Here is a 72,089-nt window from a genome sequence, read left to right as displayed (position 1 = left end):
ACTCATTAGTTCTTTCAACTCAGTCGGAGCCATTCTATAAGGAGGGATAGAGATTGGACAGGTATCCAATAGAAGATCAATCCCAAAGTCTATTTTCTATCAGGAGGAATACTAGGAAGATCATAAAAAAATACTTTAGGAAATTCGTCAACCACCAAAATAGATTGCAAAGAAAGACCCTCAGAACTAGAATCCTTAACTCGAACAGATGATATAAGCACCCTTGGAAAATCAACTTTTGGGCTTTAAGATAAGAAATGAACCTTTCTTTAGGCACTAAGAAAATTCCCTCCAATTCTATTACCAATTCATATGGGAATTGGAAACTGACCTTACGTGTCCGACAACTTAGAGAACGTAGCACAAATGGAGTCAATCCATCCCCAAAATCACATCAAAATCCACCATGTTTAACTCTATCAAATCCACCAATGTCTTTCTATGAAAGATATAAACCATACAACCCATATAGACTTTTCTAGCCACGACAGAATCATCCACCGGGGTAGACACAAAGAAAGGCTAAGAAATACTCTTGGGACCAAAACCAAAATAAATAGCCACATAAGGGGTCACATAAGAAAAGGTAGAACCTTGATCAAGTAGTTCAACATACCAGTAATGATATCAGGAGATGCCTCAGATTTCTAATGGGTGGCAAAAAAATGAAGACGATTCCCATTGGTGCCAGTACCAAAAGTAGCACCCTTTGATGTAGAAGCTGAAGAAATGGCTACCAAAACTTTATTAGCACTAGAAGTAACCTTAGTTGGACAGTGTCGCTGCAAATGCCCCGGTTGACCACAGTTGTAGCACCTACTCCTCCCCTCATCACATTGACCGCGGTGCATCTGCTAATAAAATATGCAAGGAGGATAAAGTAGGGTTGACTGGGCTCTACTTTCTTGAGACTGGCACCTTGTGCCTTAAACCCACTATTAGTCTATAAGTGACGATCACTAGACAGTTTAGAATATGGGGCACTAGTTTTAGAATAAGAACTAGAGCTTCCTCATGTCTTCCTCTTGCTCCACTGCCTATCATCTCTACCACTATTTTTTTGACCTCCACCCTGCTATGAATATCTAAAAAAATTTCTCCGTCTTTCTTCTATTTCTGCATGTTCTTTCTTTGCATCTTCCACTATTGTATATACACCACAAACCTAAAGATATCTATGTCATTATTCAACATTATTGTCTTAAACTTTAATACCAAATCCTAAGACAAACACGAAGCAAACTTTCTCATTCTTTCCCTCAAACTAGACACAATCTCCGGGGCATAATGAGATAACTGGTGAAACTTCAAAGTATACACCTTTACAATTATCTTTCCATTCTTCAAATCTACAAACTCCTCTACCTTAGCTTTCCTCAACTTCTGAGGAAATAAACGATCAAGGAAAGCACCAGAAAACTCATCCCATATAGCAAGCTCAGCATAATCATCCCTCAACTGCATCCCCTCCTCATACCACTGATAAGCTACCACTTTAATCTGGTGTGCGGCAAACTCCACACCCTCGAATCAAATGTATAAATCACCCAAAATATCTTCTCCTTAAGTGGGATAGACAAGTTTCCACGAGCATCATATCATCAAGGAGAAATGATCTAAAATGCGAGCAAATGGATATTAGAGGATTTTTCAAGACCTTAGACTCTATAGCCCAGAAAAAAGAGCACAAGAAAAGGGAAACATTTTTAAATTCCTCGTATGCTCTCCCTTATAAGTGTGGCGCGCTACACACCCATAAAAGAGACTCTATTTGACACGTCTTTGTGGACACCCAATGACCATGAACCTATGCTCCAATACCAAGCCTGTCACGACCCAAACAAGGGCCTAGTCGTGACGGGTATCTCAAGTCCGCTAAGGACCGAAGACCACCCCCATTAGCCTGGCCAACCAGAACATAATATAACTAGTAGCGGATGAGTTCCAAACACATAATAAGATAGAGATGAGTTTTGAACATATAACAAGATAGGAAAATCAATAACAAGGGGGATCTAAGAATCCACAACACAATCCACCCACACTTTGTCCACAAAGCCTCTAAGAAATAAATATCAACCTAGGTTGGGACATTCCCCCGACCATATCCAAAATAAAAAGAACCCACAAAAATAGTCTAAGATATAAGTAAAGACAAGACTATGAAATAAGGTTCTTTCGAAAAATGGAAACTCACCATTTGAAAGTTGACTCAGGAATAATCCAAAAATCATCTACCACTTCAAAAGGAACCAAAAGTATCTACGAACCATGCATCACATGGGGATACAGCATATGGGGACGGTTAGCAGGGCGAGTGCTAGCATGTAACTTAGGAAAGGGATAAAATAATGTTATGATCAATCATCCAAAATCGCATGCACACAATAAAATACATATATATATATATAATATGTCAGGATAGGGAAGAAGGTTTAGAATAAGAGTTAAAATATTAACCTAGACTGTGTAGCTTTAACCATCATAAAAGGCACCCATAGGCTATATGGGTCCGGTTCCCCCCATCGGAAGGGACCTAATGCCTGTTAGCCGTACGAATCGGAGGTATCAAGGAAGGTTGGGGAATTACAGCCCTTCACCAATCCATGATAAATAAATTTAAGGTATGACACAAGCACACAGACATTAAGACCAAACCCCACCATGGCAAATATGGGTTTGCAGTATCGGTCCCTCAAGACCTCCACCTTCACAGCCAGCTACACAACCCCCTTTAAGCCCAATTAAAATATTTACACATTCTCATTCATAAAACCAAGGACCATCTATTAGGAACTTACCGTTGGTATCATCATACCAATTACGCTTGCAAGCTAATATCATTATGTCGTTTCCATTAACCATCAACTTGGGGGAAGCCACGACCCCCATGGTCCAATTTTTCATTAACTAGGGGGAATCCATGACCCCTAAGGTTCAATTTAAAACCAATTCATGGCCATAAAGGCCTTTCAAAGACATTTGTATTCCATTAGCCTTTTATGCAATCCAATAATTCAAATTTGGTTTCAATGTGCATATATCCTTATGTTAAAGCCAATTTCATAAGGTGGGTTAAGGTTATTACCAATTCCAATACCAAAATTTATTTATTTAGGGAGTCCACGACCCCCACAAGTTTATCAAATTAATTTGGGGGAATCCACGACCCCCTGTTCCCATTTGTCATGCCCATGTACCCAATTAGTTAAAAACCTATCAATTCAAAACATAAATGATTCATAAAATCCATGGGAAAAGCAATTCAATTAATAGTACCCAAAAGCCCTCAACCCAATTTTTAAATCAATAATTAAATCACATGGATAGTGATCTTAAACACATGCTTTTAACAAAACAAGCTTTAGGGAAGAGATGCATGCTTGATACAATGAGAATTTTCAAGAAGAAATCACCCTTTGAGCCCTAGATGACCAATCCCTCAAAAAATCCTAATTGTCCTTGCTTAGAGATTTAAGAGATGCTAGAGGTGTAATTGATATATGTTAGGATGCAATGGTGTTTTATGGATGTGGTTTTTAATTAGAGAAAGAGGAAAATAACCAAAGTTCCCTTACTTAGAAGTACAGTAAAATGTTGCCCAGTCATTACGGGTCACATCATAACTCGTGATGATTGGCTACGAGTCATAGCCTGGACTCGTAATCTGGGCAAACTCTTAGACCCCTTTCACTGATTTGGTCACGAGTAACACCCTACGACTCGTGACCTCACCTTATGAATCTTAAGGGTCCAGTTGTGACATGAACAGAAACTTGGGTATTCCTCACTAGTTTGTCTACGACTCGTAATGAGTAGTCACAACCAGTTAGGTGAGTCATTACTTGGGTAGTGAGCATAAAAGTTGAGAAATTTTCAGAGGCTAAAAATCTAGAGTGTTACATTCTCCCCCCATGATCATTCATCCCTGAATAATGAATCAAGGTATTCCTTAGCACAATTATAAGACAAAAATACAACCCCAAAATCATGAACCAAAATTCGAAAAAATATGGGAAAAGAAAAATGCATACCTCAAGCATGATTATTCAACCCAGGAGAACAAGAATGAATATTTAGACTTCATGTCTTCTTCAGCCTCCCAAGTACTCATACTACACTTCTGTACTTTTTTGGTGCAGATCCGAGCACCAGCTGCCACCATTGATTCGAGGATTGTACAGTGGTAGATTTTGGAGATAGGGTGAGTTCTTGGAGTTAAAGTTGCCCCTTCTCCTTCTATTTATGTATGTCTAGTATTTTGTTTCAAAATGAATTATATTGACTGTTCTAGAACTTGTGGTGTATGTGTAGTAGCTCTTATACAGACTCTTCCAAGTCATGGGATAGTTTTCTATGTTATGGTTACCTTTCAAACTATTCATATTGCCTTGCTTATTTATGAGTGGTATTTCTCCCTTTTGAGATATTTTCCACCAAGCTAGCCCTTTGCAATTAGCTTTAGCTACGGTTCAGATTACCTACTGGCGAGATAGAGTACGTTCCACCATGACTCATAAATTGAGTCGTGATATGCTCATTAGTCTCAACTATGTTAACATGCGTAAATAAGTCCACAAAGTCTAACACAAGTCTTGGCCTAAGGTGGGTCAGAAGGATCCACTTCTAATCTCTAAAATCGATATTTAGGCAATCTCTACCCCAAACTAGGCTAAGAGATCTAAATTCATTCCTAAATGTTAAATAAGCCATAATTAGTCCTAAGGTAGCAAGTTCACCTAAAACATGGGCAACTAAGTTAATTTCACCTAAATTGTAGTTCTAAGATAGCCTAATCATTCCAAATAAACTAATCATATCCACTTCTAATCTCTAAAATTGATATTTAGGCAATCTCTACCCCGAACTAGGCTAAGAGATCTAAATTCATTCCTAAATGTTAATAAGCCATAATTAGTCCTAAGGTAGCAATTTCACCTAAAACATGGGTAACTAAGTCAATTTCACCTAAATTGTAGTTCCAAGATAGTCTAATCATTCCAAATAAAATTAATCATACTAATTACGCTTCCAATACCTAAATCTCATCCCATATCTAGCATCATATCATAATCATTCTATGAGTTCACTCAATCTATGAACAAGGTAATAGGATCATAAAAGTATAATAAGTATTTCACCTTATGGGTCAATCACCCTTCTAGCCCCCAAACTCATAGTTTAATCTAAGTCATGATTTTCTACCTAAAATCACATCCTAACATTCCTATCTAACATGCAACATATATAAAACACATCTCATGGAGAAAAATAGGCAGAAGCCTACCTCGATTCCAAAATAAAATTCCTTGAATCATCCATAAATCATCTATCTTCACTCGACGATCTCGAAATGCCACCACACTATCAAAATTATAATCTACACATCGTTAGGAGTAAAATGAGGCCTATATTGTCATATTCAAAATGGGTATAAAAACAAACCCCAAAAATGGGTTTGAAAATAAAAAAGGGTAAAACCATAATTTTATTTTTGAAATATGTTTTCCATACTCATGGGAGTCTATAGTAGAAAACCATGCAAAAATGAGTTTAAAATGATGTTCAAATCAAAGAAAAACCATTTTCAAGCTTTATCAACAATAACCCCAAAATCCATTTTGAAATCAAGAATTTGAAGTTGTTTTGAAGATAAAATCAAGGGGAAGATGATAATTATAAGATTAAAAAACTTACCGATAGAAGAATCTCAAAAGCTCCTTTGAATTTATCCAAATCCGAGCTCTTAATCCCCAAAAATAGTGAATATGGGGTTTTGATTCTCAATTTGGGTGAAAATTATGAAAAATAAAATATAATTTCGTGGGAAATGGGGAAAATAGAGTTATAAATTGATAGACAAGGATTATACAAGAAAAATACATCAAAAATCATCAAAATTGGAGCTTCTTAGCTCCCAAAATATTTAAAATATGAATATAGGGTCTTATACTCAATGATGGTCGCTTAAATGACACTTTGATTGCTTAAACGACCTAATCAGAGGGTAAAATGTTGCTTAAAAGACCAGGTCACACGGTCAAAGGTTCTCTTTCGCGAACACACACTACCAGAAATTACCCCTATTGCAACAAAACTTTTGGTAACGGTTCCAAAAGCATTGCAATAGAGGACCTATTACAACGGTATAACCGTTGCAAAAAAAAATTGTTCTAATAGAATTATTTGATACTATAACAGTTGCTGCTGTTTAAAAACCATTGCAATAGGGTGTCTTATCATAACAATTGTCTGAACCGTTGCCATAAAATTATCTGTGGAAATACTTTATTAGAGAAAAAAAGCTATTGCAACGTTTATTTATTCCCACCACACCAAGTTCGCCAAAAATAAACCCTACTTTTCCATATTACCTTCTAAGATGCCACTGTAGGAATTACTTGTTCTTCTAAATCCTTCTTCTTCCACCGCCATCCTCCTCTCAAGGTATATCAATTACTTTCCTTCTTACTCTATTTTTGTTTGTGTACGATCGGATTTTGACTTTTTCATTAGCTTTATCGTGTGCAAATTCCGGGCTTCTTTGGAACTCGAGTGAGGCATAATCCATCATCCCGCTCCATTCATAGAGATTCACAGCATCACGGTGTGCTTTTTGTTTCCTTTTACCTTCATCAATACTATTTCATTAATTTGAAAGTTAAATTTGAATTTGTTTTAGTTAGAAGTCTAATAATAGATGCATGTTTGGCTTTTGTTTCTTGTTGTAGCTGGAATTTGGGATTAATCACCAATAAAGGATATGGCTAATCATTGAAATGATTAAGAACAATTTTATTTTGTTGAAATATAATAGTTGGCTTATACCTAAAGATATTGGGATTAGTTCGCTTGTTATCTATTTTAGTTTGAAATTTTTCTTAAATCATTTTTATGGTCAAAAACGATATGTTAAAGAGATATTAGCCTTTTTGGATATTGGCTTGTACCTGAAGATTTTGCTTCATCTCATAAACGCAGAGTTAAGAGTGATGTTGAATCTCTATCTAGAGCTTGTAATGAGTAGTATAGCAAGCACCGCAGGTAAAAAGTTAACGATTATATAATCTTTAAAGGTTTCAATCCATGACATTTCTTTTTTTGGGGACCTGAAGCATTAGTTGAATGCAGATATACCATTCTTTTTTGTGACCATTAGTTCAAATTTGAGTGTTACCCTCAAGAATCTAAGGGATTTGGAAGCCTGCCAAAATAATGGTCAAAAGGTTTCTGTACAACAACAACATACCCAGTATAGTCCCACCAAGTGGGGTCAGGAGAGGGTAAGTGTACGCAGTCCATACCACTACCTCAAATGTGAGATAGAGAGGTAGTTTCTGATAGACCCCTGACTCTCTATGACAATAGTAATAATGTCTAATATGTTGCACTTTGTTTTCTACAAATTTACAACCAAGGAGAGTTGTAAATAGGAGTGGCTACAGATTTAACTTGAACTACTTATGAAGTCCTTCCAATTCCCAAATCTCTTTCAAAGCCACTTCTTTTGTATCCTCCAAATGGACAATCTGGATCCAAAGTAAGGTAACAATTTATCCAGATAACACCAGCACGTATCGATCTTGAAACTGTGTTAGCAATGTTCAAGTTGTTGGTCATTACACCTGCTGCTAATCCATACTTTGTACAGTTATCTCTCTTGATTACCTCCTCCGCAGTCTTGAACTTCATTACTGATAAAAAGGTCCAAATATTTCTTCTTTTGCAATTTTCATGTCATCAGTGACATCGATAAATATGGTTGGTTCGATAAAATAGCCCTTCCTATCCAACATGTTGCCTCTAGTTAACAATGTTGCGCCCTCCTTCTTTCCATGTTTGATGTATGAAAGTACTCTCGTGAACTGTTTTTTGTCGATTTGTGGTCCATGTCGAGTATTTAGATCAAAAGGATCGCCAACCACCCATATTTTTGCTATCTCTTCCAATTTCTTAACAACTTATCGTAAATTCCTTCTTAGATGAAAAGGTACAATCCAGCCACACAAATTTCTCCCTTGTTTTATATTTTTCCATCAAAAGCAAGTGGGGCAACTTTATCCACATCTACATTATCAAATACTATAAAAGGCAACTTGCCTTCGAGTTTTAGTGATACGGATTTCAAATTGCTTGTAGCTCCAGCTTGCATTATTAGACGTCCTACTTCTGTTGACCCAGTGAAACTTATCTTGTCTACATCCATATAAGAGCTAAGCTCAGCACCAGTAGTATGTCCAAATCCTTTTACCACGTTGATTACTCCATCCGAAATTGCTGTTTGCTTAGCCAAATAAGCATAATAGAGAGCCGAAAGAGGAGTCTGTTTAGCAGGTTTAACAACCATGGTGCAACCAGTAGCTAATGTAGGGGAAACCTTATACGCAAACAACTGGCTTGGGAAATTCTAAGGAATAATGTGTCCAACAACACCAATTAGTTTGAACAACGTGTATCCTTGTATCTCGCTTGACATCTTGAGAGTCGTTCCATAAATTTTATCTGCTGCACCGGCATAATAACAAAGAACTTCTGCTAAATTTGGTACTTCTAATGTCTTAACAGCACTAAACAACTTTCCTGCATCCATTGCATCCAAGGTTGCTATTTTCTCCACGTGTTCTAGAACTTAGTCCATAAACTTCAACATTATCTTTCTCCTCTCCTTGGGTGCTAAGCGAGGCCAAGGGCCATTATCGAAAGCTTCACATGCAGCTTTGACGGCCAAATCAATGTCATCCTTGTTACCTTCAGCAATTCTTGCAATCATGTCCTCATTTCTTGGATCTATCATTTCAAATGTATTTCCTGAAATAGAATCCACAAATTCTCCATTGATGAAGAGCTTTGTGAACTTAATCTTTGGAATAGTGAAGTTGACTTCTGAATTATCTTTAGATTGCACCATTTTTTTTCTTTTGATGCCAAAAATCTTAAAGAATAGTCAAAAGGTTTGTGTGTTCGATCTTAATGTTGTTTGGAATCTTAACTAGTATAAAGGATGTATAGTCATTGTGTAAGATTAAATGTGCTGCACTGATTTTATTACATACTTGTGATATTAATGGCATAGGGATTTTTGACGTAAATGGCAGGTCTTTTTTGGTTTTTATGACCCTTTTCATCTTCCAAATAATCCTGGATGGCCACTTCGCAGTTATCTTGCCTATATTTGTTCAAGGTGGGGCCTTGGAAAGATTCACTTTTTCTGCTACCGTGAGAACCGTTGTTTTGCAGATCTGGGATTGTCGCTTGTTAGAGAAGCTGAAATATCTCTTTCACAAGGTAGATCTATTGGTAATAGGTTTTGGTTTCTGATTTATGCGTAACATTATAAATAGTGAAAGTCATCGTCTACAACCATAATTGAATTTGCTTAGGAGGGGGGGTCATAAGAACATGCCAAATGTAGTGGGATGGGAACTAAACAAATGAAAGAAGGTTCCGAGGTGCATCAGCCTTGCTAAATCCATTTATTGCAACTCCCTCACTATTAATTTCTTTGATGATCTATCTATATGGTGTTAGTTCATTTTATCTATTTCGATGTTTCCTTCTAATATTAATGTTTCTAAAGTGTTCTTTTGCATTCTTTTGGTAAAGTGGCAGTGATGCAATGGAAACTGATGATACTCCTACAGCTGAAATCTGCATATCTCCTAAGAGGTCTGTGAAATTAACTAATTAATTATTGCATTCATTTCTTTGTACTCCGTGGTAGAGGTCAATTATGGAATCTAACAAATATAAACTTGCAGATTGCAAGCTTTCAGTGCAACACTTGGTAGGCACAGGAACTTGCAACATGTGGAACAAATTCTAGTTGCCGATGTGGAGAGCATTGTCAACAATGGGGCGACTGTACCTTACTCAAAGGCGAAGATAGAGAAATTATTACATGTATGCAAGTTTCTGATTACAAATTTCTTCGGCTTTTGAGTTTCGAACGAATGTGTAGATTACCTCTTTTTTCACTAGTTGGCAACACTAAAATGTGTATTACTTGGATACCATAGTTTTTTAAGGTTAAATAGCTAATATTGGAAAATGATTTAATGTGCAGATGATGCAAGAGAAAGACCAATTGTGGATACACAGTGATACCAAGTGCAGTTTGTCTCCTCTCTGATGTAAATCTGTCAAATATAAGCTCCAAGTGCAGTTTGTCTCCTCTCTAATGGAATGTCCAAGCCTACGTATATGTAGGATACTATCTGTTGAACCATAACTTCTCTTATCTTTCTAATTGTAGTATTAGCAGTAGTATGATTGTAGTATTAGTAGTAGTATACCATCTGTTAAACCATAACTTCTCTTACCTTTCCTGTTTTACTGAAACCAAATGGGTAATGCATTTGTATTTGAATTTATGATGACCATCAGCTATTTATCTTTAAACAGAAGTTGTCTCCTTGATAGAAAAGCAGAATAGATTCTTAACAACTCTATTGGGCGACTATTTCATATAAACTGTCAATTGGTATTAGAAGCAGCTGCAATAGATGACATAAACCATTGCAACAACTAATTAAAACAGTTACAATAGGTAACAAAAATGTTGCAATAGATTTGAAAACCGTTGTAATAGGTGTCAAAAATCGTTTCCATAGGTAGTGAAAAATCATTGCAATAGGGTTATTGCAACGCTTCTCTATCATTGCAATATAGTCTATTGCAACGGTTAAAGGTTCTTAACTGTTGCTACAGACAACATGAACCATCTCAATAGGAGAGAAAAAAACCATTTCAATAGGTCTATCTATTGCAACGGTTGTTGTAACCGTTGCAAAAGTCATTGCGATAGATCTATTGCAACGCTCACATATGCAATGCTTGTAAAACCGTTGCGATACCTCTATGGCAACGGTTTTTACATCTATTGCAATGATTTTTGAACCATTTCCATAGGGCTAATTTCTAGTAGTGACACTAGCACCAGCAAAGTCAAAAACTTATTTTTGACCCCAGAAACTCATTTGGAACCCTATGAACATGATCCAATAGTGAAATTTGATTGTAAAACATATTCCGAGTCCAATAGAATCAGTAAAACTTTCACCTGAGATTGTTTCGATTAAATAAGGGGCCCACACTTATAGTTCCATTTTTCACATAATCCAGACAATAGCCCAAAACAAGTCTGGAAGCCTCGGGACCTAAACCAAGGGTTCCCCTAGCCTAAAATTAATAGTCCAGGGTGGATGGCACTGTCGGAATTCTCTTCCGATGACATTTACTAGGATTTTTGGTCTGAGACCAAATCCTAAGTAGCGAAAGCTCCAAAATAGAGAAATGAGCCTAAAATTCAAACGAACTATCCGATAACCGAATCAATAGTTTTTGTAAGTCATAAATAACCTATAGCCGTTATGGGAAGGCTCAAAATAATGGAAATATATACAAATTAAGGAAATAACCTGAAGGGTCCTTACAAAAAGTTATTGTAGTACTTAGTGAATTTAAGGTGCCTCTCTCGCATGAGGTAAAGAATTTCATCAACATACTAATATAAGAATACAATTTAAATAAGTTAGTAACTTATAATAAAAATTAAAAATATTGATGGATTATCTGTTGCAACAAATAAGTCATTTGTTGCATAGGTTCTGAACGTGTTAACAGATTACCCATCTACTATAAACTAATGCAATAGATACATAATATGTTGCAACGGATGACTGAGAAGGTTAGAAAAAGTAAACTTACCAGTCCTCATACCACTGCTCCATATCTATCATGTTCTTGAGTCTTTTAGCCCAAATTCATGCATGGAGTAGAGTTCTGAGGCCTTTTTGGATTTGATCAATGTGTTCAACTTAGACTTCTTAGTGGCTTTCACCAACTTGCAGATATTCACTTTCTTTAGTTGTCCCTACTCTCCTATGGCCCTTGAACTTGATTAATAATGGAAGAAAGAGGGATTGCAATTTTTCTTGATTTAATACCTGATAGTACCTTTAAAATTATTTTTTTCATCCTCTTAACCTCCAATGGAGTGAATGGCTCTGTCAACTTCCTTGATGGTATAACATCTCTCTTAGATGTCAATAAAGAGATGTCAATTCCTTGACAGCAACAATCAGAGCATCAATGTTTTAAATAAAGTTCTCATGTTTGTCCTTGCATTCTTGATATTTGTATGCAGAACATAACTTGAAGAGGGATCAAAAGAGGTGGTATGCCTACTAAAGGGGTGAATCCACCATATCCGCTATAGACACCACCAGTATGACCATCATCATGGTTAACTCCTTTTTTAAATAAATTTTTATGAGCATCATCAACATGCTCGACACTATCGTTGACACCAATATAACCAGCATCATCAAGTCCATCACCAGCACCAGTACCAGCACCAGCACCAGCACTAACAGCATCACCAGTACCAACATTAACACCAGCACCCAAATCTGTTGCAATATCACCAAAAAAACTCAATAACAGACTCAGCAAGAACAAGCTGACCTCCTAGCTACTTCTCTTTTGATGGTTGTTGGTCCAGCTAATTCTTTCTTTATCAAGTCCACCCTTGATTCTGATTTTGTTTAAACAATACCTAGAGTAAGAAAGGTAGACATCTCCAACTCTTGCTCAGTAGGTACAGACCAAGAATGCACAACCTATAAATAAAAGTAGAAATATTAAAATCAGTCTATAATTTGCAAGAGATTTACAATAGATAAATCATTTGTTGTAACAGATTGACCACCCATTATAAAAGATGAATCATTTGTTGCAACAGATTATTCATTTGTTGCTTAAGTTGCAGTAAAGGGTAATCTGCAGAGATAAGTTGCAAGAGATGAACTATCTGTTACAACAGATGAACTATTTGTTGCAACGTATTAACTAGTTCACTTGAGCAAAAATATTAGATTTAAAAGAAGCCTACTGCATCATTAAGAGGGTTAAAGAGATCAAGAGGATTCATATTTGAGTTATTCTTGGCAAACAACCACCTAAGGAATCTTAATGAGAAACCTCTTTTAAGTAGATTTTAACCTACTGTCAGAGGTGAGGAGTGACTTCAAATGTCCAAGACTAAAAATGTAAACATGATGCAAAAAAAATAAGTCAGAATAATTATTCAATAGCATAAATAAATTAAACAATAAAGAAATAAGGATGAAGTTTACCATGAAATCCCAAGGGAAACTGTATAAGTTGATCGTCTTTGGAGATAACTTTGTTAATAAATATTTGACAATCAATAAATGGCTTTTATATCCTCATGGATAATTCTTGAATGCCTCCAAATCTTGAGCAAGCACCAACAATTTTGGTTTTATGACTTTGTTGGTGTCTCTGGAATGCACAAACTAAACTAAGTACAATAACTCCTTGTGCTTCTTCAAAAATCTTTTATTCTGGAGATCAACTATTAACTATCTGGCTTTGTAGCTAGGTCCAACAATGGCCAACAACTCTTATTTTTCCTTCGCCTTTGTTGGTTTTGGTGGGTAGTTAGGTTAGTGTCTTGCCTTTCTTTAATGTCTTAACTGATTTTGGTATCCTGCTTGCCTTTGACTTTTTTAAGCGTGTTACTGTGGGAAGAGGTTTAGATGGAAGATGGCATCTCAAGCCAGTCAATATGGAAAATTCTTTCATGCCAAAACAAACCGACATACCACAATAGTTTTCATTCATCTTCTTGTCTTCATCCTTCAATGTTTCTTCGTCATCACCCTTATACTTGCTTCTGCATTTGAGAAGACCATACACCATGGTCATTTGAAAGCGTGCATTATTGTACTCCCACAAATTAAGAAAGTATCCAAAGCAGCTGGACTTAAAATAATCCTCAAATTTTTCATTCCTCAAAATCTTCCTAAATTTATTAAAAATTTTATCCATGATAGATTTAACTACAAGGTTATTTATAGGTATCTCAACTTGAAACTTGTAATTACTAAAGTTTTGACAAGATCATGCTGATTTTTTTTATGTACGTTGACGATTGATCGATGATATAACAAGATCATCATCAACATCATCATCATCTCTTTTCTCTTCATCCTCTCTTTCATTTTCCTCTACAGACCCATCTTCTTCCTCTCCATCTCCTTTCTCACTTTTTTTTTCTCTTCATCATCACCTTCATCCTTACCTTCCTCTTCATCTCCTTTATGACTTTCTTCATCATTATCATCTTCTTCCTTATTTTTATATTTATCTTCCCCCTCTACAACCTCTTCTTCTTCTCCCTCAACTTCATTTCTACATTATTACTCGATTTTACAACTGAATCTCCTTCAATATATTGTTCAGTGTATCTTTCCACATCTTCATTCTCTACAGATGGTAACACATCATTTGTTTGTGAAAGAGCTTGTTCACCAAGCTCTTCTAATTGTGTTTGTAATTTATCTTTTCTGGTTGCTTTACTAGAAGTTGATTCACTTTCTTTTTTTTGGAGGGTAGGGAGCCATTTTTTATCTACAAACAAGATGAAAATAAAAAAAAAGATTATTGATTTGTGCATCATTAAAAAAAGTAATAAAAAATTTAACAAATACAACACAGTATAAAAATATTTTCAATAGATGACCCTTCTGTTGCAACAAATTACTCATCTGTTGCAACAGATGGGTCATCTGTTGGAAGAAATCAAATCAATAGCAAGATTGTTTTGATTTTTTCCAACAGATGATCCATCTATTGTAACAAGTGGGTCATCTGTTGGAAAACCTGTTCTGATTTCTTCCAACAAATGATGCAATAGATGGGCCATCTGTTAGAAGAAATCAAACCAATAGCAGGACCTGTTTTGATTTCTTTTAACAGATGATCCGTTTGTTACAATAGATGAGTCATTTGTTGGAAGAAATCAAAACAATCTTGCTACTGTTTTGATTTCTTCCCACAGATGATCCATCTGTTGCAACAGACAGATTGGTCATCTGTTAAAATAAATCAAACCAGTCAACCAACAGATAGATAATTGTTTTCAACATATCACACATTTGTTGGGCAACATTATATATCAAAAAGAACATCAACAACAACAACACATTTGTTGGGCAACATTATATATCAAAAAGAACATCAACAACAACAACACCAAACTATTATATCACCACACTTGAACAACAATAATGTTTTTGTTTTTGTTTTTACCAATACACCAACACCAACAACAACAACAATACCAACAACACCAACAAAATAAAATATACCTAGAACACAAACACCAAAAAAACAAACAAATAACACCAACATTCACCAACAACACTAACAAATACCAAGTAAAGTGATTCAATACAACATAAACAAAACAAAATTGTCACAACAAATATCTCCAAAAAGGTAAAAGTTCAAGTTTGTGCTATTTTAAAAGCAATGTTCGAGAACAAGAACAACAACAAAAAAAAAAAATCATATTTCACTCTGAAAAGATATCATATTTACATCAACCACCATATTAAGAGAACAAATACCATGAATTAAGATTTTCCCAAATTCTTCTTTCTTTTTTTGAGCATCAAAACTCAAAATTATTAACTCATACTTGAAGATAATACAATTAAAATTCTTTTTTCTTTATTAACTAAAAATCTCTAGTTTTATGAAAAACAACAAACATAAAAGTCAACCTGTAAAGAGAGAGAAAGTGACGGCTATAAGGAAAGAAAAAAATCGAATGTTGATTCTCTCAAACAATTGATGTGATCGAAAGAGGCAAAAAATTGATCTGTTGTGAAGGTTTGAGTTAATTTGTTAGGAAAGAGAGTTGAGTTATTGAGAAGAGGAACCGTTTTAAGAGTTTTTAAAAAAAACTGATGTTCGCATCTGATGAGAAATGATTGCCCTTAATTAGAGTTGTGGATTGAAAAGATTAACAAATTTTAAAAATGTTAATTTAATCCCAATGAACTTAATCAATTTATTTAAAGGGCTTTTGGCCCTTGCCTTTGGTCCATGTCACCAACATTTAAATGGAGACTTAAAGACTCCTTTTGTTCAATTTTCTCGATAAGCAAGACTAATCTTTATAAAATTTTCTTATGGGGGACAAAAACTACAATCATCCACTATAAAGCCATCCCACGTAATTTTCCGTGGAATAAGAGATGTAGCAAGATCCGCTTACTGCCTCATAAATTAACTATAATTATCTATTACTAGACTTACAAAAGCAAAAACAAAATAATGATAATGTAAAAAATGCTTTTGCTATGACACCCAAGTTAAGTGACCCGGTCAAGTTGATTCACATTTCACACAAAGACAGCAATTTTCAAGATTTGTCTGAAAATTAAATCAGCTAAAATACTACACAAGTTGGCTACCTAATGAATCGTGGCCCACTATTGCTATGAGAATATAATCTTGTCAAACTATAGTTAGTTACATGTGCGAACCAAACAGGTCACTGAAAAAAAGATCATACAAACGTAAGATGGTGATGTTTAATACCAACGATGATAACAACCCTTCTATGTCTTACATCAGCCACTTTTTTTGCGTCAAGAAGACTCCTCCACACAACCATGGTAAGTTCTATCAATTCTTTCCACTAGGGAGTGGGCCCATGTTTGTTGCTCATTGATGTGGCATTATCAGGTGTTAACGGTATGATTTTGTTTATGTGCAAGGTATTGCCAACGGAAATAAGAAAGTTGTTTTTTTCATGTGAAATATGCCTAGAATACTTTTAACTCTCGTATTCGGTTATCTTTTCTGGATCAGGTACTGCCTCCAACCTTGTTAGAACCTCAGGTTCTCCTGCAGTATTCCTTACGATCTGCGCTCAACCAGCAGATTAGTAGAGCAGGATTTTAAAAATGGAGGTTCAATTCATGTAACTTTTGGCTTGTAACAGGAGCAATGCTTGATTCATAGTTTATATGCAATCATGCGAAGCCACAACAATCTGAGCTCTGTGAATAACATACAACTTCTGCAGATTCTAGAATCAATAACTATTTTCCTTGATATTATAAGAAAAAGCTATGTTATAAGAGTAATCTCAATATCAATCTTGTGAAAGGTAGAAGGTTACTTAAAACAATCACTGATAGCTGTATTCCAGCACTTGTGTGAAGTTATTGTGGTTATATGCTAAAGATGTATGAAAAATTCAAGTAATGGTGCCTCTTAGAAAGAGAAAGAACATAGTGAGAGGACTCACCAGGATCTCGTCGTCAAGATAAGAAATCAGAATAAGTCTCTGGAAGGTCCCGCCTGAAATCGTAACAGCCCAGAGTGAGAAGCAACACAAATAAATATTAAAAGTGGCACTATCATAAATCTAGAAAAGCTATTTTCTTCAATCTGCTTTCTTATCTACTTTTGTTTCTTCTTTGTGTTTTGAGGACATTGCGATATACCCAAGGAACTAAAAAGAAGAAGCCTTTAAGAAGCAAAAGTAACCAAAATAGAACATCAATGTGCTGAATCACAAACGAGTTCTCGAAAGGCAGGGGCTAATACAAATGAAAATATAAGCTGAATAAGATCAAAGAACAAAAATAACCTAAAGCAAATCTTGCTTGAAGGAAAAATCAGGCAGAAAATCAACTTCGAATTGCTTTTACCAAAGATAGATTTGAACATTTTGAAAACTTAACAGGATTGAGAGGCTTCAAATAGCCAGCACCTCAAAGACGTTTCAAACAGAATTGACAGACATTTAAAGTGCTACTAGGTTATCATATTAGAGAAAGGGAAGTCACTGTAAAGGATGTTCATCGGTGTGATCACACTTCATGTAATATAAGGACATCAAACTGCATTAGCCCATTTACCAATATTGGTACATGAAAGATTTAGCTCCCTTAGAAAGATACAATATACTTAGATCGAGTAAGAAGCATGTTTTAGTTGATAACCAAGATCAAATCCTACAAAAATACTGAACTCTCACCAAGAGGAACTTTCATGCCACTGGACACAGCATCTCTAATGGGGAAAGGAATTTGTTGCACGGTATTAAAAGCCTGGCCAAAAGCACCTCTTAGTTGTTCAGGTACAGCTTCCTGATTGACCTTTGGAGATTCAAATGCCCCTTCAACATACTCTTCTTTCATACGAAGAGGCCCTTCAACATTATACTTGGTGGAGATGATAAATTTATTCTCAATCTGCATTTCACAAGAAGTATTTTCACTTCTTCAGATGCAGATGATCAGACATACTAATAAATTCATTAACATTTCACAGCGATCTCAAAAAATAAATTGAAAGAAGCAACAACTTGAGTCCTTATGTAAAACTCAATTTCAAGAATACGACTCAAACTGATATTGACCAGCCTGGAACCAATTGCCATCCTGAAAGAATCAGGGGCCAAGTGTAAGTGATTACAAGGCAACTGAGCATGAGCCTAAGTTTCAAACTGAGTATAAATCAAGAACCAATACATAACCAGCCCAAACTCACTTCTGCTCCATTAAAAATAAGAATGTTAAGTACTGTTGACCTTACCTTCGACATTTTATTGGGTATGTTGTTGTTGTATGTTAAAAATAATACTGACCATACTTTATTAAAACACTTCTCATATAGTTTTCAAATCATAGCTAAGACAAAAAACACTAGGGGGTCTGTTTGGAAAGTCACCTGGTAATTAGAATTGGCGTAATTATTAAGGTAGTAATTACATACCGTAGTAATTATCCAATATAATAATTACGATGACCTGTTTGTTTGTAATACTGAAATTACAGAGTAATTACAAGCATACTATTTTGTTGCACAGGTGTAAATACTTAGTTAAATTAAATTTTAACACAAAAAGCTAATTATAAAAAGTTAATATTTGATAAATATGTGCCTTTATAAAAATACTAAGTTAGATATTCAAGATACATATTATTTCTTGAATATATATATATATATATATATATATATATATATATATATATATAAAACTAATATTGTAAAAAGAGAATTGATATATATTTATTTTTTAAATTAATAATATTTAATTAATTATAATCTAAAAGTACACATTTTATAAGGATGGCCTGGTTGCATATTTGTCAAAAAGATTAATATTATTATAATTATAAATATAACACCATAAAATTATTTAAATGTTTAACAAAAATAATTTACCAATTCTAACTAAAAAAATAAATAGCATGGAATATAACAAGTCCATACTGCCAAAGCAAATAAATTGGAAAAAAAGATATAAAGTAAAAATTCAAAAAACAAATAAATAACATAATACTCTTGTATCAAATTCAAACATAACAAAAATAAGCTCACCGTAACTTAAGTATATATATTTCAATAAAATAAAACATAAGTCTATAATCTCATTTAATAATGAAATTCTACTTTAATTCAAACATTAGAATAATAACGGGATTATGCTAAATGAAGAAAATAAAAGAATGAAATAAAAAGTATGAGCAAGTAGAGTGAATCATAAGAATTGACAGAAAAGGAAATGAAAGATAAATAATGTTAAATGAAAAAAAAAAAAAATTAAAAATCCGCAAAGAGCAAACAACAACAACATACCCAACGAAATCTCATAAGTAGGGTCTAGGGGGTAGAGCGTATGCAGACCTTACCACTACCTCGTGGAGGTAGAGAAGTTGTTTGCAAAATATCCTCGGCTCAAATGCAACAAATCCACATAAAAGGAGTAAACAATGAAGATAGCATAGTAATTAATTAGGAGAACAGTACAGAGCCTACAAGAAAGGGATAGTAACAGCATCGAAATAATGTGATAATCGACACACAGTAAATAATAAACAATAATCAACATATGGTAATAGATTTAGAAAGCAAGAACTATAAGAATATGACTAGTACTACAACAAACACCATCAAGCCTAAACCTTCGATAAGTGAGACAATATTCTACCACCTACTAACCTTCTATCCTAATACGCAACCTTCTAAAGTCATCCTCGGTAATACAAAGTTGTGATATGTCCTATCTAATCACCTCTTCACAAAAACTAAAATAATAGAAAAAAACTAAAAAAATAAAGAAATTAGGATAAAAACAAAAAGGAAGAAATTTAAAAGTACCTGATAATTATATCATGTAATAACTCCCAATTGTTAATCCTCCCTTGATAATTAGAGAGTTTGATTACACCCTTCCAGTTACTCAATTCCCCTCTGACTTAGCAACTACTTGGTCAAACTAACAAGTCAAACTGGGTAATTAATCCAATTACGCACAATTCCAATTCTCTTGTGGCCTTCCTAACCGGCCCTAGGCTGATTTCTTCCGATTTGTGTGAGCAAGAATTACCAGATATCTGTTGGTTGGAGGTAGTAGGCAGCTAGTGAAATAGTTGAGGTGTGGCGCAAGTAGCCTTGTTACCACCGTAAAAAAAACAATTAGTTTTCATTTAGATTTTATTAAGACCTAGCATTGTGGTCATCTTCTCCTCCTTTTGTTAATAGCATATGGTACTATTGATGTTGAATTCTTTTTTTTTCTTTTGGCAACCGTATGCAAGTCTAGAATTTGAGCTTGTAACTTAAATAAATATAATTGATGTCCTCGTGTAATCCTGATACTTCACTGGCTGTGGAAATTTTTAGCTATACAAAATTACTTGATGAAATTCTTAATTAGATGGTCTGAGAAAAGTTGACCTAAAATGACGAGCTCGAGACTTCCGCAAACTTTGAGAACGGACATATATGTCGCTTGTGAACCTAATTCCTAGTCAGTTTATGCTAAGCATGTAACCGTGGCTTCAATGCAAGCAGGTACAAAAGGAAGAAATTTTGGGTCACCCAGCATGAGCTACTCTAGGCTCCCACTTAGATGTGAAGTGGAAGACCCGATCGGGTGCTATTGTCTAGAGCTTCAAACAGCTTGAGCTCATAGACCTTAAAAGAATGGTGGTCCCCATGAAGCCAAGCTTTTCTGATATCATTCCCCTTAACTTTACTTTCTGTTGCAATAGGATATTCAAGATACCAAACAGACATGGCCATACAAAATAAGGATTTAAAGAAAAAAGTTACATGCAAATGAAAAACCATCACCACCTTGTTAGCCATTTAATAGCCTCAATTACTAAGTTATTGTAATTAAGCTGCTTTCTAATATGTTTCAGTAAGTTGGTAGTGTAATAATGTCAAAGTGTCAAGCTATGCATCCGGCGCTTGTTATCTCATCCCACCAGCTTTTCTAGGGTAATATGATCAAAATGTCACTTTCTTTCAATGTGTCTTTATGGTGTACCAATTATCAACAAAATGTGTGACATCAAAGGAGGAGAAAGCAAGATATTTGGTACTGACCAGTTATATCACATTGCAGCTGTTTGTTGGCCACATAAGAAATACTAATCTCAATTTCACATAACTAATATAACATTGATTTGCAACACATAACTGTGTTTCTAATATAATCTCTGCATAACTAATATAACGTTTAGTTTCCGGTACAAAGTACAACCTTTACATAACTAATGAAGGTTTCAGTTTGCAGTATACAAATACGAAAAATTTGGTTATCAAATAAATACAAATAGGCAAAGTTATGCAGGAATCTATATATAATTCCGTGGAGGACAGAATATACAATGGCAATATTATATTAGCAATACCTGGACAAAAAGTATCTAAGGATAAAACTGTTGTTAAAGTAGCAAATGATTGCATAACAATCATTATATTAGTAGTCATTGTATAACAGTTCATAGATTATTATTCATGTTCTGAAAATCACTACACTATGATTCACTGCACAACAATCCTTATGTTACTGCCCAGAATAACTAATTTGTGAACCAAACAACTCCTTTGTTTGTAGATAACTTAAAACAATAGTATTGCTTTATTTCCAACCTCTAACTAGCAAACTAAGCTTACTTTCTGAATACTAGAGCAAGGACTTTACATATCAAATTTCCTGACAAAGATAAATTACCGAATTCAGTAATTTGAATTGTGCGGTAGCAGTCCCACATCCATCCTTGATCAGCACATCCAATTTTGATAAATTTGCTAGTGTTGAAGGAATTCTCCTGAAACAGCATGATTCCAGTGGAATTATTATAAGCTGACATTCATCGAACTAAAGTAAAAGCAAAACCACGATCATTCACTTCAATGTTGAGAACATATCAACAAAAATTAGCATATTGGCTAAAAGTGAACAAGCATGAAAGCTCACTCCACTTAGTAAGGTGCCGAATAGAACTTCTAAGACTCCACACCCCATAAAGACAAATGTTATGCAAAATAAAGAATAAAGCCTACAGATTCTCATTCACAGCTCATCCAGCTTACACATTTCTTTCAGCAACATGTAGTGTGTATCGCCTCTTTGATGGAATTGTTGAATCTTATTTTTAGTTTTATTTTTTGTCAGAATAGAGACCAATGATCGTAACAGGAGCTATATAGCAACATTTGTTATGTTATATGGTTATTTAATTAAATGAAGAAATATGGCTCTAGGAGCTTATAGATTTGATCAGTGGCTTGATAGCATTCATAGAAAACATAAGGGGGCAGGCAGGTACCTTAGTGGAACAACATGCACAAACGTGATCAGGAAACTATGTCACTATATGGCTTCTTGGAGTTGTAACGTGGGATTTTCGACAATGTGAAATATTATCGCTTATATTTTATTTGCATGAAGAGTATCATAGTGAATTCATGTGAGCTGTTTGACACCAAGTTTAAAGGACGTCCTTTTACCTGGTGGAATGGGAAAGCTGTTGAAGACTCTATATTTAAAAGGCTTGATAGCTTGTTGATGAATCAGGAATGGCTGGGATTATTTATTAACGTAGAGTTAGAGCATCAAGCCAGAACAGAGTCAGATCATGCTCCTTGCCATTAATTAGTGGGGGACAGCTCATGCTGCTAGGCCTTTCAAATTTTCGAAATTCTGGACTGAAGCTACTGATTTTAAAGCTGTGGTAAGGAAGAATTAGAGGTCTACTGGATCAGAAGATATTTTTATTAGCTTGAAGCAAAAGATGATAAATACTAAGCTTGCTCTTTCAAAATGGAGTAGGGATAGGTCTGGAGATATTTTTAAGAAACTGATTATCAGGAAAGACATTGTGAAGATTAAAGAAGATCTATTTGAAGAACATCCCTCTGCAGAAAACAGGATGGTTCTACAACAGGCACAGGCTGAACTAAAGAAGTACTTACATTATGAGGAAGAGTACCGGAGGCAAAAACCAGAATTCAGTGGTTTGCTAAGGGCGACAGGAACACTAAGTTTTTTCATAATAGTAAATGGTAGAAGGAAAGATTGAACATCAATAGAATTGGTAAAAAGGATGGAGGTTGGGCTGAAAATCAATTCACTGCTGAGGTTGATAATGTGGAGCGAACTTTACTAAATAATATTACCACCACTGTTACATAAGAAGAAAATCAGTTTCTGGACTCTGCCAACAGGAAGAAATTCAAAAGGTGGTGTCTGAGCTGAGTGAAGATGGTGCCAGTGGACCTGATGGTTTCACAGGGCACTTTGTCCAGACATGCTGGATCATAGTGGGAACAGATCTTGTAGAGGTGGCGACTCGTTTCTTTGCAAGTTGTACTTTGCCTAAATCTACTTTACCCTTGCTGAAATGATTTACAACCATACAAAAATCTCTGACTTATTTTAGACCACAAGTTTCAAATGTCTTCCTTTCTTTCTTAAATTCCGTTCCAAGTCAAACAACATCACATAAATTGGGATGGAGGGAGTAATAATTAATGAGCAAAGGAATAAGTTCAAAATTCTGAGAAAATGCTGCCCAATGAGACATGCCACCTCACTTTTTGGTTATCCAGCTTTACTATTATATATTGATTATAGTAACGTAATCTTTTTTTTTTTTTTGGACAGACTAAAAAAAGGTATCAGCTAAAATGAGACGAGAGAAGTAACAACAACAACAACAACCCAGTATATTCCCACATAGTGGGGTCTGAGGAGGGTAGAATGTACGCAGTCCATACCACTACATCCGAAGAAGTAGAGAAGAGATTGTTTCCGATAGACCCCCGGCTCAAGAAAAAGGACCAAGACTTTAGTCAAACATCGCAAGCATACAACATGATAAAATAACAACAGTACCACAACCACAAAAAGTACATTAACCAACAAAAGGCACCACCCTAGCACTACCAACCAAGCGACACGAGACTCACCTAACTCCCGCCTATGACTTGACCACACCCCTTATCCCTCTATCCTAATACTCTTCCTCCAAATCTTCTTATCAAGAGTCATGTCCTCAGTGAGCCGTAATTGCTCCACGTCATGTCTAATCACTTCTTTCCAGTATTTCTTCGGTCTACCCCTACCCTGCTTGAAACCATCCAAGGCCAACCTCTCACACCTACGAACTGGAGCATCCATGCCCCTTCTCATCACATGCCCAAACCATCTCAGCCTCCCTTCCTGAATCTTATCCTCCACCGACGTCACTCCCACCCTATCCCGAATAGTCTCATTCCTAACCCTGTCAGCCCTCGTGATACCACACATCCAACGCAACATCCTCATTTCTGCCACCTTCAACTTCTGGACGTGAGAATTCTTAACAGGTCAACACTCTGCGCCATACAACATAGCCGGCCGGACTGCAACTCTATAGAATTTGTCTTTTAAGCTTGGGAGGCACCTTCTTATCGCAAAGAATTCCCGAGGCGAGCCGCCATTTCAACCAACCCGCCCCAATACGGTGAGAGACATCCTCGTCAATCTCTCCATTCCCCTAAATCATAGACCCAAGGTACTTAAAACTATCCCTCTTACAAACCACCTGAGACTCCAACTTCACTACCACCTCGTCCTCTTGTCTCGTTTCACTAAACTTACACTCTAAGTACTCCGTCTTTGTCCTACTCAACTTAAAACCTTTAGTTTCCAGGGTTTCTCCAAACCTCCAACTTATTGTTAACACCTCGACGAGACTCATCAATCAAGACTAAATCATCCGCAAAAAGCATACACCATGACACCTCACCTTGAATACTTCGTGGCAACACATCCATTACCACACCGAATAAAAATGGACTCAGAGTCGAACCCTGGTGCAACCCAGTAAGTACCGAAAAATGCCCGGAATCCCCTCTCACAGTCCTTACCCGAGTCTTCGCCCCCTCGTACATGTCCCTAAACGAATGAATGTACGCCACAGGGACCCCCTCACCTCCAAGCATCTCCAAAGAACCTCCCTAGGGACTTTGTCATACGCCTTTCTCAAGTTAATAAACACCATGTGCAGGTCCCTCTTCCTTTCTCTATACTACTCCACCAGTCTCCACACTAGGTGAATTGCCTCAGTCGTCGAGCGACCAGGCATAAAACCAAACTGATTCTCTGAAATCGACACTATCTTCCTCAACCTCCGGTCCACCACCCTCTCCCAAATCTTCATCGCGTGACTCAATAACTTAATACCTCGGTAGTTGTTGCAACTCTGAATATCACCCTTGTTCTTATAAAGAGGAATCATCGTGCTCCATCTCCACGCCTCAGGCATCTTAGCGGACTTAAAAATGTTGTTGAATAAGTCGGTCAACCACCTCAACCCCATCCCGCTTTCTAACTTCCAAAAATCCACCAGAATCTCAATGGGCCCTGTCGCCCTGCCTCTTTGAGTCTTGCGAATAGACTCACAGACCTCCTCCACCTTAAAACGCCAACAATAGCCAGAATCTCGATATTCTCCAGTGTGCTCCAACTCCCCTATTACAATGCCTCTGTCCCCCTCATCATTCAGGAGCCTACGAAAATACGACTGTCATCTTTTCTTAATAAGAACGTCATCTACCAAAACTCTGTCATCCTCCCCCTTAATGCACTTAACCTGGTCCAGATCCTGACCCTTACGCTCCCTAGCTTTGGCAAGCCTATACAGCGTCTTCTCCCCGCCCTTCTCCTTTAGTCCCTCATACAATCTCTCAAACGTTGTTGTCTTAGTAGCGATGACCGCTAACTTAGCCTCCTTCCTAGCTAACTTGTACTCCTTCCTGCTCACCCATCTTTCCTCTTCATTCTTACTCTGAACCAATTTTACGTAAGCCATCTTCTTCGACTCCACCTTCTTCTTAACTTCTTCATTCCACCACCAATCCCCCCGATGCCGGCCAGACCAACCCCTTGAGGCACCCAAAACCTCTCTAGTTGTCTCCTTGATGCAACTCGCAGCCATATCCCACATACTATCCACGTCCCCATCCCCTCCAACCTCGCCCCTATCTCCAAAGCAGTAGCCGGGGTCAGGTCACCCCACCTGACTCTAGGCCGACCCTCCATACCACTTCTCTTTTTTCCCTTCTTAATAATCAAGTCCATCCTCAGAAGTTTATGTTGGGTCGAAAGGTTCTCACTCCGAAGGACCTTACAATCCTTACACAAAGCTCTATCCTCCATCCTAAGCAGCAAAAAGTCAATCTAAGTCTTGGCTAACCTACTACGGAAAGGAACCAGATGCTCCTCCTTCTTCGGAAAACAAGATTTCACTACCACCAACTCAAAGGCCCTCGCAAAATCCAAAAGAGCGGCTCCTGCATCATTCCTATCCCCAAAGCCAAAGCCTTCATGCACCTCCCCATATCCTACCGGTAAAGCCCCGATGTGCCCATTTAAGTCCCCTCCTATGAAAATCTTCTCCGAGCTAGGCACGCTACTAACCACCTCGTCCAAAACCTCCCAAAATTTCCTCTTCTCCTCCTCATCCAAGCACACCTGTGGCGCATAAGCACTACAGATGTTCACCGTAAACCCCCCAATGACTAACTTAATAGTCATCACCCTATCGCGAACCCTATTAACCTCCACTACCTGCTCCCTAAGCTCTTCATCCACTAATATACCACACCATTCCTACGCCTCTCACTAACCGAATACCACAACTTGTACTCATCCACATCCCTAGCCTTAGAACCTACCTACTTACTCTCCTGGACACACGCAATAGACGAGAGAAGTAAATAAAATTAAATAAATTTTAGAAGAGTTGACTTTATAATTATTGTTGGAACTCATAAGAGTAATGAATAATTCATTGGCATATAGCACTAAACAAACCCAAATTAATTAATTTATTCCAATTTGGAGAATGGAAGATCAAAATTCTAAATTCCTTAACCATGCAATTATATTTTGAGAAGAAGTGGGCGATATGTTATGGGTCTATATATAGATACCCATATTTTACCCTTTTTTATAACTGTGGTGTCCGAGTTAGCTTGCGTGCACCTCGACTAAATCCACGAGATTGCCACCTCCCACCAGCAACAAGTACCAGGTAACTCTGTCCACTAAGGCTAAAACATATGGGAAGAAATCACCTACTGTTTGTCTCCGTTGGGAATTAAACCTAAAACCTTATGGTTCTCATCCCACTTCATTGAACCACTAGGCCACACCCTTGGGTGTCCGAATTTTTATGGGCTTTTAAAATAGGTTGATACCCATATTTACCCAATAAAAATATGAGCGATCCAATTCATTAAATATGGATTAAGTGGACTCATTCACTAATATGGGTTGAAATCGCCTGCTAGGGACGTTCATGATTTGGATAAAAACTGACCCAAGCCAAAAAAAAATCAGACCAAATCGATTAAACAAATTGATTTTTATCTGGCTTGATTTGCTTTGATTTTACATTCATATTAAGAAAAATTCCCGACAGAAAAAGTACAAAGATAAATTACATTCATCTAGCAGGAATTCAAATTTTAGTCAAACTGACATTTAAAGAAGGGGTTAATTGCCCAATAGTTATTAACCTTTCATATGGAAGATTCCTAAATGCCAGAGAAGGAAATCTAGAAATAATAAAAGGAAATTTGGCATACACCAAACTACTATTTACCTATTATCACAGATATTGTATATCACTAAAAGACGTTGATTTTAATGATGTCTTAAGTCTGCATTTTCAGGTAAAAAGAAAGGATTTGTTCAAACCAGGTAACGATATTATGAGCATCTATTACCAGGCTCTATATACAGTTACCAATTCAAATTATGGCAATGTCTATGAAAGTAAAAGTATGGTTGAAATTGATCATGAATGTGCAGGAATTGTCAGAACTGTTGAAGCAGCTATTCAACAAGCAAATATACCAGATGAATATGAAATTCATTTTGGAAAAACACAGGAAATAGGAAGCTCAAGCACTAATTCTAGACTTTCCCTAGATTATGGAAGAAATTCCATAAGAAAAAACATATCACCAAAGTATTCTCAAAAGAAAATAAAAACTAATGACACCAAAGTTGCAGTAGATTCTTTAGTGGAAGCGATTGGTGTAAACAACGCATCCTGATACAAACAGGAGCAACAGCAAATCACGTCAAGAAGAGTATCTTGGACGGATTAACCATCTATAAAGGTACACCATACACCTACAAAACCTTTGAAGGTAATGATTATAGCTGTATAGAAATGGTCAAACTACCTATACAGTTAGATAATATCAAAACTACTATTCCATGTTATGTCACTAATGCCTCCTTTCGAGTATCAGTTTTCATAGAAATTACTGTCTACGATACCAAAAATTGACTATTTGTGGTCAAATTGATAATGGATCTGAAGCCAGTTTGGCAAAATCTTTCTTTTTAACAGATTGGGATATCAATGCTACTAACGTTTCAGTTGTAGGTACAACAAGTGACAGAGAAAAGCTGACACATTCAAAGAAAAATGTAGAAATAATTTCGGGATCAAAAATTGTTTCTATAAAGAAAGTTTATGCTTATGATAAACTCATTCGAAATTGACCTACTTCTGGGAAATGATTTTATTTAGCTATTTCAAGATTATCATCAAAGGATTTACATGGTTATTTTCAAAACTCCATATAATCATTTTATTAAAATTCCATGAAAACATAATCTTATGTTTTGGAAAAAGGAAAAAAAAATTCAAAAGAAAATTTTTAGAAAATCCAAAAACTTATTATTGCAAATGTCTTAATCTTGAATGGATAAAAAATAACTTGCAAAAATCTTATGGTGAAAATCCTTTAGAAAACTGAAAAAAAAATCAAGAAGAAGCAATTTTAACCCTCAAAGATCCAAGTATCATTATAAGAGTAAGACCCATGCCCACATAGCAGTCCCACATTCATGGTGAGAAATCACACAAGCAAAAAAGAGGTAAAGCTCGAATGGTTATTAACTATAAAGAGCTTAACAAAAACTGTGTTTTTGATGGATATTTTATTTCTAACAAAAACAATCTTATTAATCTTGCTAAAGGAAAAACTAACTTTTCAAAATTTAACTGCAAAAATGGTTTTTGGCAAATAGTAGTATATAAATTATATAGTATGTATATATGATTATATGTGTATATTTTCTATATAGACTAAAATCTAAACTCTAAAGTAGTATATATTTATTGTATACATGTGTATATGTTTTCTAAAATAATATAATATATAATGTATATATGTTATATGTTGATTGTTTAACGTATTTAAAATGTATATAGGTGTGTATATATAGTATATATTGGAAAAAACATGTAAATCCGAATTTAATTTAATTTTTCTTTTTACATAAAGGATAGATAACCGACCCATTTATCTAAGTGGGTCGGGCTGAACCGGTCCAGACCAGTTAAAATCGGATCTAGACTAAGTGGGTCGATCACGGGCTATTTGGGGAATTTTTACTGTTGGGCTCGGATCGAACCATTAAGAACTGGGCCTGAACCGGACCGCCCCACAGATCGGTTACACTTAATAGGCTGGTGCCGATTTGAACCGAACCAGCACGATTGACAAGTATAAGCGACCAATCACTGTAATTTGATTGGGGTTCACGTTTAAGAGAAAAACAGAGGAAGTATCGAGTTCGGAACAAAAAAATAAAAGTCGAATCGAGTTGGTTTGAAATCGGGTTCGCTGGATTTATTGGGTTGGGTAGTGGGTTAATTATTTGGAATAAAAAAATTAAAACCGAAAAGAGACAAACATACTTCCGACTATGATAAATGGTACGTATATACCCTCTTTCATACTTTGGGTACACATATGCTCCTACCATTAATGTGAGGGGCATATAAATACCATTTCATTAACGGTAGGAGCATATGTGTACCCAAAGTATGACGGAGGGTATATACATATCCTTTATCATAGTCGGGGATATATTTGCCCCTATTCAGTTGTTAGTATATGTTATTTATTTTTATCTATTGTTTCTTGTTCTTATATTAAGTTCTTCTCAGGAATATTTTTGTCTTGAGCCAGAATCTTTCGAAAACAGTCTCTCTACCTCACCTCTAAGGTAGTGGTACATACTGCACACACTTTACGCTTCCTAAAACCTAGTTTTTGGGAATATACTAGGTATGTTGTTGTTGTTCCAAATGCAGATATGGGTGCAGGGATTCAGCTAAAAGTAGATCAAATATTTAAAAATAGAGTTATATGTCAAAATCATAACATGTTAAGTAGAAAACTTAGAAGTAAAGAGAAAATATTGATCAAGGTAAGAATTCCAGAAGGAGATATAAGAAAAATGAGAAACATAGAAATTTGTATATATAAGGTATTCCATTTTCTTTAGTTTTAACTTAGCTTTTGTTTTTATTACAAAAATGATAGTATCTATCTTGTATTTGCCTATCAATTTTGGTCAAAATACCCAAAATCAGTTGACCATATCCGGTACAGATTCCATACCCACACCCACATCGTGTCGATATAGGTGTGGCACCGAAGTAAAGAGTCCGAGCAACTTAGGTAAATGTATTGTCTTTCCTTTCATAAACAAAGTGCATTTAAAAAAATAAAGTAATTCAAATATTACGTGGCATCTGAAATGGAAGAAATAAAGAAAAGGCAAAGAAAAATGGAGGAGCCTCTAGATGGATGAAGCAAGCTATAGGCATTTCTTTAGCATTTTACTTTTTCCCTGATGAAGACACCTTAGATAAAACTATTCTACCAATCTCTGACTTCTAGGAAATTATCAGGTTCAAAGATGGAAAAGATTCAAATTCTACGCAAAAGCTCCGGCATATAGTGTAATTACATCAAAATTCAATAGGCACAATTGCTCAATCAACTATCGACTAATTTGCCATTGGGAAAAAAGTATGGAGGCAATGATTAGATTTTTAAACATTCGGCAAGCACTATAGATAATGGAAAGCAACCATCATATCCATGGTTCAAACTTTGTTCTCTAAACCGTTAAGTCTTCAAGAAATGGTCTCTATATGATCTCGAATATGCCAATTGTTTATCAGCAGCACATACAGGTTTCAGGAAAAGGATAAACTACTCCACGTACAATAGATTCATTATTTGTACATCTACTTTATAAAGTGGTGGTTAGACCGACATTGTTATATGAGATGGAGTATTGTGCAGTCAAAAACTCTCATGTTCATAAGATGTATGTCGCAGAGATGATGATGTTGAGATTGATGTATGGACATACAAAGTGTGATAGGATCAAGAATGAGGTTATTCGATATAAGGTGGGAGTGGCCTCCATGGTGGACAAGATGAGGGAAGCGACATTGAGATGATTTCAACAAGTGAAGAGGCGAAGTTCAGAAACCCAGTAAGGAGGTGTAGGAATCCAGATATAGTGGTGCTAAAAGGGGTAGAGGTAGGACGAAGAAGTATTGAGGTAAGGTGATTAGACTAGGCATGGAGCATATTCAGGTCACCGAGGACATGACCTTAGATAGGGGGTGTGGAAGATGCGTATTAGAGTAGAAAGTTAGTTGGGTAGGAGTGTCGTCGTGCACCGTAGTATGGTAGCTTAGGGTTCACTCGTAGATATCTATCATTTTGTTGTTTATTGTGTTTCGATTACCGCATTATTTTATTTTGTGGTTGATTAATGTTTTTCTATGTTTAATTAGTTGTCATATTTTTATTTTTATTTTGATAAAGTAACAACTTGTATTTCTATTTCCAAAAATTCAAACCTGCCACAACATGTTACAAGTTCCTAATTACAAAAGTAAAAGAGTATACATGAAGATCTTCAACCCTATAGTTAAAATTACAAAAGACGTTCATAACTGATTCTAGATCTTCCATATACTCCTGTTTACACCAAAAATGAAACAACACCAAGCAATTCATCTTCAACTTTTGGATAGTGTTGCTCTTGTTCTGGAAACATCTAAGGTTTCTTTCTTGCCACACTGACCACCATAAACAAGCTGGAATACAGCCTGTTTAGAAAGCAACCAGGTAAAGCAACACACTTTATAGGGAATTTTGGCTTTCCAAATCAATTTCCAGGGCCACCCGTTGATCTGACTCATACAAGGATTGAACTTCTTGTAAGCCCTTCTTGGACATTAATATCACTTCTGAATTGTTCCAAAGTTCGATAGAAATCTACTAATCTTTGGATCTCCCAATCATTTAAAGGTCTTCGATAGCTCAAATTACATCCTTGGTTTGACTAGACTTCTGCCACAGAGGCCTTTTGTTGTTGGTTGAGGTTACATATATCTGGATAAAGGGCTTTCAAAGAGCCTTGAGCCAGCCAAATATCTTCCCATATCTTCCCAGAAAGATACCTTCACACCATTTCCAATCTTGATTTTGCAGTTTCCTCTTAAATTTGGTAGTGGTTTCTTATGACTCTCCAAAGACTAGTTCCATAAATGCTGGTAACCATTTTAGTTGTCCAGTGCTCTTCCATTTCATATTTTGACTGGACTACCTCCTTCCCCAGTGCTTGTACATTTGATGCTAACCTCCACAGCCATTTCATCAATAAACATTGGTTTTGAGTTTTCAAATTCCTCACTCCAATACCGCCAACCTGTTTGCTCCCAGTCAAAACCTTCCATTTAACCAAATGGAACTTTTTGGTCTCACTGTTTCCTTCCCAAATGAAGTTTCTTCTCATAGCATTCAGTCTTTCAAGAACACCATTAAGAATATGAAAAGGGGACATCATGTAGGTGGGCATGGAATCCAGGACTCTATTGATTAGCATTAGTCTTCCCCTCGGGACAGGTATTGACTCTTCTAATTCACCAATCTTTTTTCACATTTTTCAATCACTCCATCCCAAATACTTATAGACCTGCTTTTAGCTCCAAGAGGCATCCTCAAATACGTCATAGGGAGGTCACCGATTCTTCCACCAAGGGTCCTCGCCAGAGATGGTAGATTAGGGACTACATTAACTGAATATAAGAAACTCTTGTTCCAGTTAATATGAAGTCCAGATATTGCTTCAAAAAGAATAAATTTTACTCTCAATCCTCAGTTGTTCTCTGTTGGCATCGCAGAAGATGAGAGTATCATTTGCGTATTGTATATGTCTGATCTCCAGTTTAAAGCCCATTCTATTTGATACTCTGAAGCCCTTTAGCCAAAGGTTTTCTTGAGCAATCTTCAACATCTCATTTAGTCCTTCCATAGCAATGATGAAAAGAAAAGGAGATAGCGGGTCACCTTGTCTTAAACCTCTTTGAGCCGAGAAAAAGCCTGTCGGAGAGCCACTAATAAGAACTGAAAATTTGGGTGTTGTAATACAAAACTTCATCCATCTTAGCCATCTGCCACCAAAACCTCTTATAGAGAGGGTTTCCAACAAAAACTACCAATTAAGGTAATCGTACGCCTTCTGTATGTCCAGCTTACATACAGTACCTGGAGCATTGTTTCTGATTCTAGAATCTACACACTCATTTTCCATGAGCTATTAGCATCCATTATTTGTCTTCCTTTAATAAAGGCCAGCTGTTGAGTGTCCACCAACTTGTGCATCACCTTTTTGAGTCTTTCGGTGAGCAATTTGGAGATGATCTTATGCACACTGTCAATTAGACTGATTGGTCTGAAATCGGTGAGCTCCTTTGCACCCACCTTTTTGGTAATTAAAGCCACAAAAGTAGAGTTGATGTTTTTCTCAAAAACACATCTGTCATGGAAATTCCTAACAGCAGCAATCACCTACACACCTATTACCTCCCAGCAAAGATTATAGAGGGCCATGGTATAGCCATCAGGCCCAGGAGCTTCGTCTCCAGCACAAAGCTTCACACTATCCCATATCTCTTGGTCTTCAAACTTCTTTTGTAGCATAAAATTATCTTCTTCAGAAATTTTGTGCTCCTCCCTGCATCCACCTGATGGTCTCCATGTCTCAGTTTCAGTATATAATTTCTGGTAGAATTCCACTATTTCTTTCTTTATAACTTTAGGATCTTTGATAGGTTTCTCAACCCACATTTAGCTCATCAATATTGTTATGCCTTCTATGTGCATTGGCGGTTCTATGAAAGAACTTGGTATTATTATCGCCCTGCTTCAACCACTTAAGCCTTGATCTTTGTCTCCATGCTATCTCTTCACATTTAGCTATGTTCTCAAACTCTAGGAGAAGTTCAGCCTTTGAGTACATCTCCTCTTCAGTTAGAGCTCTTTGATCCTGGGTTTCCTCGAGATCAGCAAGTTGATTGAGCATGCTCTACTTCTGCAAGGCTAGGTTGCCCTGGTTTGTCTTACTCCAATCCCTCAATTTGGACTTCAATGCCTTAAGTTTGAAAGCTAAGACGAAATCAGGCCTTCCTTCACAGACTATAGAGGTCCACCACTCTTTGACCCTTTCCAAGAACCCCTCTGTATGCAACCACCAGTTTTCGAACTTGAAATAAGACCTCATGGGATCCCAACTCCCACATTGCAGCATAATAGGCGTGTGATCAGATGTTACCCTCTGTAAAACTGATTGCTTAATGTTTCTGAACCCTTCATCCCATTCATTAGAAATTAAGAACCGGTCAAGTCTAGCAGCAACATCATGTCTATCCCCTTTCCTTCGGGTATATTTACCACCAACTAGTTGAGGGTCCAGCAGTTCCAGGTCTACAATAAATTCAGAAAAATCATTAATTGCTTTTGATATTCTGGAGCAATTCTTCTTTTCAGAAGGGTACCTAACTGTGTTAGCGTCTCCGCAAACCACCCAAGGACCATTGAACAAACCTCTTGCTGATCCAACCTCCCACTATACATCTTCTCTTTCTACTCTGTTATTTAGAGCATAACTGCCTGTAAGTAGCCAAACAAAATCTTGAGTCTTGGCCGTGAACTTGCAGGGTATAGAATAAGCTCCTATGCTACTGACATCTCCATCCCAGACTTTCCCATCCCATAGAATTAAAAAGCCCCCTTTGGTTCTTCTAGCTTCAAGTTGACAAAATTTTACCCCTCTGTTAGCCCACAAGTCTTTAACAATGTTTCTGATGTCTCCCTCAATTTTAGTGTCTTGAAAACAGTACGCATCTGCTTTCCATCCATGGATTAAGTTCTTGATAAAATACCTCTTGTTTGCCTGGTTAAGGTCCCTCACATTCTATGAGATTATCTTAACTGTCATTGGAAACTTGGAGCAGTGTATTCCCCTTTGCTTCTTGTGCCGTTGCTTCTGAAATTGCTCCCACACTCTAAACTCTTCAGTTCTTTAGACCCCTTGATTGCTGGTGTTGATTTACTGATACTCTCCCGCTCATCAGTGGTATTTTTCCTCAAACTATCGATCTTCATGAATAATAATAAAGCTTCCTCTTTACACCCCTTGATGTCCACACCAAAATCCTTGGCCAAGTTGTTGATGTTCTTGTGGATCCAAATTGGAATTTCGAACTCTGGATCGTCTCCTTCCTCTGGCTAGGTTGGTTTAAGGGAACAGAGCTTCCTCAAAAGTAGTCAAACTAGTGTTGACTGCTTCAGTTCTCTGAGAACAGTCTCCTGACATGCATGTGTTCACCAGTGGCAAAAATACCTCCAGGGCATCTGGATTAATTCCCATCACTGTCTCTATTACTCTCTTCCCCTGAGGTTTTTCTTTCTCCCTTGACAATATCACCTGTTTTGTTACGTTCTCCTCTATCTGATGTGGGGTTGTGGCCTAATTAAATTAGCCTCAAGTTCCACAGTAAGTGGGTCAGATAAAATAGAGAAGGAATTGGAAAAATTACAGAAACTAGCATCCTTAAGACTATAATTACAATAAATAGCAACACTTTTTCAAAATTACAACTTATAGCAAAAGTAGCAATATTTTACCCACTTCATAGTAATAGAAGAATATGTATTTTTCAGTTGTGCATATGTATTTATGAGTAATACATATATATTTGTATATGCATTTATATAGCAACATTTTGCTTAAATACAAATACAATTTGCTATTATTCGTAATTATGAAACTGTTGCTATAAAAGTTATAATTAAGGCTACAGAGTTGCTATTTCTGAAATTTTCCCGAAGGAATTCTCTACAGGAAGCCCAGTTGAAATAAAATGGGCCAAAAGATCTGGGCCCAAATTTTTCCTATTATTCAGAGACTTAAAAGGAATATTGTCATTAATCACTGGCACACATGCAGCTACACGTGCTGGGATAGCTGGCCATTTTGAAATCTCCAAATCGTACGAAGAACCCACATGCCCTATCACCTCAGTATACCCTATAAGGCTATCTTCCCCCTTGTGACCGGTTTCTTCTTCAGACCATCGGATATTCATATGTTCTACGTTAAGTTCATCGGAGATCACTCTTGCCGGCGTCTAAACCCATATCTGCACTTTAAAGGTCAAACCTTCATGATTCAAGTCCACTGACCTCAGTACCGATTCACCATCTCCAGGCACCTTAAGTCTCACCCATTTGAGGTGATTACGTAGTTCCGTCTCTTCTTCAGTTCGGATCCATCCTCCAAAGAAATTTCCAATCTCACAGAAGACTTTTTGGGACCAAAGTTGGAGGGGTAATCCAACTACTCTGATCCAGACTTGATCTACTTGATCTAATTGCTGGTGAATGGCAGTTGAGGTCGGCGACCACCACTGAAGATTGAATTTGTAGGATTTCCAGAACCAATTTCCCCTTATTATGTGATCAGCAGTTGTTCTATTAGGAAATTCGAAAAGGAACTGGTTACCCCCCAAATCGTAGATATTGATACCATGATAGTGTCTCCAGGTGCTAGCAACCCAACGTCGAATCTCCGATAAAGTGACACCTGGGATCTCCTCTGGGAGGGTACCGAGACGCTCTTTGCTAATGACTCGTCCTGAGTAGTAGGAGTTTTTCCTGAGATAGAAAGCGTATTCCCTTTTTGTTGAATCCTGGCACCATTTAATTCTCTTGTAGACCATTTATTGCTCCTGACAGTGTCTGAGAATAATAAACCCCCTCCGTTTTCCTGTATGATGTTCCACCTGTCTTCTGGGTTTTAGCATTTATGAAGACTGATATTTTGGTAGCTATGTCCATCCATCCAGAATTTAATGACTACTCAGGGATGATGATGACAGCTCTTCTCTTGTCCTGCAACTTAATAATGCTAATATAACGACCAAATTTGTTGTAGTTTCTTGAGCAAAAAAGTTCTGCAAAGTGATCCCTACGTTTCCATCGGCGCACAGAATATCCATGACTTTTCGATGCTTCCTTGAGAGTGTATACTAGCCACTCCATTGTCTTCAGGCTAAAACACAACCTTGTCATCATATTGCGACCTCTCTCTACCCAATCATACCATGTTTCAGCTCTGGAAGTTACCCTGGTGATATCATAAGATTTGAAACCACCAGCGAAATAGATGGTGTCATCGCCCATAGTATTGGTGGAAAGAAAAAGAAAAGGAAACAGTGGGTGATTATTGTTGACTTGAAATAAAGGTCTGATTCTGTTGGTAGTATCCGAAAATTAGTGTCGTTGAAGCTGGATAAGTTGGAAAACTGACTGAAGGGTGTCACGCGCCGGCACGTCGGTGACTGGGGAAATTGGGTGGCGCGTGGGAGAGTTTCCGCTGGTGGGTTTTTTGGGACTAGGTCGCAGGTGGGTGATGGTGACTATGGTGGGGAAGGATTGAGAGAAAGATGAAGTAAAGGAGGTATTCCGGTGGTCCTTTTGGACCACCGGTAAGGTTTTAGGTTGAGAAGGGTTTTTTTTTAAAAAAAAAATACATTGGGATTTTTAATCAACTTTTGGCATATTTTTTTAGAAACATATTTCACTTTTTTAGTTGTCATATTTTCTTCACTGTTTTTCTCTTCTTTGTACTTGGATTTGCTACATTTGAGCCGAGCGTCATTCGGAAATAGCCTCTCTACCTCTCCGAGATAGTGGTAAGGCTTGCGTATACTTTACCCTTCCCAGACCTCACTTGTGGAATTTTACTGGGTATGTTGTTGTTCTTGTTGTTGCACAGCTACTTTATTTCATTTTCTTAGTTCATACCTTAAAGAGTTGATGTAAGTTGGAATAGGGAAAATAAAAGTGAATGTTATCCCGAAAAATAGAACTTACCCAAACAAAAATTTGGCTAAGACAAGAACTGGGCTACCAACTCCAAACCACTCAAAATTCCATCGACCTTCCAAATTAGGACACCTGGCAATGAAAACACCAATGAATACCTTGTCAAGAATCTTGAAAATGAAGTTCACTGGTAAGATTTAACACATTACGTTGTGGGACGAGGTGTCGGATTGAGCCTCTCAAGACCAATGATCCTCTCATTCACGTCAATGCATTGTACATCTGTTGTCCTCCCAGTGACCAGTGCCTCAAATCCACCAGCATCTTTGAACTATAACAGAGAAAATTATTTTTTTTTACTGCTCAAGGGACACATAGAAAAGAACAGAATAGCAATTCCTTGAAAATAAATAGAACAATATAATCAATAATGTTGGTCTCCAGTAACCATAATGTTGTTCTCCAAAGCTCCCAGGCCCCACCACGTTAACCCTCTTGTACAACTTTGCATCTACCATGGCACTCTGCTCACCATTCCCTGAGCCTTTTCTCAAATTGAAATGGGACATACATAATCATTCAGTTTACTCAAGGCCATTTCTTTGATTGAGTAGATGATAGAAGAAACAGTGAACGAAATTAATCTAAAGAAAATTATGAATTGCAGGAAAAATGTAAGGAGACAAGAGGATATATAATCTGTCTTATTTTATGTGAACGTGTACACAGAATTTATACAACAAAGAGTTATGGAAGGTGTGGCCCTGAACATGTCACCACAGTTATGTGGCTATAAAATCATGTTATTAATGGTAAAATGAGAAGTTTTAAGTATAAATGTGTTCAGAAATAGAAAGATGTCATTCTTTTTGGAACATGCTAAAAAAGAAACAGTGTCAAGTAAAATGAAACAACAGCAGTAAACCTTTTCTGTCAGTCTACATCATCATTTTTCCTTTAGTTCTTATGTTTATGTACTCCTGTGAATTCTATCATTTAAGTCAACTGACATAAAGGAAGGGACATTAAATACTCCCTCCGTCCCAAATTATGCGTCGCCATTTGACCGGACACGATATTTAAGAAATAAGTATTTTGTTAAAGTTACAAAATTACCCTTCTTAAAGAAAGGAGTAATAGTATTTAAAATCAAGTGGGACCACTTTTAATTGAAAAAACAAATAAAAAAAAGAGTAATAGTATTTAAAATCAAGTGGGACCACTAAGGGTAAAATTGTAATCGTGTCTTTACAAACTTATCAAATAAGGAAAGACGACATTCTTTTTGGGACGGACCAAAAAGGAAATGGCGACACATAATTTGGGATGGAGGGTAAGTAACATACAAGATAATAATTTACAAGTGGCACAGAGAATGTCCCTCAGAGTCCCAAAAGACCCCTAAGCTTACCTAGTACAAATTGGATTTACAAATTACTCTTTAAGTTAAAACAAGCAACAACGACAACAACATTAACTAGTGTAATCCCATAAGTGTGATCTCGGGAGGATAGTGTGTACGCAGACCTTACCCTACTTTGGGAGGTAGAAAGCTTGTTTCTGAGATAAAACAAGCAACTCAAACATAAACATAATACAATTAAGAATATGGACTTTAAGCCTAACTCAACTCAAAAAGTTTACCCATGAGATGAGGAAATCCCACTAACTTATAAGAAAACAACAACTCATTCACATAACTATGTGAGACACTCTAACAGTCCCATCATGTGTACGATCGGATATCCGAAGCGTGGACAACATAACATAGAGCCAACATTGGTTAAACCAAAAGAATGGGGATGACTCTGACATTAATACAATACAATGTTAATATAATGAACTTTGGGCCTAACTCAACCCAAAATCTAACTCGTGAAATGAGAATTTCTCAAAACCATACAAAAAGACAACAACTCATTCCCCTTCAACCGATATGTGTCACTCCAACAGCTACAGAGGTGAAGAATCTAGCATCTTCTCTATATACTGACGTCCCACTGTGTATTCCCAAAATTAATGTAAAAGGATGAAAGACAACCCCAAAAATTGTAGAAAGCAAATGTTAAAAATTCATCCCTTTTGATAAAATTTTGAAGATATTCCATAATTTAATTAGTTCACGGGTTGTTTGGTATAGGTGATGGGATAACCAAAGTTAACCCATGGGATTAGTTATCCCGCCATATATATGGGATAACTTATCGCATCATTATAATACAAATGGTGGGATCATTAGTGTCGGAATTAACTAATACCCCTAACCAAACGCTGGATCTTGCATCGTATCCCGAGATTATTATCCTTATCCCTCAAACCTAGCAACCTCTTAGCAGCGACCTCTTAGTTCTTTCTTCCGGATAACAGTAAATCAATCCTCACATGATTTAATTAGAGGTGGCAAAATCAAACCCAACCCGAGCCAGCGCGTTTAAGTTTGGGTTGTTTGTTAACCCGTCTATTTATTAGCTCAACTCATGTTAAACCATCGAAATTGGGTTGATATGTAACTGTTAAAATATTTTAAAAAGACTTTTTTTAATTTGATATGTTATATATAGTCATAATAAAGAAACAAGTAAGTTTATTCGATATAAAAATTTATAAGAAAACAAATAAAGCAATTAAAACAAAGTAAGAATTGGTTGGGTTATAACCCGTTTTGAACCAACCTATTTTGACCCAAACAAATTTGGATTGGGTTAGGTCTTGACCCGTTTTGGCACGTCCAAATTAACCCAGCCCGCCCAATTGCCACCTCTATGATTAATCATAGTTAAAACTATTGTCCATAAAGTTGACATAGCCCTCTTTCACCTGGGTATGAAACTAGTGATGCTTGCAAAACTCACATGGAATTATAAGATGTAATTGATTTTTTACATAACCAGTTGATTAATAAATTATCATCTGTAAGTACCTGTTTCTTCTGATAATTAATTAGAAAAACATGGACACTTGTAATCATTCATATAACAGAGAGAAACAAATTGGATCTTCACGCGTTAGAAGATTGAATACTGCAAGATTAGTAAGAAAGTATAAAAAAGATAGAAGGACTCACTGCAAGAAGCAGAGACTCCTTCGCTGAAAGTCTTTCCATGTCTTTAGCAAAAGTAGAAGAAGCTCCTTGTACTGTCTTCTCAACCATAGCTCTACAGACCCTCAACATTTTTCTTGCATTTCTGCTCCTCCCTCTCTGGAAAATGGCGATAGGAGAAGAAAGGGATGGAAACGACGACTTATAGCAAAAAAATGGTGGTACCAAATTTTGGATTGAAGTAGCCATTAACAATGAGGAAAATCTAAATTGGGGTTCAATGACGAAAAACTGATTCTCCGGAATTGGAAAATGTGGTTGTGCTGGAAAGTGGAAATCTGGTCATGCTATGTTATGCTCTCAAACAGTCAAGCTCATATAGTACCTCTGCTCCGTAATTTATTATTTTTCACTGTTTTTGTGCCACAGCTGAAGAATCGCAAGGGTATTGCCAGAAAATCAAAATTGGAGATTAGTTGTATTAGGTTGTATTATATTTTAAATAATATAATAAATTTAATATTTAAAAAAATTTATTAGATAATAAATAGTAATCTTTTAATATTAAAGATAAAATAAATAAAAAATGACAAATTATCCATAATTATTATTGAATATCAATTTTTAATATAATGGATAAGTAAAAAATAAACGAAGGAAGTATCAAAATAAAATAATGTGGAAAAAGACGAAATTGACTATAACTTAATAAGCGACAAAAAGAAATGGTGGATTCACTTATATATTTGCAGCAAAAAGGGGACTTCGGTCGGGAGATCATATGTCTCCATACATTTTTGTTTTTGTTCTGATTTTCTATCAAAATTAAGTTTTATTTTTTCTTTTAAAGAAACTAAAAGTAATTATAAATATTTTTATTTTTTTAAAAGAAAAATATAAAACTTTTTCATATTTGGCTAATCTCTTTCTTGGAGAAAAGGTTTTGAAACTTTATAAATAAAAGATTCCTATTCTCATAGCTTAACACAATAAGATCCACAATATAGTCATTTAAAGAGTTGTTTAGGGGGATTTTCTCTCGAATAGTTTTTATATTTTTATTTAGTTTTTAATATGTAGGTCAATTAGTCAAATCATAACAATAATATAACTTTTTTAGTATTGTTTTATGTGTCATCTGAATTGTTGTCTCTATGATTTGCAACTACTAGCTTCTGCATAACGCCCTCTCAATTTCAAATCCAATAATGGATTACCTAACAGGACTTTGTAACAACTAAGGCATAACCCCATGTTCAACCATCACCTTAGAAGTGAAAAGTTTGGCATTATTCACAACTATTTTGTTAATGACCTAATGAGTTATAGAGTTGATTGCAAGTTCCATAAATATATTTTTCAATAACTTCAAACACTTCTTAGAAGTTTCAAGTCCCTAAACTAATTCCTCAGGCGCTCGTGCATGCTACGAGGCATGTAATTCTCCAAAAAAGCCTTAGAGAACTGACTCCGTATCATGGGAGGAGATTCAGCTGGCCTACAATCAATATATCCCCTCCACCATTGCCTCATTTTTCTATCAAACTGAAATGTGGTGTAATCCACACCATGCGACTCAACCAAACCTAGATTAAGCAAACTCTCCTCACAGATTGTAAGGAACTCAAATCCATCCTCCCTTTAAGCCCTTGTAAACCTCGATAGTGCCAGTCCAAAAACCAGCCAAGTATCTTTTACTTTTCAGAAGTCATGAGTGGCTAGGCTACCGCTGGCTGTGAAACCACTAGTGTTGGTGGAATCTCTACTCTCAGAGTCGCAGTTGTAAGTTGTGCCCCTATACCTAATCCATCCGTCACGACTCGGTTTTTGAGTCATGATGGCACCTACTTCAAAACCCTTTCTTCATCCGACATCATTTTCAGGTCAATAGATATAGAGTATTACACAAACTCGCCAATATTTGACAGTCCTTTCTCAAAATACAGAGCATCGTTAAAACACTGCTTCACCGAACGTCTTTCTCAAAGTCCATAAAAGCCCAATGTTCTCAAAAGCTTTGCTTCTGACCAACTTTGTCTTCAAGTCCAAATATATGGAATACTATTAAAACGTCATCAAGCATTCTTCCAATGCTCGATTCTCTCTTTCTAGTCAACAACCAAAGAGTATTTTCTGAAACTCCACATTTACCTGACGTCTTTCTTCATGAAAATCAATGTAGAATTATTATTCATCTCTACTAACTTTAACTCTTTCTAGCCAACGAGTGTAAGATATCGTCATTACTCTTCTTACATTTGATATCTCTATCACAAGATGCTCATTTATCAATAATGAGACTTGAGATACTTTATTTTTAAAAGCACCATTTTAGCTCACTCCTACCAATTCATACTAATTGTACATCTTTGTTACCATCATCAAGGCCTCTCTCAGCCATACTTGTTAGATATATTCCCTTTTCAAGAAATTTCAAAATGTTTTGAATCCAAAATATGTCAAAATCTAGTTTCATCTGTATCAGTTTGTATAGATGCAGACCTATCTTTGGCAAAAAGAGGCATCAAAATATAGGATGCATTTACTTGACGTTATCCGAATGCATCCAATGACATGAATTAACCTTTTACATTTTATTTATTTATTTATTTGCATTTTATTCCCCGACAGAGGTTGATTATGTTGATCGATAGAACTAGCCGACTTAAGCTATAACTCAAGAATGAACGCTAATGTCGTTGGCCCGACTAGAAGTGTTTCAACACTAGCAAACGTATCAGGGACTTTCAAAAGACAAGATGATGCAGATAAGGATGAACATATTCTTCTCTTGGAGCAACAACTCGAGACATTAAGAAAAGAACTACACCAAGGAAGGACCCCATACATCCATCCATGATTACTCTACCTCCCTTCCTCTTTTTCCATTACTAGAAACTTTGATACCTAAATACTACTCGTCAATGCAATCTTCCACAACAACTATTGGCTTAACAAATCCATCATCTCCGTTCACACCTATCAACTTCCATAAATTTCTTCATTGCACCCCACATCCCAATGTTGTCACATCTACTTATGATATACAACAAACAAATCATGCTACCTTTCAGGAATAATATATTTCTCCAATGTGTATGACTAAAACACTAGCTTTCACCATACCTGTAAGAAGTAGGTTTTCGATGAATTCAAGGACAAAAAAAAAGAAGACATAATCGTAAACGAGCTTTGTAATCTAAAGTGGATGATGAAATACCTCCAAGAAACTCAAGGCAGTTTGGACTATAAAGATTTATGTATCCATCCAAATGTTGATTTATGAAACACCCTGGTTTCTGGACCTTTGAAAATTTCCTGGAATTATGGTCTCTAGACCTAATACAAATCATGGGTATGAGCCGTATGTTAGGGTATAAATGGTATGGTCCAGTCATATGCTGACTAATGTTGATTGGTGGGATAAATTTTGGTCACTAGAATGGGTACGGCTTGAATAGTACGAGCCGTATGGTCGGATATGGATAGTTTAGTTTAGTTTTTGATTAGCTTAATCTTAGACTTGGTCGCTTAAGTTGTATCTGAGTACGAGTGGCTCACCGTGAGCCGTAAGACAGGGTATGAGTCGTAACCAGGACTCTTATGGTGGTTAGTGTTCAAACCTCCTTGATTTTATTCTGCCAGGGGTACGTTTTATGGGTACCAGTCATACACTTGGATATGACTTGAGTTGGATGAGTTATACCTTGGACAATGTTTGGTCCAAGGGGGAGGCTAAGGTTATGAGTGCTGGGTACCAGTCGTACAGGGAGGATACGACTCATAGGGGTCAGTCGTATCTCCGTGACATGATTTTTGTGCAACTTAAGTAGGGGTATTCTGGACATTTCCCCACTTATACTATTAAGGTCGCACAACTTATATTGTACTTAGGAGGTTATTTTCCCTATTATTCTATTCTTAAACACATGGAAAACACTCTTAAATCCTCTCCAGTGTTCTTGGGTAAAAGAAGCTAGGGTTTCATCTTAAGGAGTAAATTGGGGATTGTCTTGGTGATTTCTCTCCATCATCATCTTAGTTTAAGGCATGTTCTCTTCCCTTATTATTAGTTCCAACTAAAAGCATGGTTTTATATGATGTTTTCATGATTTGAATATTGTATGCTTTTGGGTTTTCTAATATGATTTAGGGGTCTTGGTTATAAATGCTTGGTTATGGTTTTCTCATGTTTTAATTATTCTTTTATATGCATTAATGGTGGTTTTGGATAATTGGTTGCATGGGAATGGTTCTTTGGTAATGGACTTTGGTTTTGAAAATACTATGCCCCCAATGTGTTTGATAAAATACCTTTAATAATGTTTCCACTATAATATTGGTTTTTCAATGGAACTTATGCATGGTTTAAACTTGGTAATGGAACCCTAAACGATATGAATGGTTTAAATGGTTTTAAATGGATTATAAAGGTCTTGGTAGCCATGGTATTGGTAGAATATGTTCTATGGGGGCATGGAAATCTCGTGATCCTAAAAAGGTTTGGCTAAGGACAATACTTGCAAGTTATTGTTGGTATGACAATACCACTACTAATAGCCTTGGTTAATTATAATGGAATAATGATTTGGATGGAAAATAGTTTTAATTAGGCTTAAAAGAGGGAGATGTAGCAAAGCCATGGAAGGTAGAGGTCTCAGGGGGATTTAAACTGGAAACTCATTTTTGCCGATGTAAGATTTGGTCCTAGTGACTATGTGCATAATGTCATGTTATATATTTGGGGGATGTACTAGTCACCCAGGTTTTCTTCCCTGGTGTGCGACTTCACGTATTGGGCCCTTTCAGCAGGGTGAGCTGAACCCATATATCTAGTAAGTGGTTTAGGATGACATAGCTACACAACCCAGGTAAAGGTTTAAATGACATGCTAAACCTGTTCCCCTTTCCCGGCATAGTTATATATATATATGGTTGCATGTATATGGATGGTTTTTGTTTGGTTTTATCAATGATATTATTTTATCCTTATACAGAGTTCATACTAGTGTTCACCGACTATTTCACTCCTTCTACTTAGCATTTCATACTAATCCGTCTTCGAGCGCTGTATCCCCACGCGATACAGGAACCGACTATTTCACTCCTTCTACTTAGCATTTCAGAATTTGGGGTCAACATTTGGATTGAAGTGGTGAGCTTTCATCTATTTAAAAGGCTCCATTTGATGGATGCTATTTTATACTTTGACTTACTTATGGATATTGATTTTGTCTATAGTTGGGGGCATGTCCCAATTGGATTTTGATAATTTTTTGGTTAGAGGCTTTGGTTGGTACTATTATGGGTTGAAATGGGAGGGATCGATGGTGTCGACCTTAATATTGGTATTCATATTGGGGATGACATCACTGGACATAATTTTGCATTGTTCCATTGTTTTTTATTTTGGGATTAATCATATTATCATTTCGATCTCATTTGTTTATGGCCTAGTTTATGGCCTTTGGCACGGAATTGGTTTGGCTTGGTGGTTTAGTTGGTACAGATTAGTGAATGGGATGACTTAGTAAGGCTGGTCTAGGAATAGACCTATCGCAAAGTCATTCCTTATTCAGTTATGCTATATTGTTATATGTTTGAAATTCAGCCAACCCAAGGTAGACGGCTGGAGGTTGGGTTGAGTAACAGGGATTGTCTCCAGTCTCGGTCATACTTAGGACGCCCATTACAACAAGGCCCCAGGTAGGGTCGTGTCAAGTTGCTATTAGAGCTTTAGGTTCATGGTCAATTAGGAGTCCACAAAGCCATGTTTGGTAGAGTCTCTTTTAAGAGTGTGTAGCGCGCCATACTTATAAGAGAGAGACTACAAGGCATTTAGCAATGTTTCACTTTCTTGGTATTCTATTTTCATGCCTGGAGTCTAAGTCCTGAAATTCTTCTCTAATCCTTGGTTGTTCACTTTTCAAATCATGCCTCGACGATCTGAAATACAAAAAAACTCTTCAGTCCTATCTAGGGACAATATTAACGGGGTGCATCCTACGCCTAGAGTTTGTCTTCGATCTCAGGGTCCTATCCCTAATTGTTCTAGAGTTCCTCCAGTTGCTACAATCCTTAGGGTATGGTGACTAATGTGAAATTTTACCAGTCTATTCATACTATTGCTGAATTGGTTGTTGCTCAGGTAGAGTAGGATGTGCCTGGCAGGTTGTCTACTGAGGCCACTAGGGTTGGTCAGTTTATGAAACTAAATCCTTTTACTTTTACTGGTGTGAAGGTGGAGGAGGATCCTCAGGGTTTCTTGGATGAAATGGAGAAGATATTCAGGGTGATGTAGGCTACTAATGTGGAGGGTGTAAAATTTACAGCTTATGAACTCAAGGATATTTCATACTAATGGTACGAAGAGTGGGATAGGGATAAAGATGATATGTAGGATTTATCCTTATGGGATGCTTTTTTGGATCATTTTTTCTCTCATGAGCTGAGAGAAGCTAAGAAGGAAGAGTTTGTGAATCTTAAGCAAGGAAGAATATTATGCCTTGAAATTTCATCAGTTGTCAAGGTATGCTCCTGATTTGGTGACTGACATGAGAGCGGGGATGAGAAAGTTTGCTTCTAGACTATCTCAAGATTTGATCTTTGAAAGCAAGACTGCTTTGCTGATCAAGGATATGGACATTTCGATGTTCATTATCTATATAAAATAGGCAGAGAATAAGAAGAGAAAATAGGTAAAGTTCAGAGATAGGCAGGGCAAGAGGAATGGGTTTTTTGATCAGGAAGGTGCTCAGTTGCAAGGTGGTTGGGATGTAGATAAATGGCTTAAAAAGAAGTGGGGGAGTTCTGGTTCCTTCTCTTTTGCTTATGCTTCTTACCTGAGGCAGTCGGGTGATAGGCGTCTGCAAGGTGTGATAATTTTTGGGCATAGGGTGCCCAGTCTCAAATGAGTAGGGGTCAGCCTATTTTTTCATACCCTTTTAGCTGATTTTGTGGTCGTCTTCACAAGGGTTATTGTGATGAAGGAAGGGACAAGTGTTGTAAATGTGGACAGCTAGGCTATATGTTCAAGAATTATCCAGTTGGCAAGGGAGCTTCAGGAGCGGCCAGAGCTCTGATTGCTTCATCTTCTATTCTTATGCTCAATGGTGTGGCTTTGGTGTCTGCTCCTAATTATGGTACCGGTACTGGCCGAAATAGCTTTTATGCTCTTGTATCTCAGCAGGAATCTAAGGCATCACCTGATATCATTATTGTTATGTTACAACTCTTTTCTCATGATATGTATTATCTGCTTGGTCCGGGGTCTATTATTTTTTAGGTGACCCCATTTATGGTTGTATTTATTGGTTTTGATTCTGAGGTTATTTCTGATCCTTTTTTTGTTTCTACCCTGGTAGGTGACTCGGTTATTACGGAGAGAGTCTATAGGGGGTATGTGGTATTTGTTGGTGGTAGGCAGACTTTGGTGGATTTGTTTGAACTTGATATGGTGGATTTTGGTGTTACTTTAGGGATGGATTGGTTACACTCTTGTTACGCGTCCTTGGATTGTCAGACACGTAAGGTTGTCTTTAGGTTCCCTGGTGAACCAGTTATAGAGTGGGAGAGTGGTTCCCTTGCTCCTACGGGTAGGTTTATTTCTTATTTTAGAGCTTGAAGGTTAATCTCTGAAGGTTGTCTTTATCACTTGGTCTGGGTTAAAGATTCTAACTCGGAAGGTCCTTCTTTACAGTCAATTCTGGTGGTAAATGAGTTTCCTAAGGTCATTTCGAATGATCTTCCTGGTGTTTCTCCGAATAGGGAAATCAAGTTTGGTATTGATCTAGTTTCGAACACTCGTCCAATTTCTATTTCTTCGTATAGAATGGCTCCGGGCGAGTTGAGGAAACTGAAGGAGCAACTTAAGGATCTTTTAGATAAGGGGTTTATTCGTCCTAGTGTATCCCATGGGGTGCATCGGTGTTGTTCGTGCGCAAAAAGGATTGTTCCCTTTGGATGTGCATTGACTATTGACAGTTCAATAAGATAACGGTCAAGCACAAGTATCCTCTTTCAAGGATAGATGACTTGTTTAATAAGTTGCAGGGTACCTAGTTTTTTTCTAAGATAGATCTTCAGTCTGGGTATCACTTAAGATTAGGGAGGAGGATATCCCTAAGATGACTTTGCGTACTCGGTATGGGCACTTTGAATTTTTGGTGATGTCATTTGGTTTGACTAATGCCCCGGTGGCATTTATATACTTAATTAACAGGGTTTTAGGTGGTTCTTGGACCTCTTCATTGTTGTGTTTATTGATGACATTCTAATTTATTCCAAAAGTGAGGTAAATCATGCTAATCACCTCCATGTGGTATTGCAGACCTTGAAGGAACAACAGTTGTACGCCAAGTTCTCCAAGTGGGAGTTTTGGTTGAACATTGTTGCTTTTCTTGGTCATATTATTTCTAGCGAGGGGATCATAGTGGATCCACAAAAGGTGGATGTGGTTAGAATGTGGCCTAGACCCACGACTCTGACCGATATTCAAAGCTTCTTGGGTTTGGTTGGGTATAATCAACGGTTTGTGGAGAGATTTTTGACGATAGCTACTCCTTTAACTAAGTTGACTTAGAAAATAGTGAAGTTTTCTTGGTCGGATACTTGTGGGTGGAGTTTTATGAAGTTAAAAAAGCAACTAACTTCGGCTCCGGCCTTGACATTGCTTGAGGGATGTGAGGGGTTTGTGGTTTATTATAATGCATCTAGGGTGGGACATGGTTGTGTCTTGATGCAGCATAGGAAGGTGATTGCCTATGCTTTTAGGCAGTTGAAGGTACATGAGAAGAATTATCCTACTCATGATTTGGAGCTATTTGCGGTGGTTTTTGCTTTGAAAATCTAGTAGCATTATCTGTATAAAATGGACGTAGACATCTTTTCTGATCATAAGAGTCTACAGTATGTGTTCACTCAGAAGGGGCTAAATCTTAGGCCAAGGAGATGGTTAGACCTTCTCATAGACTATAATATGAGTCTTTACTATCACCTAGGTAAGGCTAATGTGGTTGCTGATGCTCTTAGCAGGTTATCAATGGGGAGTTTGGCTCATGTGAAGGAAGAAAAGAAAGAATTGGTGAAGGATATTCACCGTTTGGTAAATCTTAGAGTTCGTCTTTTAGACTCTGAGGATGGTGGGGTGATGGTACAGGAAGTGGTTCGGTTATCTCTTGGTGCAGAGATTAAGGAAAAACAAGTGCTAAATCCTATCTTAATGAAAACCAAGAGTAATGTGGGTATTAAGAAGGTAATGGTGTTTGAGATCAGTGGCGACGATACTTTACGATATCAAGGGAGATTGTGCATCCCTGATGTCGACGGTTTGCGATAAAGGATCTTATGAATCGCCCTACGTTATATATCTCGACTCAACAAAGATGTATCATGATCTCAAGGAGATGTATTGGTGGAATGGTATGAAAAGGGACGTGGCTGATTTTTTTGCCAAGTTCTTGGTGTGTTAACAAGTTAAAGTTGACCACATGAGACCTAGTAGGTTATATCAAGAGATTGTTTTGCCTAAATAGAAATGGGAGGCAATTAATATGGATTTTGTTACCGGGTTTCCTCGGTCTCGAAATCAATATGATTCGATTTGGGTCATCGTGGATAAGATCACAAAGTCTGCTTACTTCTTGCCAGTGAGGACTACTGTAACACCCAGTACTTTTACCTAGCTTAAATTCGTCCTAAATATGTCAAAGACTTGATTTAAGGATGAATACACTTTTATGCATGTGGAATTTTCAAGACTTTTGACTTTAAATTGTGTAGGAAATTGAATAAGCTTTCCATCGATACCAAATTCGTCGAAATTCGACACTCGGGCGAGAGTTGGAGCCATTTTAGTAAGACAGTGTACCACCTGGTACTTTAGTGCGTCGCGGAGGCAGTCCAAATGGCATTTGTCATTTTCCAGTGAGACAACACGATACTACCGTGTCGCGCCACTAGCTTTTTTCCCAATTGTCACTTTCCAGTGTGACTCCGTGATCATGACGCGTCGTGCCAAGGCTCAAAATGGCAATGGTCCTTTTCCAGTGTTCCAACGCGATCCCACCGCATCGCAGTGAACTTCCAGGTCACAACTAAGGTGGCAACAACATTCTACCGCATTACGCCACCATGCAATTTCCCAGTTGTCATTTTCTAGAGGCTTGGCGCGATAGTGGCGCTTTGCGCCAGGGGTCCAGATCGAAAAAATTGCACGAAAACTTAAAGTTGCGCCCAAGGTTAAAACAGTCTTTCCCCATGATTTTAATTCATCCAGATATGGGATTTATTCCCTAAAAATGTTTAAACCCTTCATTATTCACTTTTCTCCAAAATCAAAAGATAATTCTCTCTTAAGAAAACAAACCCTAGCTCTCAAGAATCAAGGTCAATCCCAAGAATTTCTTCAAGAACTCCAAGAAACTCTCAAATTAAGGTATGTCAGATGTTCATCCATGGATCCTTACCTTCCATGGAGCCCAAGAATCCTTTTTCAAAATACAAGATTTATAATTTATGATTTCCATATTTGAATTAGATTGAATTCATGTTCATGATGTTGTTTGAGTTTTAATCTATGATTTAGATTACAAGTTCCAAGAATTGATTCTAGTATGTGTCGAATTACATGATGTTCATGATAAGTCCTTCAATTTACAAGTTGATTATTGTAACCATGTTAACCCTAAGTGTTTATGATTTAATGAACCAAGTATGCTTTTTAAGTGTTTGATGAGATGTCTCTATGAATGAATTATGGCCAAGTGAACATTGTTATGTTATTCAAGATGATGCTTTCCTTTAGTTTTCATGCTATTGAGTCTTGAGGGTATTTAATACCTGATAATTTTGCTGTTTACCTAGAGCCAGTATCAGTGACAGGATAGTATCAGTCATGTCACAATCAGTATTACTCTCAGTTAGTTACAGAACTTAGTAGAACTAAGTTAGTTACAGAACTTAGGAAAACTCAGTAAAGTCTGTATCAGTCTAGTTCAGTATGATCAGATCAATGTCTTTCAGTTGGGAGTAGGATTCAGCACCGAGCGAACCTAGGGATGAGGTCTCACCCGTTATCTAGGTCTGGGTCCCTAGAAGCAATCCCTAAGTTCCAGAACTATATATCCAGCGTAGGTTAAGAGGTGTCATCCATTAGATAGGACTGACATACTCAGGGATCACCCGTTAGTTTAAGACTGATCTCAGGGGTCACCCGTTAGTTAGGATTGACATACTCAGGGATCACCCGTTAGTTTAAGACTGATCTCAGGGGTCACCCGTTAGTTAGGATTGACTCCACAGTAGTTGTTTGTATCTGTGGCACGGTGCTAACACCCTTCTAATTAGGGTTACATATTGGACCCCAACTCAGTTATCTTATCTTATTTGGGGCATGTCAGTAAGATATTACCTCCCATAGTTTCAGTTTCAGTCTTCAGTTTAGAACTCAGTTTAGTTTTACAGAATCAGAACTGTCAGACACTGTCCATCAGTATCAGTAAATCGATTATCAGTAACTTCAGATATTAGTTACTTAATTATCAGAACTCTGTACTTAGCTTCAGAAAAGCTCAGTTATAGTATACATATATGCACAACATTACATAGTATTTACAGTAGTTTCAGTTATCTATGTACTCTCATATTCAGTTACTCTATATCATTCAGTCAGTTACTGTTCATGCATATGAACCCTTGCATTCAACCTTACCTCATATAGCATACCAGTACAGTTCCACGTATTGACGCATACTTTTCTACTCTATGTTGTTTTGTATCATAGGTTCGGACGCTCAGGTTCTTGACCGCGTTTAGCTAGATTCAACCAGTAGTAGCAGATCCAGTAGTGAGTCCTCATCTATCGAGGATATTCTATTATTTCATATTTTAGTAGATGTAGTAGTCCAGTAGATGGAGTTAGTTGGGGGATTATCCCATCAACTCCATTTTTAGACAAATTCAGTTAGAGAATTTTCAGACTAGATTTTCAAACAATATTCAGTTTTACAGATGTTATATTTTATTAGTATTTTAGATGTTTTGAACCTTATGACATTTCAGCCTATTTTTCTACATTAATTACAGTATTATTATTTAGTGCTCACAGCAGATACCATTCATGGGTTAACTTGTATTTCTTCGAGGTTGTAAGCACCATGTGATGACTAGGGGGTAGTCCCGGGTCGTTACAACTACCTTTTTGGTAGAGGATTATGCAAAGTTATATCTTCAAGAGATTGTGAAGCTGCATGGTGTACCTATTTCAATTATCTTTGATTATGGTATGCGATACGCCTTAAGTATAACTCTCTTACAAGACTGTAAGCGGTGGTTGTCAAATATAGAACCTAACTAGGTTGGGTGTCAAATCCCACAGGGAATACTGTGTTCACTAAGTGTTGCGATTGTTATTAGACTGTTGATCAAAGGTTCCTAAATAATGGGGGTTTTGAAATGTTAACAGTGTTCATTCGTATTTGTGTCTCACAAGAGTCTAGCTAATGAGAGTTAATGTAGATGTAATTTCAATAAGGATGAATTAACTAGAGTTATGCTTACCAAGATGTTCAAACAGTTAGGGTTGTGAACTTGTGCTCGAGTTCTAACTTATGTTTTCAATTGCAAAAATTATTGAATTCTAAGAATTACCCACGTGTTTCTCAACCTAATGGGTGTTTCACCCTTTAATTCTCTCCCACTTAAAGTATTCATGCATTATTCAATAACACTCTCATGGGGCTTAATCCCGTTAAGACATCAACCCATCAACCCAGAGGGTAAACCTATGGATTTCATGTGAATCACTTCTTTTCCCAACATCCCTTTCTTGTCAGACAAGTGTTGTTTATGGGCTCACTTCTCAAGTTTGCAATCAAGAGATGTCATTATAATGAAGAAAGATTCATGCAATTCAGCAAGATGTTAAAAATCAAAACCGATTCATAACCCCAAATAGTTATCTACATCAAGGCTCCCATCACCCTAGTTATAGGAGTTTAGCTACTAATCTCTATAGCAGAAATCAAAGATATATTGATGTTTATAAATAACTTTAGAAGAGTACTTACAAAAGTCACAATATTGTTCTTCTCAATCTTCAATGGAAAATATAAAAACTAATAATAAGATTTCAATCCCTAGATTCAAATCCCAATGAAAAGTATTACAAAATCCCTCACTAGAGGAGAAAGTATGAAACTAATCACCCAAAAGAGAGTTAGGACTAAACCCTAATACTTTGTATTTATATGATTCCCGAACTGGGATTTTAAAATTCAAACTCAGATTTTCTACTTTATGATCGACGGGTCAAGCAACGCTTCATCGCCTGCACTATCATTAGACCTCGAGTAATTCCATTCTCTGCTTCTGGGGGACGGGTAGAGCGATGGTCTATCGCAAGGTCGACGACCCATCTCCTAGACCATCACAGGACTTCCAGTGATTATGTGTTCTGTATCTTGGGGATGGTTTAGACCGATGGTTCATCGCAGAGCCGACAGTCCATCTCCTAGACCGTCGCAGGATGTCCAGAGTCTTTGACTTCTGCTTTTGGCCGATGGTTTAGATCGACGGTTCGTCGCAAGGTCGACGGTCCATCGCATAAGTCGTTGTTGCTCATTTTTCTTTGTTTTGCTCAGGTTGTCAAGTTATTCTTTACACTTAGTTCTTCCTGAAAACACTAAAATACCATGTTAAATACAACAATAGTTGCTTGAAAACACACTATTATCCTTAGAAAAAGGCCTAAAATATTTCGTCAAAAGTCGGAACATCAACACCCTTAACTCAAGGCAATTACTTGTCCTCAAGCAACTCAACACCAAGGTGTATATACGAACAACATCATGACGGGCCCTCAACAGTCAAATCAGCACAACTATACAATCATTCAACTGACCATTCGGCTAAGTTCTCTAACACAAAGGATCTACAACTGGCATCAACTACCACTTAGCATATTTATAGCCACAGATACAATACCAAAAGTAATCAGCAATCAAAGGATAATTTTCATTCCCTTACAACTAACAAAGTCCATCTCTTATTATATATAATTAATCTGTCGACAAAATTACTACTCTCGCTCTCAGAATAGAAGTTGAAAACATAGTGCATACCCATAGGCTTGCCTCTATCATCTAATGTTTTTTATAACTGACTTGCCAAGATCAAACAGGACTTTTTAGGATCAATAATGAAGTTTTGGGATCGGTGAGGATATATCTTTAGGGAGAAGTGACTTGAAAACAAAGGAATTTCACTCTTTTCACCCTTCTAAGTAGCTACTCACCAAGACTATAACTTCATTAAGTCATTTTAGCTCATACTGTTCATCCATCCTTGTAACAACATCTTTTTTTTTCTCTCTCATTTTTTTATAATTAGCATCAACCACCCTCAACTTATGCTGATGCTATCAATTGAGGTGCACAATATCTATTTAGAAATCTAATTAGACCAGGGCCATTTGCTTACTCACAATTTAAACTTGAATCAACCTCCTATGTTGCCAACAACTCAGCAGTAGCCACCCTCAACTTAAGTAATTTGCCTAAGTTAAAGTGCACAATGTCCAATATCAGACCAGGGCCAACGCTAAATGCTAACATTTACTAGAGAGTGAATCACTATTTATTCGGGCAGAACAAGCATTAACAAGGCTCAACACGGTTGCAACGGAAAACAACACAAAAAAATTTTGGTGGGTCATTATTTTGGCTAAATGGACTAACAAACAAGGAGGCCTACTATCCTATCTTATTGAGTCAGAAACAAAACAACATCAAATAAACCGGGCAAGTTCTGGGTGTAGCATCTATGTAGGAACTACACAAACACTCACACACACAAGCACTAAGTTAACTCCTATTTTACTAACTCTTTGGGTTCGTAACATATGGCTATAATTACTTACATTCGTATGCCAGTTTCAGAGTCACAGATAGTCACACAATACTTTTACCAACAGGAAAAGAAGAATTAATTATATAACACATGTACACAAACACTTTGCCTCAGTCACTTATCATTCACATGTACAATCTGATGCTAACATAACGTCACTTTTATTTCATGGAATAGCATTACCAATAGAACATGACTTAAGAAAAGAGAAATTTCATTCCTAGACAAGAAATGAAAATGCAACAACTTAATAACAATCTAGACATGTTGATTCTCCTAGATAGCACATGGGAGGAAAAGAATATCGGCAACACAACCCCCATGGTAAAAGTACAAGCACACCCCCCATAAAAAATAATACTTTATCCTCAATGAATACAATTTAGTACAGAGGAGTGGAAATACTTATAGTGCCTCTTATTCATCTGAGGCATCGGTGAAGTGTGGTGAGGCTACAACGTCCTCACCAGGTGCAATATTGGCCCCTATGATGGTACGGGCACTCAAAATCTCCCCCTTCGAAATTGGAGGTATCACCTGTCTAACAGTGTCTGAAAGTTGCCTCCTGTCTGGGGCAGAGCTTGTGGAAATACCTGCAGCTTCATCCTGTATTCTTTTCTTCCTCTTTTCCTCTGATTTCCTCAACTCTTTTATCGCCTTCTGCATCTAGTATTTTTCCAATTCTTCTGGTGTCATGGCTACAAGTTTTCTTTTCTTCTCTGCTCTCTTTGTAGCTCTCTCAGTTTTTTTATCAGTTTCTGCTGCTCTTTTACCTTTGTCCTTAATCAATTACCCCATCAAATCAACAAGTCCTTCATCCTCGTCACTTGGAATCTGAACTGGATTAAATATGGTCTGCTGTGGATGTTGACTTATCTCATCCACATCAGAGTGGATTTGTCTAACTTCTTCAATGATCTTTGCAAAGTCTGGGATGGATATGGCATCGAACTTCTTGTTTATCCGCTCCTCCATGTTAACCATTTTGAGCTGGATATTTCTAAATGGGCACACTGCTTCTTCCATAATTCTTTTAACAAAGGGTTTAAAATCTGCCCCCCATATAGCCAATTGCTTGTCAATCCTTTTCTATGCTCTTATTGCTTTTTTAAAGTTTCCCTGGTTTAGCCTGCATTCTGTATGTTGGGGCGGAACTGATGCAGAATCTGTCGTCCCCTCCATGGGCGTCAAAACTGAACCTGTAGAAGTAGCAAAAGGTACGTACGTAGCAAGTGGTAATGGCATACTTGAAGGACCCTTTGCTGATTTAGGATTTGGCTTTGACTGAGTTTACTGAGCTGGAGGCCTGTTAACTCGTATATCGAACTTTGATTCATCCCTTATCTTTACAATATCCTGCTTATGTGTTGTATGGATCTCATTATCGACTCTGCTAATCAAAGAGACCTTTACTTGCTTGCACAATTCTGTGATAACGTATGGGAATGGCAATGCAGTCTGAGTTTTATGAGCAAAGAAGAATATTTTATCAGAAATAATATGGCCAAAATCAACAGTCAATCCCTCAACTAAAGCAGCAACTATCACGGCTCTCGTAAGTTCTAAGCGGTCATTACCGCCTGTCGGCATCAACCTCAGTCTCATAACAGCTCACCAGAACTTGGCCCTAAAACTTAGGGATGATTTAGATATTCGTTCATGGGGTTTATGTAACCAGGCCGATTCTCCTCCATCTGTCATTACTCTAGCTAATCGCGACCTTTGTATAGCTGGTGTGAACTGTCGGTGCTCTAATTCTAGAATTCTCCCCGGTATCTGATATTCTGGCCTAAATAAGAACCTGTTCAATGTTCACTCTGAGATATCTATGTCAACTTCTCGCACAGGGACTATATCAAGTTTGTTCATGTCTGCAGCTGATGCACTTTTGGGACAATCTTTCTCAACCAACTCTAAGTAATTAGCAAAAAACTCGCATACCATATTTGGTTGATAGGTCCCGAGTAGCTTACTCATCCATGCTAATTCATACTCATTGAATCTGGGGTCAAGCTCAGGATAGTCGTGCAAGGTGGTTATCACGATCTGATGTTCCTAAAAATAGCCCTTTTATGGGTACCCTTTGCGTTGTTGCCAACCCTTTACAGAAGTGCTCTCGAGCACCCTCAATCTACCACCGCATAGATTTCTATACTTGCGGATCCTTATGCCGAACCAAATTTGCGTCTACTTTTTTTGGACTTTCCTCTTGGATGGGGTTAGACACTTTAACCCCTTCCTCAACCAGAATTGAGCTTGAGCTGCTGCTGCTACTGCTTTCACATTCCTCTTTAGACTGGGAGGATGAAGAAATCACCTGGCGATGTAGCTAGGTGTTGCATGTCGGTGCATCCTCACTTTGTGATTGCCCTTTCCTCGCCCCTGTGGCCTCTACCTCTACCTTTGGTGGTTTGTAATTTGTTTTTCATGATACCTTGTTATTATAGGACACTACTCTGACTTTGGACTTTTAAAACAGGACGTTATATACCACCTTGTTTTAGAGACAAAATTTTTGTTGCTTGTGATTAAGAGCAACAAATTAAAGATAGACTTTAAATAGATGGGGAAGAGGGAAGTGGAAAGTTTTTAGAGAAAATGAAAGGGTTTAGGTATGTTGAATAGTTTGGGGGTTACTTAACCACTTCAAATCATCTATTTAAAACCATGTTAGGTCGGGTAAGAAGAAAAAATTTGGATATTTAAATCGATCTAACCTGACCCGCTAAAATAGGGTTAAATATGGCGGTTAGCACGATGGTTCATCGGGTATGCGACTGTCCATCGATCAAACCGTTGCCCCAATCCAGTGAACCTACCTTTTGACTCATTAGTGATGGTTCATGCGATGGGCCGTCGAACATGCAATGGACCGTCGGTCAACCCATTGCTACTTTTCCAGTTTACTATATTCTGGGCTTTGTTGCGACGGTTACCATGATGGTACGTTGAGATTGCGAGGGTCTGTCGGGTAACTCATCGGTCACCTGAAACTCCTTTTGCTTCTATTTTCCCTGCACTATTGTACCTTCACACTTTGATAAACCCTTCAGCTTGCCTAAATCAATAAAGCAAACAACAAAATAACTAAAGTCAATGCTATATAGTAACACCATGTGGGTTGCCTCCCACTATCGCTTGATTTATCATCGCGACACGACTTAGTTATCTCGATTGTTCAAACTTCATCAAGATAGAAAGTAGCAATACTTTTTATCGAGTCTTTTGGACCGATATAAATTTTTACTCATTGCTCGCTAAATTTGAAGACACTTCCATCTTTATTTTCAAGTTTGACTACTCCAGATGAGTCGACTTGACTAACTTTAAACTGTCCTAACCACATGGACTTAAGTTTACCTGGGAACAGTTTGAGTCTGAAGTTGAACAGAAGCACCAAGTCACCTTTCTAAAATTCCCTCTTTTCAATTCTGTGATTATGTTATTTCTTCATTCGTTCCTTGTATAGATCAACTCTTTCATAAACTTTGAGATGGAACTCATCTATCTCATTAAGCTGCACCAATCTTATATTTGTTGCCTCATTCCAGTTCAGATTAAGACGCTTCAGTACCCACATTGCTTTATGTTCTAGCTTAATCGGAAAATGGCATGTCTTGCCATAAACCAATCGGTATGGCGACATTCTAATAGGCTTCTTGAAAGCTGTTCGATATGCCCATAATGCATCGTCCAGCTTCCTAGACCAATCCTTTCTGCTAGCATTCATAGTCTTGGCAAAGATAGCCTTGATTTCCTAATTGGAGATTTCCACCTACCCACTTGTTTTCGAGTGATATGGCGTAGCTACCTTATCCTGCTTAACTCCATATTTTGTCAATGCAGCTCGGAACATCTTGTTGCAATAGTGTGACCCTCCATCACTTATGATTGTATCTGGTACCCCAAAGCGAGAGAAGATGTTTTTGCTCAAGAATGCAACCACTTGCTTCCCTTCATTATCTGCTAGAGCCACTGCCTCAACCCATTTTGACACGTAGTCAATGGCTACCATTATGTATTTTATCCTAAATGAGCTCACGAAGGGCCCCATAAAGTCAATGCCCCAGACATCATACAATTCTACCTCCAACATCTTAGACATTGGCATCTCATAGAACTTTGAGATAGACCCTTGCCTTTGACATTGGTCACATCTCTGTATAAACTCGTAAGCATCCTTGGACAAAGTGGGCTAATAGTAGCCGCTTTGAAGCAATTTTTGGAAGTACGATCACCAACATGCTGACCTCCAACTGGGAAGTATGAGTCGCTTCCAGTGCACTCACATCTCCACTTCCAGAAAGCATCGTCTAATAATTCCATCCGCTCATCGCCAAAACAGATACGATTCATCCTAGAAATAATGTTTTACATCATGGAGAAACTTTTTTCTTTGATGAAAGGAAAAATTCTTCGGCATTACTTCACTTACCACATAGTTCGCGAAGTCATCATACTAAGGTATTTTTTTGAGCACTACAGCCAATACCTTCTATTCTGAAAAGGAATCATCAATCTTAAGCTCATCTTTTTCTGCTTGCTCGCCTTCGAGTCTGGATAGGTGATCAGCCACCTAATTCTCACATCCCTTGTGATCCTTGACCTCGAAGTCAAATTCCTGAAGTAGCAATACCCACCGGATCAACCTTGGTTTAGCATCCTTCTTTACCATTAAGTACCTCAAGGCAGCGTGGTCAGTGTGTACCACTACTTTGGTACCTAGCAAATATGCTCGAAACTTCTCAAAAGCATACACCACTGCTAGAAGTTCATGCTCTATCACTGTATAATTATTCTGAGCCCTATTTAGGGCCTTTCTTGCATAATATATCTCATGAAATAGCTTCTCTTTCTTTTTTCCGAGAACAACTCCAAGTGCCACTCCACTAGCATCACACATAATCTCAAACGGCTTCGTCCAATCAGGAGCAATAATAATTGGAGCTTCCACTAGCTTTAACTTAAGGCATTCAAAGGCCTTTCTGAAGTCATCATCAAAAGCAAATTTTTCTTCTTTCTCCAAGATTTTGCAAAGTGGGTTTGCAATCTTTGAGAAATCCTTTATGAATCTGCGATAAAACCCTGCATGGCCAAGAAAACCGCGTACCCTTTGACTGAGATAGGAGGGGGTAGTTTCTCAATCACCTCAACATTTTCCTTGTCTACATCAATGCCTTTAGCTAAAATTTGATGACCGAGCACAATGCCTTCCTTCACCATGAAGTGGCATTTTTCCTAGTTAAGGATATGGTTGAACTCCACACACCTCTGCAAAGCCCTACTTAGGTTCGCCAAACATAGCTCAAATGAATCTCCAACCATAGAAAAATCTTCCATGAACACCTCCAAGGTGTCCTCAACCATATCTGAGAAAATAGACATCATGCACATTAAAAGGTGGCCGGTGCATTGCATAACCCAATTGGCATCCGCTTGAATGCAAAAGTGCCATACGATATGTGAATGTAGTATTCTACTGATCTTCAGGTGCAATACAGATCTGATTATAGCTAGAGTAACCATCCAAGAAACAATACCATCCCCTTCCCACCAACCGGTCAAGCATTTGATCCATAAAGGGCATAGAGAAATGGTTTTTCAATGTCTATGAGTTTAGTTTGCGATAGCCCATGAAAACCCTTCACCGGATCACGAGCCTGAGGGAAATTAACTCATTCTTTTCATTTGCAACAACAGTCATGCCCCCTTTCTTGGGTATTTATTAAACTGGGCTTACCCGTTTACTATTAGAAATAGGGTAAACCACTCTTGCGTCAAGTCACTTAATAATTTCCTTCTTAACCATCTCCTGCGTTGGTGGGTTAAGACACCGTTGGTGCTCGATGGTTAGAGTACAGTATTCTTCAAGTTGTATCTTATGAGTACAAATACCAGAGGGAATACCAATAATATCTGCAATAGTCCGGCCTATTATTTTTATACTTTTGAAGCACCAAAATAAGTGCTTCCACCTGCTGTTTGCCCAAATCTGCTGAAATAATCACTGGTAGAGTATTTTCGCTACCCAAAAATACATACCATAAGTGGGCTGGAAGTTCTTTCAATTCCAACATCGGTCCCAAAAACACATACCACAAATGGGCTGGAAGTTCCTTCAATTCCAACACCGATGACTCTTCGATAGATGGCTTAGTTAGTGGTGTTGGGCAATTTTTAAGATCAAGATCCAGCTTCTTAGGAGCATAAGAATAAGATCCCATCCTTGTCAATGCACAGATAGTTTCCTCATACTCCTCAATACCTCCACGATTAAAATTCATCAACACTGCAACTAAGGGCTCGACAACAAATTTCTTCTTTGTTTACACCTTCTGCTCACCCTCATAATATACATCGATAATTGAGAACACACTCATTTTTTTTTTATGCTTCATTGATTGGCACACATCAAATCGCACCACTTCATCATTCAGGCTAAATGATAGCTCATTCATTCACAAATCAGTCAGCACACTTTCGCTTGCGAGGAAAGGTCAATCCAAGATTATAGGCACCTCAAAGTCCACCTCGCAATCCAGAATGATAAAATCCACAATAAATATGAAGCTAGCAACCTTCACCAGGCATATCATACAAAATACCAACAGGTCATTTTACTGACCTATCCACCATCATAAGTCACATGTTGGTGGGTATGGGGTCCCAAACCTAATTTTTTATAAATAGCTAGCGGCATCAGATTTATGCGAGCTCCCAAGTCACATAAAGCTTTTCCAAAGTCAAGAGGCCTAATAGTCCATGGGATAGTAAATGCTCCTGGATCTACCTTTTTTTGCACTACAGACCTTGTGGAAATAGCACCATAATGATAGAGATTGTCCATCGACTCAAAACTAACTGACCGCTTCTTCGTGACAAGATCTTTCATGAATTTTGTGTACCCAAGTATTTTCTCTAATGCCTCCACCAATGGTAGATTAATCTTCAACTTCTTAAGCATGGCTATGAATTTTCCAAACTTAGTGTCGTCGGCCTTCTTCTTCAATCGATGGGGAAATGGAGGAGGTGGTTTTGGAAGTATGGTAACCACCACTTTTGCCTTTTTTCCCTTATTCTTCTCCAACTCATCAACCTATTGTCTGTTGGATGGTGCATCATCAATAAACTCATCTAATTTTCCAGACTCTACCAAATGATTAATCTTTGATTTCTCAATATCATCTGCTATAATATCAACCACAGGATTGGCCACAAGAGGTCTTGACTATACCTTACCACTTCTAGTAGTGACTACCATAAATGACCCATCCTTTCTTGAGTTCTGCACTGTGTTGCTTGGGAGGGTGCCAACTTTCCTCTGATTTAATGCAGCAGAAAGTTGATTTATTTGCTGCTCCAACTATTTTATCAAAGTAGAGTGCGAGTCAACTAGCTGGTTCATTAAGGATAACTCACTTTTTATCTCAGTCACCCCGGTATTTGTTGTTTCTACTTCCTTCAATAACTTGGTCATCATGTCCTCCATGGACATCTTCCCCGAACTAGTTGCAGTGGCCTCATAGTTTCCAGGAGGGACATACAACCCACTCTTTTCTCCCTTACTCTTCCAATTGCCTTGATCACAGTCCTTATATCCAGATTTATTATTATAGTTCCGACCTTGGTTTCCTTGGCCACTGCCTCAAAAACCTCCCTGATTGTTCAAGTAATTGTCTTTCCCCTCAGAATCAGAGTCAGCTTTTTCCTGTGATGCTATAGCTTTAACCTTCTTTATCTTTCCCGATAAAAAATACTTGGTAAGAAGATCTATTTGTGTCTTCATGTGATCCATGTCTTGGTGACGCCCTTCTTCTCTTTGCCTCTGTTCTGCAGTCACGCCTATGGATACAGTAGAGCTTGCTACCTAAAAATACCTGGTATGCTAAGATCTACTTTGTTTTGTTATACGATCAAGTATGTCAGCTGGTTTAGGGAAGGTGAGGTCCATGAATGACCCACCTGCCGCATTATCTACCACTGACTTAGTCACAGAGTTCAAGTCCCAATATAATATCTCTATCAAGTGGACATTGGTTATTTGATGATTTGGGCACTGCATAAGCTTCGTCTTGAATCTCTCCCAAGTCTCATGGATAGCTTCAGTCAGAAGTTGTCTGAAATTATTTATTTCGTCTCTCAACTATACCCTCTTGGATGACGGAAAGAATCTTTCTAGGAAAGCATCTTTCAATTGCCTCCAATTAGTAATAGAGTCGGGAGTTAGCCCATTCAACCATAAAGTTGTCTCTCTAAATAGAGATAATGGAAATAGCCACAACCGAATAATGTTTTGTCCAACCCTTGGGTTCTCAAATGACTTGCATGTTGAGATAAAATTAACCAAATACATATTCGGGTCGTTACCCGCAAGTCTACTAAATAATCCTTTGAGATGTAATAGCTGGATCATAGTGCTTGTAATATTAAACTTAACTTTGGGGGCTAAGGGCGGGGGAATAATAGCCCCTATTGCACCGGCTTCATCCAAGTCATCATCCTCCTCCTCTAGATTAAATTGGGCAGCTTGGCATTCTGGTCTCTCCCTAACAACGTAATTTCTATTGATATTCATATTTGCTGGTGCATACAAATTATCTGCACTCCTCGGATTGGCTGGAGCTAATGAATCATCATCACCCAGATCCGCATCAATTGGGTTTTGTCGTCGGCCTGCATTATCTGTATTTTGCTGGTTCACTTGTGCAGCTGCCAAAGTAGCTAGTCTAGCTACTTCCTGTTGAGCAGCTACTCTTTCTTGGTCTTTTTGACCATTCATTCTGCTAATAAGTTGAGGTTCCGGATAAATAGGTAATAAAGGTTTACCTGATCTTCGAGTACTTGGCATATAAGATGGTCACCCTGCACAAAATAAAAATAACAAATAAAAAGTAAAATTTTTGGGAAACTTTAACCAAAGGTCAAACAACAAACAAAAACTTAATTGACAACCGTATTCCCTGGCAACAATGCCAAAATTTGATACGCCCAAATTACAATTCTCTTATAAGAGTGTAAGCGATTGTTGTCAAATATAGAACCCAACTAGGTTGGGTGTCGAATCCCATAGGGAATATTGTGTTCACTAAGTGTTGCAGTTGTTATTAGACTATTGATCGAAGGTTCCGAAATAAAGGAGGTTTTAAAATGTTAATAGTGTTCCTTCGTATTTGTGTTACACAAGAGTCCAGCTAATGAGAGTTAATGTATATGTAATTTCAATGAGGATGAATTAACTAGATTTATGCTCACCAAGATGTTCCAAATGTTAGGGTTGTGAACTTGTGCTCGAGTTCTAACTTTTGTGTTCAATTGCAAAAATTATTAAATTCTAAGAATTACCCATATGTTTCTCAACCTAATGGGTGTTTCACCCTTTACTTCTCTCCAACTTAAAGGATTCATACATTATTCAATAACACTCTCATAGGAGTTAATTTTGTTAAGACATCAACCCATCAACCCAGAGGGTAAACCTATGGATTTTATGTGAATCACTTTTTTTCCCAACATCCCTTTCTTGTCAGACAAGTGGTGTTTATGGGATCACTTCTCAAGTTTGCAACCAAGAGATGTCATTCTAATGAAGAAAGATTTATGCAATTCAACAAAATGTTCGAAATCAAACCGATTCATAACCCCAAACGGTTATCTACATCAAGTCTCCCATAACCCTAGTTATGGGAGTTTAGCTACTAATCTCCATATCAGAAATCAAAGATATATTGATGTTTATAAATAAGTTTAGAAGAGTACTTATAAAAGTCACAATATTGTTCTTCTCAATCTTCATTGGAAAATATCAAAACTAATAATCAGATTTCAATCCCTAGATTCAAATCCCAATGAAAAATATTACAAAATCCCTCACTAGAGGAGAAAGTATGAAACTAGTCACCCAAAAAAAGTTGGGACTAAACCCTAATACTTGGTATTTATATGATTCCCGAACTGGGGTTTTAAATTCAAACTCAGATTTTTTACATTATGGTCGACTGGTCAAGTAATTGTTCATCGCAGGTCTGGCGGTTCGTCGCCTGCACCATCGCTGGACCTCCAGTTATTCCATTTTCTGCTTCTGGGCGACGGGAAGAGCGATGGTCCATCGCAAGGTCGACGGCCCATCGCCTGGACCATCATAAGACTTATAGTGTTATGCGTACTATATCTTGGTGATGGTACTGATCAATGGTTCATTCCAGAGCTGATGGTCCATCACTTGGACTATCGTAAGATGTCCAGAGTCTTTGACTTCTACTTTTGGCCGATGGTTTAGACTGACAGTTCATCGCAAGGTCGATGGTCCGTCGCATAAGCCATCGCTGCTCATTTTTCTTTGTTTTGCTAAGATTGTCCAAGTTATTCTTCACAAACTTTTATTCCTAAAAACACTAAAATACCATGTTAAATACAACAATAGCTACTTGAAAACACATAATTATCCTAAGAAAAAGGCCTAAAATATTCCGTCAAAAGATGGAACATCAGTATGTAGTTTTCATCTCATTTTTGGCTGTCTTTTTAGAATGGATTGGGTACTAAGGTGAGTCTGAGTACTTTTTTTCATCCTCAGATGGATGGGAAATTGGAAAGAACTATTTGGACATTAGAAGATATGCTTCGGGCATGTGTGGTTAATTATGGTGGCAGTTGGGTTGAGCATCTACCTTTAGTAGAGTTTGGTTACAACAATAACTATCAATCTAGTATTGATATGACCCCTTCTGAGGCATTGTATGGTAGGAGATATAGATCTCTCATTGGTTGGTTAAAGCTTTATGAGGTGGATATGTTCGTTTTGGATTTGGTCTATCAGGCTATGGAAAATGTGAAGGTAATTTGAGGTAGGCGTAAGGCTGTCTAAAGTTGCCAAAAGTACTATGCAGTAAGGCATAGAGACTTGGAGTTTGAGGTTGGGGATAAGGTATTCCTTAAGGTATCTCCCATAAAGGAAGTAATGCAGTTTGGTAAAAGTGGGAAGCTAAGTCCCCAATATATTGGTCCTTATATGGTTTTGTATAGGGTTGGAAATATTGGTTATGAATTGGAGTTGCCTTTTTGTTTGTACTCCATTCATCCAACATTTCATGTCTCCATATTGAGGAAGTGTCTTGGTAATCCTTCTTTGATTGTTCCTTTGGAGGGGTTGGGTATCTTGGCCTCTCTGTCTTATGAAGAGGTCCTAGTAGAGATCTTGGATAGGTAGGTTCGGCGGTTACAAACCAAGGATGTGGCTTTGATTAAGGTTTTATGGGTAACCATAAGGTGGAAGAAGCTATATGGGAAGTAGGGGAGGATATGAATTCCAAGTATTCGCATCTGTTTTCTGCTCCTGGGATTCGTACGGAAGGTATATGTCTTCAACACATCTTTATTTTATGAATTTGTTAGAGGAAAGATTAGTATCCTTGCCTATTTGTTTTCAAACTTTGTAAAAGATTGGAAATATATTTGATAATGCAAATGACTTGTGCGTGTGGTTACCCCTTCCTTATCTGTCATGCGGGGATGAATGTTCCTAGTGAAGGAGACTGAAACACCCTAGTTTCTGGATGTTGGAATTTTTTTTGGAATTTTGGTCTCTGGACCCTGTATGACTCATGGGTTTGAGTCGTATGTTGGGGTACGAATGGTATGGTCCAGTTGTATGCTGACCAGTGTTGGTTAGTGGGATGGATTTTGGTCACTAGAATGAGTACGACTTTAATGGTACAAGTCGTATGGTTGTATACGAATCGTTTGGTTTGGGTTTTCCTTATTTTAATCTTAGACTTGATTACTTAAGTTGGATCTGAGTACGAGTGGTTCACCGTGAAGCTAGGGTACGAGTCGTACCCAGGACTCGTATGGTGGTCAGTGTTCAAACCTCATAGATTCTATTCTGCCAGGGGTACAGTTTGTGGTAACCAGTCGTACACTTGGATATAACTTGAATTGGATGAGTCACACCTTAGACAGTGTTGGGTCCAAGGGGGAGGTCAAGGGTACGAGTGATGGGTGCCACCCGTACAGGGAGGATACGACTCGTAAGGGTCAGTTGTATCTCTGTGATGGAGTTTTTGTGCAACTTAAGTAGGGGTATTCTGGATATTTCCCCACTTTTCCTAATAAGTTCTCATGACTTATATTGTAGTTGGGAGGTTATTTCCCGTATTATTCTATTCTCAAGTACTTGGAAAATACTCTTAAATCTCTCTAGAGTTCTTGGGCAAAAGAAGCTAGGGTTTCATCTTAAAGAGTAAATTGGGGCTTGTCTTGGTGTTATATCTCTACCATCATCTTGTTTTAAGGCATGTTCTCTTCCCTTATTGTTATTTCCATCTAAATACATGGTTTTATACAGTTTTTAATGATTTGAGTGTCGTATGCTTTTTGGTTTTCAAATATGATTTAGGGTTTTTAGTTATAAATGCTTGGTTATGGTTTCCCATGTTTTAATTATGCTTTTATATGCATTAATGGTGGTTTCGGATAATTGGTTACATAGGAATGGTTTTTTGGTAATGGACTTTGGTTTTGGAAATACTATGCCCTCAATGTGTTTGATAAAATGCCTTTAACAATGTTTTCACTATAATGTTGGATTTTCATTGGAATTTATGCATGGTTTAAACTTGGTAATGGAACCCTAAATGATATGAATGGTTTAAATGGTTTTAAATGTATTGGAAAGGCCATGGTTTTGGTTGAATATGATCTATGGGTACATGGAAATCCCTTGATCTTAAAAAGGATTGGCTAAGGACAATACTCGCAAGTTATTATTGGTATGACAATACCACTAGTAATACCATTGGTTAAAAATAATGGAATAATGATTTGGATGGAAAATGGTTTTAATTAGGATGAAATGAGGGAGGTGTAGCAAATCCTTGGAAGGTAAAGGTCTCAGGGGTATCTAAACTGGAAACTCAAATTTGTGGATGTGAGATTTGGTCCTAGTGACCGTGTGCATGATGTCATACTATATATTTAGGGGATGTACCAGTCATCCCAGGTTTTCTTCCTTGGTCGTGCGGATTCACGTATTGGGGCCTTTTCAGTAGGGGGAGCTGAACCATATAGCCCATGGGTGGTTTAGTAAGGCAAAGCTACACAACCCAGGTAAAGGTATTAATGACATGCTAAAGTCGGTCCTCTTTCCCGGCATAGTTATATATATATATGTATGGTTGTGCGCATATGGATGTTTTTATATATATATGTATGGTTGTGCGCATATGGATGTTTTTTGTTTGGTTTTATAAATGACATTATTTTATCCTTATCATGAGTTCATGCTAGCGTTGACCCACTAACCCATCTTCGGGCATTGTATCCCTACGCGAGGCAGGAACCGGCCATTCCACTCCTCCTACTTAGCGATTCAAATTTCAGGGTGGGTCAGTATTAGGATTGAAGTGGTGAGCTTCCATCTATTCTGAAGGCTCTATTTCATAGATGTTATTTTGTACTTTGACTTACTTATGGATATTGGTTTTGGCTATGGTTGGGGGCATGTCCCAACCAGATTTTTGTATTTTTTTAGTTAGAGGCTTTGTTGGTATTGCTATGGGTTGGAATGGGTGGGATCGGTATTTGTGTTGGACTTAATATTGACATTGGACTCCATACCTCTTACCCTCCCCAGACCCCACTATGTGGGAATGCACTGGGTTTGTTGTTGTTGTTATCATTTAATATTGACATTGGTATTGGGGATGACATCGTTGGACATAATTTCTCACTGTTCCATCATATTTTATTTTGGAATTAATCATATTATCATTTGGATCTCATTTGGTTATGGCTTAGTTTATGGCCCTTGGCTCGATATTGGTTTGTTTTGGTGGTTTGGTTGGTACGGATTGGTGGACGGGGTGACTTGGTAAGGCTGGTCTCGGAATAGACCTATCTCAAAGTTAGTCCTTATTCAGTTATGCTATCTTGTTATTTGTTCAAAATTCATCCAACTCAGAGTAGGCAACTGAAGGTTGGGTTGGGTAATGGGGGTGGTCTCCGGTCCCGATCGAATTTGGGACACCCATTAAGACAAGGCCCCAGGTCGGGTCATTTAAATTTTCCAGTCGGGTTCAACCCAACTAATTTCGACTTGTTTCATAGAACCGGCGATCCTTGTACTCATTTAAGAGCATATCATGGTAAATTGGTAGGTATTGACAAAAATAAGAAGCTCATAATGAAGTTGTTCATTAGAAGTTTGTCTTGTGAGGTTCTCACTTGGTACACCAAACAAAACCCTCATCTTTGGCGTAAGTGGAGCGACATGGCTGAAGACTTTATGAATCGTTTCATGTTTAACACATAAATCACACTGGATCGACTTTCCCGCATTAGTATACAGATAAAGCCCTCTGAATCATTCTAGGAATATGCTTACGATGGACAAAAGTGTGTTGATGAAGTATTTTATCCGTAATCAAGAAGGGGTCTATTTTGAAAGGATAATGTCCATGTTGGGGCAGAAGTTAGCCGACTGCATCAAAATGGGAAATTTTGTAGAATAGGCAACTAACTCCAAAAAAATTGAGCCGGCAAAGAAATCGAGCGAGTCTACTTAGTTAGAGTTAATCGGAGGTGCCAAGGTGGAGAATGAAGAAAAAGTATATGTTGTGATACTGCACCACTCAATACCTGAATCATCCCAATCACTTCAAAATCCTGATTACGAACTGACGCAAATGTTAAATCATAAACTACATCATGCCTATGATATCCAACAAAATTACCTTTAACCCCGAGCTCCCACATACAAAAATCCACCACAACTAGTTGTACCAATCCAAGTGCTAGTTCACCAAAATTAGACACCTTTTGCACTAAGACAAAATTCAAAAGGTAAGTGCAATCGAAGCTATACCCAATTTGTTAAACCATAAGCATATTTGTTTGAGAGACTGTGAGGTGCAAATATGTTGCAACCCGAGCTGGGAAAGATTTATAACCCATTACCTAGATGGTTCAATGAAAGAAAATGATGTGTTTTTCACTCTGGATTTTAGGGGCACAATATTGAAAATTGTTATAGGTTAAGGCATAGAATTGATTGCTTGATCAGGGTCAGGGCAATCCAATGTGTTGTATCGTAACCAAATGCAAATAATGATCTGGTGCCCAATCATGAAATGAAGAAGTGTACACCATCCTCTACGCTAAGGCGGCAAAGTCCTCTAATAAGCCACTCTACAGATAAGTGCTAACTTTAGCGGGAAAATGATAGAGACAAATCCAAGTTGATCAACTCAGAAGCAGTCAATAGAGTCCTATATTTGAAGGCATAAGATTTCCTTCTAATTAACATGTAACAGAACTCCATTCTGACCTGATTTCTTATGGTGAGATATGTAGGCAGCCCTCATCAGGTTCGGTCGTACTTAAGTAGAACCGTTTCCACTTTTATAACTAGAACTATGTGCGACCTAATTTTCCTCGGTGGGATATGTAGGCAACCTACATAAGGCTCGGTCCCTTTATAATACAAATTTTCAACTTTCCCTAATGAAAAGAAAAATTTGAACATGATGATATCTTGAAAACCTAAAATGTTCCATCAAAGATATCTCGAGATATGCAACAAAGAATCATCGAGAAAGAATCTACGGGAGGCTAGTGCAAATTTTGGAGAAAGCTCCAAAAATCAATAAAGAAAAGGTCCAAGTTCACATCAAGGCTAGGACGTTTAACTCAAATGTTTTAGAATCAAGGTTTATTCATACCAAACAATACGAATCATTACTAAAGCTACAAGGTATCAACGGGGGACAACTAATCTATAATATAGGAGAAATGCACCAAGGGTCAATCCCAAGGACACTCCCATCTCTTAACCCAAAAATCTTCTCTACAAATATTATTTGAACATACTACCGATCCAAGTGCTTTAAAATCACGTCAAAAATCAGTACACGATTGATTGCACTCATTACATCAGTCATAAGAAGGTCAACCAAAT

General features: G+C 37.4%; 1 protein-coding gene and 1 pseudogene across 3 annotated transcripts; both read right to left on the bottom strand.

The window, feature by feature from the left end:
• Positions 1-7,407: 7,407 nt before the first annotated feature.
• LOC107863652 lies at positions 7,408-8,908 on the bottom strand (annotated as a pseudogene).
• Positions 8,909-12,038: 3,130 nt separating this feature from the next.
• On the bottom strand, positions 12,039-41,713 carry LOC107863653 (probable plastid-lipid-associated protein 13, chloroplastic). Of its 3 annotated transcripts, XM_016709680.2 has the most exons (8): positions 41,255-41,713; positions 38,400-38,521; positions 38,239-38,322; positions 21,863-21,959; positions 17,867-18,083; positions 17,132-17,184; positions 12,557-12,620; positions 12,039-12,410 (listed from the first exon to the last, which is right to left on the bottom strand). In XM_016709680.2, exons 1-8 carry the CDS (start codon positions 41,477-41,479, stop codon positions 12,109-12,111), a joined length of 1,164 nt encoding a protein of 387 aa, XP_016565166.2. In that variant the 5' UTR covers positions 41,480-41,713; the 3' UTR covers positions 12,039-12,108. The 3 variants fall into 3 exon arrangements, with proteins under 3 accessions (XP_016565166.2, XP_016565167.1, XP_016565168.1); XM_016709681.2 differs by lacking the exons at positions 12,039-12,410; positions 12,557-12,620 and adding an exon at positions 16,188-16,744; XM_016709682.2 differs by lacking the exons at positions 12,039-12,410; positions 12,557-12,620 and adding an exon at positions 16,188-16,900 and having other exon boundaries at positions 41,255-41,692.
• Positions 41,714-72,089: the final 30,376 nt, after the last annotated feature.

Source organism: Capsicum annuum, chromosome 3, assembly GCF_002878395.1.
Source record: "Capsicum annuum cultivar UCD-10X-F1 chromosome 3, UCD10Xv1.1, whole genome shotgun sequence".
In the NCBI taxonomy this organism is placed as follows: Eukaryota; Viridiplantae; Streptophyta; class Magnoliopsida; order Solanales; family Solanaceae; genus Capsicum; species Capsicum annuum.
Note: the sequence above shows the minus strand (reverse complement) of the source record. Positions and strands in the feature narration are given on the sequence as shown.

Excerpts from the sequence above, each read along its gene's own strand:
- LOC107863653 (XM_016709680.2), bottom strand. The coding sequence starts at position 41,479 with ATGGCTACTTCAATCCAAAATTTGGTACCACCATTTTTTTGCTATAAG. Across the intron at positions 38,323-38,399 it reads CCGACACCTCGTCCCACAAC|GTGTCCTAATTTGGAAGGTC; the intron begins GTAATGTGTTAA and ends TTTCATTGCCAG. Across the intron at positions 21,960-38,238 it reads TTAGCCAAATTTTTGTTTGG|GAGAATTCCTTCAACACTAG; the intron begins GTAAGTTCTATT and ends ATGCTGTTTCAG.